The 72,089-nt window shown below is 32.7% G+C and overlaps 2 protein-coding genes across 2 annotated transcripts; both read left to right on the top strand.

Annotated features, from left to right (window-relative positions):
- Window positions 1–18,584: 18,584 nt before the first annotated feature.
- On the top strand, window positions 18,585–42,669 carry LOC108473761 (uncharacterized). Its single transcript, XM_017775503.1, has 5 exons — window positions 18,585–18,589; window positions 40,712–40,932; window positions 41,005–41,110; window positions 42,389–42,481; window positions 42,573–42,669. The coding sequence occupies exons 1-5, from the start codon at window positions 18,585–18,587 to the stop codon at window positions 42,667–42,669; spliced, it is 522 nt and encodes a 173-aa protein (XP_017630992.1).
- An 8,258-nt stretch (window positions 42,670–50,927) lies between these two features.
- Window positions 50,928–62,570, top strand: LOC108452835 (long chain base biosynthesis protein 1-like). Its single transcript, XM_017750619.2, has 14 exons — window positions 50,928–51,349; window positions 53,580–53,704; window positions 55,783–55,905; window positions 56,195–56,289; window positions 57,413–57,504; window positions 57,879–57,972; window positions 58,271–58,343; window positions 58,447–58,579; window positions 59,233–59,407; window positions 60,055–60,195; window positions 60,274–60,369; window positions 60,685–60,826; window positions 61,319–61,446; window positions 62,021–62,570. Exons 3-14 carry the CDS (start codon window positions 55,800–55,802, stop codon window positions 62,186–62,188), a joined length of 1,443 nt encoding a protein of 480 aa, XP_017606108.1. The 5' UTR covers window positions 50,928–51,349; window positions 53,580–53,704; window positions 55,783–55,799; the 3' UTR covers window positions 62,189–62,570.
- Window positions 62,571–72,089: the final 9,519 nt, after the last annotated feature.

Here is a 72,089-nt window from a genome sequence, read left to right as displayed (position 1 = left end):
AATTTTTGTCAATGTTTACCACATAATCATAATTTCACTGCAAGCTATCTTCCTGAGCAACAGTCACTAAATTATTTATAACTGGAGCTACGAAACTCCAAATCAAGTTCCGTTAATTTTCCCTGAAAATAGACTCATATATCTTCTATCCACAAAATTTTCATAATTTTTGGTTTAGCCAATCAATATCAGATTTTTCTCAAAGTTTCCCGTGTTTCACTGTTTGACTAATCTGACCACTCTTCATTACGAATAAAATTTATCATTGTACAGAATTCAAAATATGTTCTTGTTTATTTCATTAGAAACTAGACTCAATAATCTTTAATTACATAATTTATTCAGCTTCTAATTTATCTCCCACAATTTATGGTGATTTTCCAAAGTCACGTTACTGCTGCTGTCCCAAACAGATTTATTACCAAATCACTCTTTCACACATACCTTGCATGCATGTTATTTAAACATGTATATTACCAATCAATCATCACATATCTATGATTTTACTTAAGAATAATCTCCATTTCATCATTTTAAAGCACAACATGTTAGCTGGTTTTTTTTCCCTTTAACATCTAAGGCACATGCATGCTCATTTGTTTGGCTCAACTTCACCTATCTTCCATTTTTTTCATCAAAAGAACATGAAACAACAACTATTTCCTTCATTTTAATTCATGACTAAATGCTCACAACACAACTAAAAACCAAAATATGCTTCAAGAGTTAAGGTAGAATCAAGAAGAACTTATGAACATCAAGATAGAAGCCAACTACCATGAACTTACCTTCAATTTACTTCCCCAAGTGACCGAACACTCAAGAGCTTTCTCCTCTCCTTTCTCTTCTCTAACTTTCAGCTACGATGAACAAAGATGGACAAAACTTTGTTCTTTTTACCCCTTTTTCTTTTAATAAAACTTCATATTTCATCCATTTAATTCTTTAATACAAAAGACATGAAATTCTTATCATGAAACATTTACCTAACCCATTATCATGAAACATTTACCTAACCCATTATCATGGAACATTTACCTAACCTATTATCAATTTGTATCAATTTGTACCATAAATTATAGATATCAAATGTATCAATTTGTATCAATTTGTACCATAAATTATGGATATCAAGTGTACATTTTGTCTACAACAACATGATGGCTGGCCACTTCATGTAAAATGGGAGGTTTGTCATGCAAATCCTCCTATTTTGCACTCCTATTTATTTGGTCACTTCAATTTAGCCTATAGCATTTTCAAACATTTTCACATAGGTTCTATTTCATAATTTCACTCACAAATGACAAAATCAAAGCATGAAATTTTGCCAACATTCACAGAATTCCCGAAAATTGGGGCGTTACAACTCTACCCTTCTTAAGGAAATTTCGTCCCCGAAATTTACCTGATCCAACTAGTTGAGGGTATTCTTGATGCATAGTCTCTTCTGATTCCCAAGTAGCTTCTTCCCTTCCATGATTATGCCAAAGTACTTTCACTAACAGGACAGATTTCCTTCTGAGAACCTTAACATCTCGAGCCAATATTTGCACAGGCTCCTCCTCAAAGGTCAAATCAGTCTGAACTTCAATTTCTGCAACTGGCACGACATGAGCAGGGTCAGAACGATAACGCCTTAACATGGAGACGTGAAAAACATCGTGAATCCTGTCTAACTCTGGAGGCAATTCCAATTGATAAGCCACTAGGCCTACTCGCTTCAAAACCCAATAAGGCCCAATGAACTGCGAACTCAACTTACCATTTTTACCGAACCTTAATATCTTCTTCCAAGGAGAAACCTTTAAGAAGACCATATCACCTACTGAGTACTCAATCTCCTTACGCTTCAAATCAGATACGACTTTTGCCTATCGATGCTTCTTTAACCGGTCCCTAATTATTCGACCTTATCCTCGAGATCGCCTACCAACTCGGTCCAAGAATTTGTCGCTTTCCTAGTTCGGTCCAACAACTAGGTGTACGACACCTTTGTCCATACTGAAGCTTCATACGTTGCCATTCGAATACTACCGTAACCGTTATTGTACACAAATTCGCCAACGACAAGTAATCCTCCCAACTACCTCGAAAGTCAATCACGCATCCCTCAACATGTCCTCTAGAATCAATAACCCTTTCCGATTGACCATCACCGGGATGGAAAGCCGATTAAAATTCAATCGCGTCCCCAACGCCTCATGCAACCTTTGCCAAAACCGAGATGTAAATCTGGGATCCCGATCAGAAATAATTGAAACTGAGACTCCATCAAGTCGCACAATCTCTGCCACATACAACTTCTAACTTTTGAAGTGAAAAGTCAGTACGAACAGGTATGAAATGGGCCAATTTGATCAACCTATCCATAATCACCCACACCGAGTCTTTCTTTGATGGTGTCAAGGGCAGCCCACTCACAAAGTCCATGGTTACCCTCTCCCACTGACTGTAACAGTCCAGAGGGTAACTGATGCTCAGCTTTCACTTGCTAGCATGTCAGACATTTCCCTACAAACTCTATTACTTCTCGTTTAAGTTCAGGCCACCAGTACAATTCTTGTAAGTCGTGATACAACTTGTTCCCTCCAGGGTGCATGGCACAAAGTCCTCCATGAGCTTCCTTCAATATTGTCTGCCTCAAATCAGAGTCCTTCAGAACACAAATTCTTCCTCGGAAACATAGAACTCCTTCGCCATTTAACCCAAACTCAGAAGTCTCCCCTTCCTTAACTTGTTGAAAACAAGCAACCAAAGACTCATCTTCCAACTGCTTTTCCTTAATCTGGTCCACCCAGGTTGGCCTCACTTGCAACTTAGCCAACAAACTTCTATCATCATACAGACTCAGACGAGCAAACATTACTCTCAGATTAGATACAGTTCTACGACTTAGAGCATCGGCTACCACATTAGCCTTGCCTGGGTGATACTCGATCGAACAGTCATAATCCTTAAGCAACTCAATCCATCTCCTTTGCCTAAGGTTCAGCTCCTTCTGAGTCAACAAATACTTAAGACCCTTGTGGTTTGTGTATATAATACGCCTCTCTCCGTACAAGTAATGTCTCTAAATCTTAAGTGCAAATATCACTGCCGCCAACTCCAAATCATGAGTAAGATAGTTCCTTCGTGAGGTTTAAGTCGTCGTGATGCATATACAACCACCTTACCCTCCCGCATTAACACACGCCCAAGCCTACATGTGATGCGTCAATGTACACAAGAAAATCCTTCCTGCACTGTTGAATTAACACAGTGCTTCAATGTAACTTTCTTCAACTTCGAAAGCTTCCTCGCGCTTCTTAGTCTATACAAACGGTACTCCTTTCCTTATGAGTTTTGTCAAAGGTGCTGCCATCACAGAAAAACCTTCCACAAACCTTCTGTAGTATCCTGCCAGTCCTAGAAAACTCCGTATTTCCGACACTAACCTAGGCAACTTCCACTCCAAAATCGCTTCAATTTTATGAGGGTCCACCTTAATCTCCTCAGCAAAGACCGCATGTCTTAAGAAGGTTACCTCCCTCAACCAAAGTTCAGACTTGCTGAACTTCACAAAGAGTTCCTTCTCCCTTAACACTTGTAGCACTATACGGAGATGCTCATCATGTTTCGCTTCAGTTTCAGAATATACCAGGATATTGTTAATAAAGACGACTACGAACTGATCAAAAAAATGGTTGGAACACACGATTCGTCAGATCCATAAATGCTGTAGGAGCGTTCGTCAGTCCAAATGGCATAACCAGAAACTCATAATGACCATACCGAGTCCTGAATGCTGTCTTATGGATATTTGCCTCATTGACCCTTAACTGATGATATCCAGATCGAAGGTCAATCTTGGAAAATACAAAAGCTCATCTAAGTTGGTCAAACAGATCGTCAATCCTTGGCAGTGGATACTGATTCTTAATCATCAATTTGTTCAACTGGCGATAATCAATGCACATCCGCATCGTACCATCCTTATTTTTCATGAATAGCACCAGTGCTCCCCATGGAGACACGCTTGGCCTAATGAAGCCCCTATCCAACAACTCTTGAATTTGAGTCTTTAATTCCACTAACTCCTTCGATGCCATCCTATACGGTGCGATGGACACGGGCGCAGTTCCAGGCAACAAATCTTTTCCAAACTCAACTTCTCGGTTCGGAGGCAATCTTGGAAGCTCCTTTGGAAAAATATCTTGGAACTCCTTTACGGTCCTAACCTTATCCACTGTCAGTCCCTCCTCTTCTGACTGACTTACAAATGCCAAATAGGCCTCACAACCTTTCCGAATCCACTTTTCGACTCTTAAAGCCGACACCACATTGGATAAATAATCCCTTCGCTCACCTATCACTATAACCTCCTCATCCTTTGTGGTCCTTAACACCATTCGTTTAGCAGCACAATCCAGGGTCATCTTATGCTTAACAAGCCAGTCCATTCCCAAAATGAGATCAAACTCTCCGAACGATAACTCCATCAGATCTCCAGGGAAAATCCTACCTTGAGTTTCTAATGGTACATCCCTATACAGTTTGTCTACCCTAACCGAGTGACCCAAAGGACTTAGTACAGATACCCCACTCACAATCTCCTCAGAGTAGTCCAAGTTGTCCATAATCCGTTCTGTGGCCTCCAACCAATATTCCACCATATTCGGGGCTATACCAGACACACCCCTAAAGATCTCCGCTCTGTTGGCCCAGAGTCGTTCAGAAATCGATCCTCGAATTTTGTTGCCTGAACTTATCCCGGTAACCCTTTCCAGAACACGAAGCTTTGCCTGTGGCAGGGCATCATCCCTGGCACCGCGGTCATGAGACTCTACCTCTGTTGCCGGTGGTACCGGTGCAGCCACTGCCGGTATATGTCATGAAGACGAAGATCTCGCTCGAGCACTTCCTCGGCTTCGTCCACGGCCTCTTGTACTCATATCGTATTATCTTGATTATGAATTTTTATGCATCAATTAATATTCCAGTGTTTATTACAGATGTTTTATGAATCAGACAGTAGTTTAGAGTTTGTTTTCGCAGAATCGAAGTCTAGCTACAGTTTCAGTCTCTTATCAGATTTTCCTATGGTTTCAGTATCATCCTATCTAGAGTATCCTAGCAGGATTTCAGTATTGACAGATAAGTTAGAAAAATATTCAGAAGAGTTCAGAGTAATACTTACAGACTTGAGCCGGAGATTCGGAATGCCATCTTCTAAAGATCTAAATTTTGAAAATCGAGTTTTTCGCATTTTTTATAAAATTTTCGTTTTCGAAAATCTTTGTTTTTGTAAACCCATTCCACAGCCGAGTTGTTGTAACCTAGGCTCTGATACCACTAAGTGTAACACCCCAAACTCGGCCCAGACGTTATGACCGGATCCGACATGCCACATCGAAGCGTTCAAAATATTTTATATTGTTGATCCAGAAAAACTTACTTAGTGTTTTAAAAGATAATTTCATTATAGTTTAAAGTGAATGGAAGTCATGCACCGGGTAGGAAACCGGAAAAGAGGTGGTGAGTCCATCGGACCGCTAAGTACCAAGCTCCTTCGGATCCAATCCTGACATGCATACCGCCATTGCCACACCTTAACTTCATGGATATTTCTAGGAAACCGATTTGATTAAGTCATTTTAAGAAAAGTGATTAATTTTGGAAAATACTTTCATTGCGGAAGCTTTGCTTGTTGTCGTGTTATTTTGAAATCAATTGTTGTTTTTGAAAACGCGCCCTAAAGCTATCCAATTTCAACAGTTAAAATAAGTAATACCTATATTAGTAATACATATTAAAACCATCAAAAATAATTAAGCGGCCTTATTACATTTAAAAACCCAAAACTTCAAACGTAAATAAAAGGATCTAGTTCACCAGAAGAAAATCAAACTTTCAGAACGGGTGGCCATTCCGAATTCCTTCACAGCTCCAAGCCCACTATGGTTGGGGATTACCTGCGTGGATGAAAATAAAAGGAGTGAGTTTGGGGAAACTCAGTGTGTAAAGAAAACCCATTCAAAGCCCAAGTCAGCTCAAGCCTATTGGGCCTAAGCCCATTCAGGTAACAGTGGTATTGGGCCAGAGCCCTTTTCAGATTACAATAAACTGGGCCTTAGCCCCTTATTCAGATAACAGTATGGCTCATAGGCCCATTTCAAAATACATGCAACATCAATAACATATGCAAGCCTATTTGGGGAGACTACTCAACCCACCAACCACTACACTCCACCCGTACCACCATACACTCCATGTGGGAATAGCTCAACCCACCCAAATTTAACACTCCACATTCTTGCACCTTTGTGCTCGCTTATCGAAGAATTGAGGCAAAGCCTCCAAGATGTGGACAAGCCACTTTCAGACTTCCTCCGTCAATATCCCAATCCAATGCATCGATAATAACAACATGGCATGCAAGATAAATAACAACAAATCAAACATGCATTTAGGTCAATTTAACCCTAGGGGTATTTGGTAATTTATCTCCTAGGGTAAAATTATAAATTTTCCACTTTTAAAGGTATTTCAGTAATTTATCTATTTTAGGGTTTTTCATGCATATTCCTACCTTTCACGTACTAATGTAATCACTACCGAGGGTTCTTACCGAATTGGGCAGATTGGCCCATCATTCCAATTTTGGCCCATTAAGCCCAAAAATATCGAGGGCACGTAAATCATGCACTTTGCGGTCCAAATTTTGCAGTTTACCAAAAACATTAATTGATTTACCTCACGAGCATTCGCACACTCGCAAATCTACAAAATACCGATTTTCGGCATTTCGCTTTTCAACTTTTGCCGATCCGACTAAGAAAGAGGTGTTAGTTACACACCTTTTATGACATTTATATGTCGACGAGATCCACACACGAACCGCCTACAATTGGATTACTAACACGTTAATCTAACTATTCAAATACAAACTACGATTAACCCCTTACAATATTCGCCAACCACACCTACAGATCATAGTAAGCTTATAAGAAATCAATAAGCAACTTATTAACAAATTTTTGTCAATGTTTACCACATAATCATAATTTCACCGCAAGTTGTCTTCCGAGCAACAAATACTAAATTATTTATAAGCTCGAGCTACGAAACTCCAAATCAAGTTCCGTTAATTTTCCCTGAAAATAGACTCATATATTCTTTCCAAAAAATTTCAGAATTTTTGGTCCACCAATCAATACCAGATTTTTCTCAAAGTTTCCCATGTTTCACTGCTTGACTAATCTCGACCACTCTTCATTACGAATCAAATTTCTCATTGTACAGAATTCAAAATATGTTCTTGTTTATTTCATTAGAAACTAGACTCAATAATCTTTAATTACATAATTTATTCAGCTTCTAATTCATCTCCCACAATTTATGGTGATTTTCCAAAGTCACATTATCGCTGTCTGTCCCAAGCAGATTTATTACCAAATCACTCTTTCACACATACCTTGCATGCATGTTATTTAAACATGTATATCACCAATCAATCATCACATATCTATGATTTTACTTAAGAATAATCTCCATTTCATCATTTTAAAGCACAACATGTTAGCTGATTTTTTTTCCCTTTAACATCTAAGGCACATGCATGCTCATTTATTTGGCTCAACTTCACCTATCTTCCATTTTTTTCATCAAAAGAACATGAAACAACAACCATTTCCTTCATTTTAATTCATGACTAAATGCTTACAACACAACTAAAAACCAAAATATGCTTCAAGAGTTAAGGTAGAATCAAGAAGAACTCATGAACATCAAGATAGAAGCCAACTACCATGAACTTACCTTCAATTTTCTTCCCCAAGTGACCGAAAACTCAAGAGCTTTCTCCTCTCCTTTCTCTTCTCTAACTTTTAGCTATGATGAATAAAGATGGACAAAACTTTGTTCTTTTCACCCCTTTTTCTTTTAATAAAACTTCATATTTCATCCATTTAATTCTTTAATACAAAAGACATGAAATTATTATCATGAAACATTTACCTAACCCATTATCATGAAACATTTACCTAACCCATTATCATGGAACATTTACCTAACCTATTATCAATTTGTATCAATTTGTACCATAAATTATGGATATCAAGTGTACATTTTGTCTACAACAACATGATGGCTGGCCACTTCATGTAAAATGGGAGGTTTGTCATGCAAATCCTCCTATTTTGCACTCCTATTTATTTGGTCACTTCAATTTAGCCTATAGCATTTTCAAACATTTTCACATAGGTTCTATTTCATAATTTCACTCACAAATGACAAAATCAAAGCATGAAATTTTGCCAACATTCACAGAATTCCCAAAAATTGGGGCGTTACATCAACAAATTATCCTTTCAGAACAACCTTTACTGCAACATATGCAGGATCTCATATACACAGTAACCACCTGTCCAATAGGAAATCAATATGCAAACGGATTCATGTAATATTTCATCATTTACATGTAAATCACAAATCAACATTAGTTTATTACATGTACATACCAATTACAAATCATAATGCAAATAATTCAACAATCAATTCAACACATTTACATGCTTAATTTAATTATACGAACTTACCTTGACAATTGGTCGTATCTACTAATCCAAAACTTTTTCTTTCCCTCGATCTTTTTCTTTGTTCGACACTTTCGGATCTATATAAATAAATTTAATCATCAATTCTATGATTTTTTACATTTAATCAAGCCTATTTCAGGCAAAAGTACCATTTTGTCCCTAGACTTTTAATTAAATCCAATTTCGTCCCTAGGCTCGGAAATTGAAATTCATGCAATTTACTCCTTATTCCAAGCTTATTCAAAATTGCAATATAAATTTTACAGCACATGAATTTCATAAATTTCAGAATTTTTCCAAGAATTTCACTACTTTGCAATTTAGTCCCTACACATGCTTTCACTAAAAATCACTTTGTAAAAGTGGTTTATCTATCAATAATCTTTCATTTTCTATCAAAAACTTTCAAATTACAGCATATTCATCCATGGGTAATTTTCTAAACTTTAATTTCTTTTAAATTTTATCCTCCAAATAAAGAGATTAATCTTTCCCGATCTCAAAAATATAAAAATCACTAAAAACGGGACATAGAACTTACCAATTCAAGCTTGAAAAATTTCTTTTCTCTCTCCTAGAGTTTTCGTTTATTTAATGGAAAAGATGATGATATAAAATAAGTTTTATTCTATTTAATCTTTTATCATATATTAATCTATCTACTTTTCAATTTTGTCCTTGCATCTTTTCATTTTACCATGGATGAGTCACTAAAAAATATCTACATGTTTTTCATCAATGGCCTAATTGCCATATAAGGACCTTACATTTTGAATTCTCTAGCTATCTAATCCCTATAGCTATTAGTATATAACTTTAACATTTTATTCAATTCAGTCCTTTTTGCAATTAGAGACATAATTGATAGAATTTTTTTATAAAAAATGTCATGTAAGATTCCTATCATAATACCTATCATTTTATGAAATTTAAATAATTTCATTTTTTGGACTCGGATTTGTGGTCCCGAAACTACTATTTCGATTTCACTGAAATTAGACTGTTACAGAAAATGAATCTTTTTTTATTAATAAACAACTTTTGTAAAGTGATTTTTGTTGAAAATGTCAATTAGGGATTTATTTGTAAAATACATGGTGAAAATTATGAAATAATGAATTGTATGAGTTGATATAGACCTATATGAAATTCGTCTAGCTTAGGTAAGGATGAAATTGCATGAATTTTAATTTACGAGCTTAAGGACTAAGTTGTAAAGAAACCAAAATAATAGAGGCAAAAGTGTAATTCTGTAAAAATATGAATTTGGATTGAATTGAATAAAGTGGCTATTAGATAGATTAAATTTATTTATTTAGATCAAAATAGACCTCATACGGCTTTCGATCGGGGTAAAGAAAAAGCTTCGAATTAGTCAACTCCGTTTCTACGCCTTTATCATCGAGGTAAGTTCATTTAATTTTATAATGTTAATGCTATCTTTTGAGCTATATGTAAATTGTGGATTCTTATGTAAATAATTAATGCAAATCCAACGATGTTACAATGATTATCGAACCCTGTTTGAACCTTAGGAATTCATAGGATACAAATGACATGTCATTAGGGTTTCCATGTTTTAGGTACTGGTATTGAATGTCCTACCGATGGTTGAAGTCCAGCATGTGTTGTGATACTCCACAGCTTGTGTGAGTAGCACCATGTAGCTTATATTCTGACCCACAGCTTGTGTGAGCAGGCTCATTTCACAGCTCGTGTGAGCAGACTCATTTCATAGCTCGTGTGAGTAACGATGTAAAAGAAATAAAAGTTTATGATTATATGTTTAGCACACTTTATGAGAGCTATCCCGCGTATCCGACAATATTTTAAACGGTTCAACAGGCATGAATTTGAAAGGATATGGTAAGTGTTCAATATGAACTAAGACATGTATGTATGAAATACATTGAAATGGTGAGCTACATGGAAAACATGTTATGTTATGATAGATGATAAATCCAATTGAATCATGCTCAAGTATAATGGTTATCCATGTTAAATTCATATGAATAATGTTCAAGTATGCAAACATGTTTGTGTGTTAGTGCTTAAGCTTGTGCCAAGCTAAAGGTTGGATTATGACATGTTAAAATTTAATGTTATGAAATGAAATGGTAAGTTGTGTTTTATGTTATACGAACTTACTAAGTATTATATGCTCATATAGTCTCATTTCCCATGTTTTATAGATAATCGAAAGCTTGTTTGGTTTGGAAGCTCATCAAAGACCTATCACACTATCCAACAGCTATATCGATAACTTTTGATGTTTTGGTTTTGGTTATAATAGCATGTATAGGTGGACTTTTTTTAACGAGCTAGTTGTTATTTTTGGCATGAATATAAGTGGTAATATGGTTGTTGGACTTTTGGCATTTTGGTGCTTAAATGGTTGGTGCTGCAATAATAAAGTAAAAGTATATGTTGGATGACCAATTTGGTATGTTTGGTTGTGTTTTGGTACATGATAAATTATACTATGACATGGTATGGAAATAGGTAATTGTGTGTGGTTGATTTATGCCAAATGTGTTTATGTTTTGGTTGATTTGACAAGTTGTGATTGAGGTGCCTTTTGGTATATTGGTTGTATGGATAGATACTATATTGAACCAGTTCTATAATGCATGTTTTAGGTAAGTTTTGAAGCTTGATTTTATGTGCAAATGGCTTGTAGGTGTGAGCTTGATTTGGGTGAAAGAAATGGCCTAAAAAGGGCCTATCTTGTCCACATGGCCTAAGGCACGAGCGTGTGTCCCCTGTAGGTTTCAAAGGGTTACAAGTCAGACAGTTACACAACTTATGATGATGACAAATCGTGATAAGTTTTATAATTTATGAATGTCCGTTCTTGAAAACTAACTATTATCACGACAAAGGAAAGCGCACCTTATCAAACAGTAGTATAGCTTATGACAAGACCGGGATGTCGAACCCAAAGGAACTAAAAGTACTAGTATTAACTTTCTTTTTATTATCTAGCCTAAAAATAAAGGAATTTGTTTTATCTATACCAATTACTAAACTAAGAATGCACAGAAAGTGAAATAGGGAAATAACTTTTGGGAAAACTGAATGATTTGGACAATACCTAAGGAAAAATCCACCTAGACTTCACTTGTTATTGACTTTGAATTAGACGATTTATTCATTTGACTTGATCCGTAGAAATCCCTATGTTATATTATTATCTCTCTCGAGACTAACAACATCTAACCCTAGGTTGATTAATTGAAATCTCTTTCTAATTAAAACCCCTAGTGTTGCATTAACTCGATCTATGGATTCTTTTATTAGGTTTCACCCTAATCTGACAAAATTATGTCACCCTATCTCTAAGCGTGCAATCAACTCCGCTTAATTATGTTAGGTCTACTCTTAAACAATGACTTTTTCTCCTCTGAATAAGCGCATCAAAACTTGAATTAATATCCTGAAATATCAAAGCAAAAATTAAGAGCACATAATTAAGCACAAATCAAATATTTATCATATAATTCAGATAATAATAACAAGATCCGTCTTAAGTTTCATCCCCCTTAGGTATTTAGGGGGTTTAGTTCATATTTATGAAAGAAAACATCTCAAAAGAATAATGATAACAAAACATAAAGAAAACCCAAGAACTCTTGAAGGGAATTGAAGGGAGATCTTCAGTTTTGAAGTTGAATCCGGCTTCTGAGATGGATCAATCGGCTTTCTTCGACTAATTCCTTGCCTCCTACTCTGTGTGTATCTTTTTGGTACCTCTTGGGGTGTTTATATAGGCTTTAGAATGCTTCTAAACCCTCAAGAGTGGCCTTTTTCCGAATAGGACTAGACTTGGGCTCGATAAGGACACGCCCGTGTAACACGCCCATATGCGATTGCTTCAAACTGTGTTCGAGTCTGTTGAATGGACATAGGCATGTGAACTGTCCGTGTAAGGAAGTCCAGGCCGTGTTGATTTCCCATGTTGGCCCATTTTCTCCATTTTTTGGCTCGTTTCTCGCTCATTTTTCTCTCCTATGCTCACCTAAGTATAAAGTATGAAATTAAAGGATTAGGAGTATCGAATTCCACAAATCTAATGATAATTCATCCAAAAATATGCTAAGCATAGGATAAAAATATGTATAAATTACGACTATCAAATACCCCCACACTTAAGCGTTTGTTTGCCCTCAAGCAAAATCCTCAACTCACAATCAAAATAAATTCTTCTCAAATTATAATTCTTATCAATAGTATCTCAAAATAATCCATAAGTAATCATACATTTTAAAGAACATCAAAGTTTCAAACATTCCAAGTTGAGCATTTTATCATGAAAACCTAGGTGTCTCCCCTCATCTAAGTAATCACCGTTGATTCAAAATATCACAGAGTTTCACATCCTCACTTAAGACTCACTCAAATCACTCGAGGTGTTTAAGGATAAGAAATTTAGCACTCAACAGTCAATATGAAAAGTTATTACCATAGGCTTGCGTGAAAATCAAATCTCCACCACTATATATTGAGATAATACATCAATCAAAAGGTCTTTAGAGGGTTCTAACATGGATTTGGTTAGGGGGTGTGGTCATAAGCTGAAAGAGAAGGTTAGAATCGAGATTGAATTGAAAAATTACCTAACAAGAAAAATACTACAATTGACACTTTACATTCCTAATTGAGCTTTTCTTCATGGATAACATTGTTTTAATCTAAGTATTTACATAATTTCATAATAATATTTTTTTTAAGAACAAATCAAGTAACATAGGCTGGCTATCAAAAATAAAACATAGCTAAGCAATTTATTCAAATCAAATCTCGACAAAAATAGGGATCAATTTAATTTAGGGGATTTCAACAATAATGGGTTATGGGTTAATATTGAGGGTAGATCAATGAATGGTTTGTTAGGCTCAAGGGGGTTCACTAAGGGTTAATTATGAAGGTGGCTTTTATGGAGTAAGTGGGTTAAACCTAAGTGCCTTTATCATCTTGACAAATCAAATCAATGGTGTGGTCTTAACATGCATAATCAAGCAAGTTCTAGAATAACAATTCGATATTGACGCACTCAAAGCAACAATAGAAATGAGCACGAAAGAAATAATATATGCTTTAGAGGCTCAAGATCTATCAAAAATTATGGCTTTTTAATGTTTAACATGTGAATTTCAACTCAAGACAATACCTAAACTTGGGGAAACAACCTAAAATTTTTAATTTTAAAAAATCAACTTTATCATGCTTGATTCTCTAATTCCATAAATTCTAACAATCAATGCATAAATGCCTATGTTTTAATTCAAGATATATCAGTAAAAATCATAAATTAAACAAAATTCATTCTAATAATGATATGAGAAGATTATTTGAGAACAAGACAAAATCCAGGGATTTTTTTTATAATGATATAAATAACCCCCCACACTTAAGATGTACATTGTCCTCAATGTACAAAGATACACAATAGTGATATAAATATAATATCGAAAGAGAGGAAGAGAAGTGAAACTACCCTGAGATTGTGGATGAAATCCTTAGATTAGCTAGAGCGAGAACTGAAGATAAAGCTGAAGGAAAGGCATGATTCTGAGGGATAAATGAAAAGACACTACTGTGAAGGAGAATTAAGGGAATAATTCGATGATTACCATAAAGATAGGTAGAGTTTAAAAATATAAAACATGAGCCTTCAAAAATAATTAGAAATAAAAGTAAAGCAAATAAAAATAAAATGAGTTTAAAAGAGGCACGGTCGTGTCGCCCAACACTAGTCTCACACGGCTGTGTCACACGCCCGTGTGGCTCGCGTTTAGCCTGTGTTTATCACGAAATAAGGAATCGCCACACAGCCTGAGGACACACCCATATGTATAGGTTGTGTGGTCACATGGTCGTATCGCACAGTCGTGCGCAATGTGGTCGCTTTTCCCACACTCGTGTATAAATGCACACGCCCGTGTTCTTTTGACAGTCTCGACCACGAGTGGTGACACGGGCGTGTTGCACGCCCGTGTCGTTGCCCGTGGTATGAGCACGACCTAAGGCACGCCCTTGTGCCTGGCCGTGTGAATTTGGACAACCTGTCTTCAAGGACTAAGTTAGTGATTTAGATGTTAAAAACTAAAATTCAAAGAAGTTAACACTGTTAGTGCTCGGGTTACCTCCCGAGAAGCGCTTATTTAAAGTCTAAGCTTGACTTTCCACTCTTGTTGCGTAGTCATGGTGGTGCGAGGAGTTTACACTCCTCATTCCTGCTATTAAACTCAAAATAAGGTTTTAGACGGGTACGATTTACCTTAAAGGTGCCGAATTTAGGATGAATTACCTCGACTGTACCATATGGAAAATTGCTGAGTACCATAAGAGGGATTGCTCCATCAGGTTCAGAAGTGGCAATACGAGGGTCTACTATATCTAATAGTACTTTGTCTCCAACCTTAAGTTGATTTGGTGAAACATTGAACTCGTCATGGAGTGGTTTTGGTTTGTCGTGTGTTCTCGATTTCTGTGTCTTCCATTCATCTAGTTCCTCAATTTGTAGCCTTTGTTCTTTATAGATTGGTCCTTTGTTGTTATTTGAACATGGCTCATCTATGTTTTTCAAATGTATTTCCTGCAAAGAAGGTTGCATCACATGATCAGTATTAGTAGAATTTCGAGCTTGAAGAGTGATTGTTTCATCACCCACACGAAGTGTAAGTTCACCTGTACCAACATCAATTATAGTTCTAGCAGTTGCTAAAAAGGGCCTTCCTAAAATTAAAAGCACGTCACTATCCTCTTCTATGTCTAGAACAACAAAATCACTTGGGAATATATATTTGTTAATTTTAATGAGTACATATTCAATAAAAACTCTAGGAAATCTAATTGTTTTATCTACTAACTGAATGCTCATCCTAATTTGTTTGGGCTTCCTAAGACCTAGTTGTTTAATCATTTTATAGGGCATGACATTAATACTAGCCCCTAAATCAACTAAAGCATTACTAACATTTAAGCCACCAATTAAATAAGGAATCGTAAAACTCCCTGGATCTTTCAATTTTTTGGCCAGCTTATTATGCAGAATGGCTGAGCAAACTGCATTCATCTCCACATGCGACACCTCATCCAACTTCCGCTTATTTGCTAAAAGCTCATTTAAAAATTTAACTGCGTTTGGCATCTGCAAAAGAGCTTCGATAAACGGTAAGTTAATATGCAATTTCTTTAATAGTTTAAGGAATTTACCAAATTGCTCATCTGTGCGGTCTTTCCTTGTCGCATTGGGGTATGGCACCCATTTTTGGTACTCTTTACTTACCGATTTTTGACCACTGTGGACTACCTCACCTTTACCTTTACTTACCATAATTCTTTGCCTTGGTTCTGGTTCAGGTTCAACTAACCCTTCCTTATCTTGAACTGTAATCGCGTTGAGTTGTTCCCTTGGGTTAGATTCAGTGTTACTCGGTAGGCTACCTTGTGATCATTTAGAAATTAGTTTAGCGAGCTGTCCTATCTGAGTTTCGAGCCCTTTGATCGATGCTTGTTGATTCTTAAGTGCTGTTTCAGTATCCTGAAAGCAAGTTTCTGACACTGAGATAAACTTTGTTAGCATCTCCTCAAGGTTTAGCTTCTTACCCTGTTGGTAAGGTGGTTGTTGAAAACCAGGAGGATGTTGTGGCCTTTGATTTCTTTGAGTACCCCACGAGAAGTTGGGATGGTTCCTCTAACCTGCATTATAAGTATTACTGTATGGGTTATTTTGAGGTCTAGAATTATTGTTGCCCATATATTAAACTTGTTCCTCTTTGGTGTTGGGGTTGAAGGATTGATATTCTGTGTATACTTCCTCCTCTATTTGAATCGCACCTCATTACTGGATGTACCTGAGTAGAACCACATAAATCGTCAATCTTTTTATTTAAAAGTTCTACCTGGTTAGATAGCATAGTAACCGCATCGAGGTTGAAAACATCGGCTGCTTTTGTCGGCTTGTTCTCATGACCTACCACTGATAGTTATTCAGTGACATCTCTTCAATAAATTCGTAAGCCAATTCAGGTTTTTTTATTGATAGACCCACCAACGGCTACGTCGATAAGTTACCTTGTTGAGGGGTTCACACCGTTGTAAAATGTTTGAACCTAAAACCATAAAGGTAACTGATCACGTGGTTTCGTGATAGGTTTTAAATATTTATAATTACTCGTTCTTAAACTAACTATTATTACGATGTAGGAAAGTGTACCTATCGAACAGTAGTATAGTTTTAGCAGGACCGGATTGTCGAACCCAAAGGAACTAAAAGTACTAGTACTGACTGTCTTTTTATTATCTAGCCTAAAAATAAGGGGGTTTTGTTTTAACTAACTAATTATCTAAACTAAAAATTCACAGAAAGTAGAATTGGGGGATTACATTTGGAAAATGATTGAATTAAGACAATACCTAAGGAAAAATCCACCTAGACTTTACTTGTTATTCTGGCTCCGAATCAGACAATTTATTCATTCAACTTGTTCCGTAGAGATCTCTAAGTTCTGTTATTATCCCTATTCAAGACTAATAATATCTAATCCCTAGACTGAATAATTGAGACTTTTCTTTAATTAACACCTTAGGGTTGCATTAACTCGATCTATAGATCCCCTTATTAAGTTTCACTCTAATCCGGCAAAATCTTGTCACCTTATCTCTAGGCGCGCATTCAACTCCGCTTAATTATGATAAATGTACTCTTAAACAAGGTCTATTCCTCCTCTGAATAAGAGCTTATCTTGAATCAGTATCCTGGGATATCAAAACAAGAATTAAGAACACATAATTAAGAATAAATTAAATATTTATCATACAATTCAGAAAATAATAACAAGATTCGTCTTAGGTTTCATTCCTCATAGGTATTTAGGGGATTTAGTTCATAACTAAAAAGGAAACCATCTCAGAAGAATAACAAATACAAAACATAAAGAAAACCCAAAACTCTTGAAAGAGAAATTGAGGGGAGATCTTCAGTCTTGATGATGAATCTGGCTTCTGAAATGGGACAATCGGCTTTCTTCGAGTAATTCCTTCCTCTCTCTCCGTGTTTCCTCTTTTCTTCCTCCTCTAGGGTGTATTTATAGGCTTTGGAATGCCTAAGAACCCTCGAAATTAGCTTTTTTTGAATTGGACTCAACTTGGGCTCGGCAGGGACATGCTCGTGTGACACACCTGCATGAGTCGTGCTTCGATTCTGCCAAATTGACACGGCCGTGTGGTCTGCCCATGTGAGGAAGTTCAGGCCGTGTTGATTTAGTACTTTGGCCCATTTTCTCCGTGTTTGGCTTGTTTCTCGTTCCTTTCGCTCTCCTATGCTCTTCTAAGTATAAAACATGAAATTAAAGGATTAAGAGCATCAAATTCACCAATTCTAAGGAAAAATCATCCATAAAATGTGTTAAGCATGGGGTAAAAATATGTATAAATTACGGTTTATCATACCTAAAGTTAGCTAGTACCTTAAGTTGTTAAAACTTTAAAATTTGGTTAATGGTTATTTAATAACTCGTCAAATAGAGACTTTTTTGAAAGGCAAACCTAGGAAGAGCATAGTGATCAATGAAGGGTTGAGGTATCCAAAGACTATGTTTCCTAGTTCTTATGGTGGGAGCACAGGATATTCTAAACCAATTCACCAGGTTCCTAAATCTTTTAGTTCCAATGGTAGACTACAAACAACAAGGGGGTCTGTTGTTAGCTCTAAACTGCCAACTAAGTCATTTTCTCAGGCAGAAATGGGTGATAAGAGGAAAAAAAGGTCTCTGTTTTTGGTGTTCTACTAAATACATTCCAAGTTACAGGTGTAATAAGGCACATCTCTATCAACTGGTAATTAATCCTTTGACAGACACTATGGAATTGTTGAATGGAGTGAATAGTAAGGAATTTCAAGATTGTCCTGAGCAGCTAGATGTGGACGATTATGAGGCACATTCTTCTTCTTCAGCCCTTTCACTACATGGACTGCAAGGCACTTAAGGCCATCAGACTATGAGGTTAGCAGCTCAAATTGATTAAGTAGAAGTAATCCTTTTGGTGGATACAAGAAGTACACATAACTTTATCGATTTTTAACTGGCTAAATGATTGAAACTGTTACTAGAACTAACAGATAGACTAAAGGTGCTTACTGCTAGTAAGGGAAATTTGTTCACTCAGGGTTTATGTAGATAAGTCACTTAGGATGCCCAATGTTATGAGTTCACTACAAATTTTCTGGCCCTACTTGTCAAAGGTTGTGATTTGGTGCTTGGTGTTCAATGGTTATTATCGATAGGCTTAATTATATGGAATTTTGGCCTTTTAACCATGCAATTTCCACACCAGGGACAATAATATATTCTCAAGGGTATTCTACTTGGTGTTCTTCAGTTGGTATTTGGTGATCAGTTATCCAAGAGCCTCATCATGATGATCACTTGTCTTATGCTATTCTTGGCTTGCGCTCAAATGTCACTGTCCTTACGATAGACCACATTGAGTCTAAACATATAAAACTTTCTGTTGGAATTTGATGAAGCTTTTTAGTCTTCTAATGGCCTTCCCCCACATAGGTCACATGACCATCAAATACCCTTGCTAGATGAGACCAAGGTAGTGAGAGTGAGACTTTACAGATATCATGTTATACAAAAGATTGAAATTGAGAAATTGGTTCTAGAAATGTTGCATACAGGTGTGATTAGTGACAACAATATCCTTTTTGCATCTCCCATTTTCATGGCCAAGAGAAAAGATGGGAGCTAGAGCATGTGTGTTGACTATAGGCAGCTCAACTAGCTCACCATCAAGGACAAGTTTCCTATACTAGTGATTGAAAAACTTTTGGATGAGTTAGGAGGGGCAATATTTTTCTCCAAATTGGACCAAAGGTCAGGATATCATCAAGTTCAAATGTGGGAGCAAGACATTCATAAAATTTCTTTTAGAACCCATGAAGGACACTATGAATTCTTGGTCATGCCCAGTCATACCCTTTGGCTTAACCAATGCCCCTTCTAGTTTCCAAGCTTTGATGAATCAGGTCTTTAAGCAGTTCTTCAAGAAGTTTGTGCTAGTCTTCTTTGATAACATACTAGCGTATTCTAAGGACTGAAAAGACCATTTGAGTCATTTAAGAGAAGTTCTTCAACTGTTGAGAGCCAATCAGTTGTATGCCAAACAGTCAAAGTGCAACTTTGGTACTACACAGGTGGAGTACTTAAGTCATGTTATTGCTGCTAGTATTGTTAGTATGGACAAGTCCAAGGTTGAAAAGTTACTCACATGGCCTGTGCCTTAGTCACTGAGGGACTTGTGAGGATTTCTCGGGTTATTTGGCTATTATAGGCGTTTTATTAAAGGGTATGGGGTTATAGCTACTCCCCTTACTACACTTCTTAGAAAGGGGGTTCCTTGGCAGTGAACATGTGTTGCTCATTCAACTTTCTAACAACTCAAGAATGTAACCTATCAGGCGCTAGTGTTGGTTCTTCCTGATTTCACAAAGGAATTTTGTGTAGAAACCGATGCTTGTAGATAAAGGGTGGGAGCTATTTTACAACAAGAAGGTAGACCTATAGCCTTCTTTAGTAAGGCCTTTGGTGTCAAACATCATTTTTGTCCATATATGACAAGGAAATTGCAACAACCCTAACTCGTATCTATCGTCAGAATAGGGTTTCGAAGTATTACTGAGTAACCATAATCTAAATCATTCATTTTCAAACATTTCAAAAATCTTAATGTAATTCATCATAAACATGCATAACGTCCCTCATTGAAGCCTTAGAGGCCTAAAAATCACTTTAAAAGTTTTCGGGACTAAATCAGTAACATTTAAAAAATTTAGGAAAAAGTTAAAAAAATTCAACTGCAAAGGTCACATGGCCGTGTCCTAGCTCGTGTTTATGCCCGTGTAACTCACTGACTTGGGTCACACGACTAAGCCACACGTCCGTGTGCTAAGCTGTGTAACCCTTGAAATGGCCTTACACGCCCGTGTACTAGCTGTGTGATAGCCAAGTCACACGCTCATGTGTCTAGCCGTGTGGACCTAAAATGTGCTTTAAACGGAGAAAATGGGCCAAAGTACATAATCAACACAGGCTGACCTCCTTACACGGGCAGACCGCACGGCCGTGTCAATTTGCCAGGCTCGAACACGGCCTGAAGTAATCGAACATGGGCTTGTCACACGGACGTGTCCCTGCCGAGCCCAAGTTGAGTCAAATTTGAAAAAAGCTAATTTCGAGGGTTCTTAGGCATTCCAAAGCCTATAAATACACCCTAGAGGAGGAAGAAAAGATGAGACACGGAGAGGGAGGAAGGAATTACTCGAAGAAAGCCGATTGTCCCATCTCAGAAGCCGAATTCATCATCAAGACTGAAGATCTCCCCTCAATTTCCCTTTCAGGAGTTTTGGGTTTTCTTTATGTTTTGTATTCGTTATTCTTCTGAGATGTTTTCCTTTTTAGTTATGAACTAAATCCCCTAAATACCTAAGGGGAATGAAACCTAAGACGAATCTTGTTATTATTTTCTGAATTGTATGATAAATATTTAACTTGTTCTTAATTATGTGTTCTTAATTCTTGTTTTGATATCCCAGGATATTGATTCAAGATAAGCTCTTATTCAGAGAAGGAATAGACCTTATCTAAGAATACATTTGTCATAATTAAGCGGAGTTGAATGCGCGTCTAGAGATAGGGTGACAAGATTTTGCCAGATTAAGGTGAAACCTAATAAGGGGATCCATAGATCGAGTTAATGCAACCCTAGGGTGTTAATTAAAGAAAAGTCTCAATTATTCAATCTAGGGATTAGATATTATTAGTCTTGAATAGGGATAATAACAGAACTTAGGGATCTCTACGAAACAAGTTAAATGAATAAATCGTCCGCTTCGAAGCCAGAATAACAAGTAAAGTCTAGGTGGATTTTTCCTTAGGTATTGTCTTAATTCAATCATTTTCCAAAAGTAATCCCCCAATTCTACTTTCTGTGAATTGTTAGTTTAGATAATTAGTTAGTTAAAACAAAACCCCCTTATTTTTAGGCTAGATAATAAAAAGACAGTCATTACTAGTACTTTTAATTTCTTTGGGTTCTACAATCCGCTCTTGCTAAAACTATACTACTGTTCGATAGGTACACTTGCCTACATCGTGATAATAGTTAGTTTCAAGAACGATTCATTATAAGTATTTAAAACCTGTCACACGAAAATTGCGATCAAGGTATCAAATTATTAATAAAATACTTAAAGCATGTCTTTTAGGAAAAAGAATCTGGTTTAAAAGACTTACAAAGAGGTTATGAAATTGATCAGAATCCCTTGTTATTTCAAAGGGACTAATTCCTCCATAAGATCCTGATAGATGTCAGATCTAAATCGAGCTTGCAGCCCTCGGGTACAACCTTCCCAAGACAATTGGTGTAAACCTTTTTGCCTCTGTGCAAAAAAATGATGGCAATCCAAAGCCTTGCCCTCCAAATGCAACATAACCGACTGAACCTTAACATCATCCTCAACCCCCTCTGCTTTAAAGAACTGCTCTAGTTTAGACCACTAACCTTTGAAATCCTTACCATCAAAATAAAGACAATCCAATTTAAACTGCTTGATCTTTGGCTCCACATTATTGAAATGAGAAAACAGACTTATGGGCTCCATTTCTGACTTCGGAGAAAGTACTAAGGACTCTAGGGGAGGAAATCCAGAAGGTGACTCTCCTAAAAGTCAGTTCCCTTTGCTTTAACCTGAGTTCCCAACTCCAACGTGTTAAGGTTAACTTAGGAATTGCTCGAGCAGTGAATACAGCTTGGACCTCATGTCACCCTTGAATCCTTCTTGGAACTCCTTGAATCGTGAATCAATTTTAGCATCAATATCCACCCTTAGCGGAGACAATTCCTGTTGAAGCTGACTCATCTATTTTTGTAGTCTAGTAGTGACTCTATCAGTGGCCATGGATCTTGTTGGAGCTCTGATACCCTTGTAACATATCAAATTCTCAAAAGAAATTTAGAGAAGAAAGAATAGAGAAATTTCAAGAGAGAATGAGAGAGAATAGAGCAATTGATTCATTTTTCTTTTTATAACTGCTTCAAGTGTCCCTTACTCATGATAAAAGAAGGAAAAAAACCAGTAATAATGTAACACCCCTTACCCGTATCCATTGTCGGAATAGGGTACGAGACATTACCGGAGTTTACTGAACATTTTCAGATAATTTCTAAGTCATTTATTATTAATATTTTGAAAATAATCATAACGCTCTCTCTGGGCCCTCAAGTCCAAAACATACATTAGAAATCAACCGAAATAAAATCGGATCATAGAAAAAATTTCGCAAAATCTTAAATTATATTTTCATCTAAGTATTTACCATTTCAATGCTCCTTATAATTAAACATGTTACCATTCAGTCAATAGCTTAATACTTGTCTAAACGTCAAAAACAACATTGTTAGTATTCTTGCACATATTTCATATAAATTCAACATTGATATACCTATTTTCTCAACATATCACACTTGAGTTTAATAATAGTCTCAACTTACATAATTTCCTTGTATTAACATATCAAAGATAATTATATATGTACATGTCACAAAATATATTATTCTCTTATTGTTTCTTCATAAGCATATATTATTCATTTCATTATATCAATAGTTCATGTACCATCATTTCCTTATATTCTATGTATATTTATTTGGTAATAGTTCGTATTAAACTCAACATAAATTAAATTCCATGTACCTATACTTATTTCATTTATCTATCTTCTTAATTATTTCATACAACTATTTTGTACATATATTTCTATATGACCAATTCCTGTAAACATTTCACACAACCATTTTGTATAACCAATTCATATAACCATTTGTCATCTGGTACATATTACCTGAATATTAGTTGATCAACAGATATATTGGCATCTCTCTTCCACAATCTTGTTTATCTTCGACATGATGCCATAGTATCTTTCAACTATGGTCTTACTTATTTTCTGTCATGTTGCCATGGTATCTTTCAACCATGGTCTTATGCATTTCATGTCACGTTGCCATGGTATCTTTCAACCATGGTCTTACACATTTCATATCATGTTGCCATGGTATCTTTCAACCATGGTCTTACACATTTCATTTCAGAGAGCACACTCCCGCGAACCTCATCCTTACAGATGGGATTACCGGTCAGGCTAAATCCTCGTAATATAAACTCATAGAGTATTGCCTGGATTACCGGTCCAAAGCTAAATCCCTTGCAACGACAATTACTTTAATGAGCTTGGATCTGAATTACCAGTCCAGGCTAAATTCAGACCTTAATTTGGATTACCTGTCTAGACTAAATCCATTTTACACATATTCTTCGGGAGGGTTATATCAGGATAGGATCACCCGTCCGGGCTAGATCCTTTTTACAGTCTCGAGCTATTTAACAGAGAGCTCATAAAGAGCCATATAGGGAAGCTAATCCGGGCTATAACGGGAAACTCAATAGAGCCGAAATCAGGTAGTTCACAAAGAACCATATCGTGAAGCTCACGAAGAGCCTATCGAGAAGCTCCGGATAGCCATATATCGGGAAGTTCAAGCGAGCACTATCGGGAGGCTCACAAAGAGCCTATCGGGAAGCTCACGAAGAGCTGTATTTCGGGACGCTCTAAAGAGCTACGGTGTGTCCACAATACATGCTGATCACAACCTATCGGGACGCTCCGAAGATCTATAACGGGAAGCTCATAAGAACCATATAACAGGGAGCTCGAAAGAGCTAATATCGGAACGCTCTTTCGAGCTATGGTGTGTTTGCAACATATACAGAACTACAACCAATTCGGGAAACTTACATCCATAGATTTTCTTTTGTTCAACGGGATGTATCATTTTATCGGGCATTATCAAATATATCCATATCAATTTCATATGCATGACAAAAATAAAATTCACAAGTATGATATTTAATTCAAGCTTATAATTATGCATAATTCTATTACACGAACTTACCTGACTAAATTACAAAAATACCAAGATTCAGGGGCATTTTGATAATTTTTTTTTCATTTTCCTCGATTTTTCACCCAATCTTAAATTGAAAATTTCATTCAATTTGTTAATTTAGATAATAAAACAATTCATTCTCTTCAATCTGGTCATTTTTGATATTTTTACAAAATTACCCGCTGAAGTTTTACTTTTATTCAATTTAGTCCTTAAGCCTAGAACATACAAATTAGCCATGCTAGCTGAATATTCATATATATTTTCCTCTTACTCCTCTCCATTCCACATCCTTAAAGTATATAACACACTTGTAAGTAACATCATCTATAATTTTTATTATTTATTTTTATGAATATTCAAGCTGTCCATCTATATCATAGTCACTAAATTATTTATATCTAGAGCTATAGAACTCAAAATTAAGATTCGCTAATTTTTCTTGAAACTAGACTCATATATCTTCTTACCATAAAATTTTCATAATTTTTGGTTTAGCCAATAAGTACAGTTTATTCTTTAAATTTACCCCTGTTCTGTTGTTTGAAAGTTCTGACCCTTCTTCACTAAAATTAATTATCTCTTCGTACAGAATTCGAATGATATTCCTGTTTATTTATATTGAAACTAGACTCATTCAGGATTCTAAAAATATAAATTTAATCCCATAATTATTTTTATCCAATTTTTGATGATTTTCCAAAATCAGAACAGGGGAACCCAAATTCATTCTGACCTTGTTTCACAAAAATCATTATATCTCATTATTTACAAATCCATTGTTTACACCGTTTCTTCTATGAGAAACTAGATTCAATAAGATTTAATTTCATAATTTTTTCATCTTACAATTCGATTTCTACAATTTATGGTGATTTTTCAAAGTTAGTCTACTGCTGCTGTCCAATATTGTTTTAGTGCAAGTTATTTATTACCATTCTTCCCCAGAACTTTAATAAATAACAATTTCATCCCTACTCAATTAGCCTCTCAATTGAGCTGATTTTTCTCAATTAATACTTTTTTCTATCACCTTAAACTACTTTACAACTTTTGGAAATCATAATTTCGGCACTAGACTTTAATTCCAAACATTTTCACAATTAGGTCCTAAAATCAATTTCCATCAATTTTACTTAATAAAATTATCTTATATCAAAATTAAAGCTTCAATTCTATGTTTATTCATCATATGCTTCCAGAACTCATCCATAATAACTTTAAAAATTAGTCCTTCAACATAAAACTTATGAATTACTTTACAATTCAATCTTTATTTCATTTCTAACTTGAATTTCTATCAATTAAACCTTTATTTCATCATTTTACTCAACATGAACATTATCTAGAAATCTAATAACTTTCAAAATATCAACTCATTTTATCAAAATCTTATTCCAAAGCTTCTAAAACATCAAATTTAAGTAAAAAAGGCTAAATTGACTTACCTATTAAACTTCCAAGCTTCACACCTTGAATTTTCCCTTTTCTTCTTTCTTTTCTCTTTTTCTTTCTTTCCTTCCCCTGCTCTCTGTTTCATTTGCTTTGTTTCTTCCTTTCTATTCTCTTTCTTTTTTTCTTTTTTTATATATGTATACACACATGTATTTATACTTAAATAGTAAGTATTATTTATTTATTCATGTGTATATTATTAGTACATTTGTATCCATTTATAACCATACATTTGTCATTATTTAATATATTTATCATATAAAATCTTATAATATAATTATTTAATTAATAAATATCTTTTATAAAATAATAAATATCTATTTAATATCTAATACATGTTTTACAAATGTATGTATTTTTATCCATACACTTATATATTTTATTCATTATACATTTGTCTTTGTACTAATTTATTTATCATATAAATATCTTATAATATAATTATAATAAATTAATTTAATATCATTTATTAATAAATATATATATTTTATAATTTGAAATCTAAGTAAAAATCTTAGATTTTTACTTTATATGTCGCCTCACTTATGCTAAATGGCTTAATTCTCATTTTGGTCCTTTTATTTTCTTTTAATCTATAATTAAACTTTCACACTTTATTCAATTTAATCCTTTTATCAATTATCTTTAATTATGCTAAATTCACTTAATTAAACTCTAATTAATCACTCAATTAACTTTTAAATATTTTTGATAATTATTTACGGATCTATTTTTCAGTAATAGAGACTCGAAAATACACTTTTTCGATTATCAGTAAAATTTAGGTTATTACAAATAACCTAGCAATGGTTAACTTAAACGGAGCATTTTATGCTAATAGTCTAAGCTAAACACATTGTTTCATTAAACAATCTCAAACCCCCCTTGAACGCATCGTTTCATTATTACAAATAAAACAGAATAAAAAAGCAACTAACATAACAGCCATGCAAAAACGTAATTAATGGTAAGGAAACAACCAACAATGAAGCAAAAAGAAATATTTATGAAGCACTTAGTAGATCAGACTTCACACTATTTTTAGGCTATCAATCTAGCAAATGCTTCAAAAAATGCCAATGGTATGTATGTATATATCAATGAAAAACTCCATAAAATTCCTGAACTTTTTCTTAGTCTCCTATGTGAACAAAGTGTAATGACCCAAAATTCACAGGTACCGGAAAAGTGAGTTATAGGGCCTTTGTCTTAGTGAAATAAGTTCGAAAATATTTATTAAAAATATTTATGAGCCTGGTGGTGTGTCTAATTAGGTTTTAATTAAGTGAATTTAACTTAATTTAGAGTAATTAGTAAAAAGGACTAAATTGAATAAGGGTAAAATTTTAATTCTAAAGTAATAGAAAATTAAAATGATTAAAATAATAATTAAATCATTTACAAAAGTTGAGGCGGCATATATGTATTAGAATATAAGATTTTATTTAGGTTATATATAAATATTATATATAATTATTAGAATTATTAGAATCTAAGATTTTATTTAGGTTATATATAAATATTATATATAATTATTATAATTATTAATTAATATTATGGTTTTATGTTAGATTATTATTAGTATTATTATTAAATAGATTAAATAGAATATAATTGTATGGTAATAAAAGTATACATGTGTAAAAATTATATTGGTACATTTATAATTTAAATATTCAAATTACTTATAATTTAAGTATAAAGATATTTTATAATAATAATTGTATTAATTATATTATGAGATTTTATATAATAAATAAATTAAAGTTATGACAAATGTATGAGGATGATAGGGTACAAATGTAATAATATGTATGTGTACAAATGTAATATATGTAATTGATATTAAAATAGATATTTATTAATTATTATTATGTTAAAGATATTTATTAAATTAAATAAATAAATTATGAGATTTTTGTTTGATAAACAAATTAAATAATGAAAATTTTAATAAAATTATTGGTACAAATATAAAAATATAAGTATGACCAAATTTAATACTAATATTTATTTTTAAATAGATAATTAAAAGCTAATTAAATAAAAAGTAAAGGAAATATAAATAAAAAGAAACGAAAGAAAAGAGAAAGAGAACAGAAGCCATTTCGAAACAGAACCAGAGAAAGAAGAAAAAGAAAGAAAAAAGAGAAAATAGGGTTTTTGAAGCTTGAAGTTAATTTGGTAAGTCAATTAAGTCCTTTTTAGTTAATTTTGATGTTTTAGAAGCTTTAAAGCAATGTTTTATTGAAATTAAGTTGATATTTCAAGAGTTCATAGGTTTTCAAGTAGGGTTTATGTTGGAAAAATTATGGAATTAGGGATTAAATTGAATGAATTCTAAGTTAGAATTGAATAAGAGATTAAATTGTAAAAGAAGTTATAAGTTTTATGTTAAAAGGGATTAAATTGAGAAAAATTCGAAATTAGGGAATTATGCTGAAAATTTAATAGTTAAATTTAAGCTTGGGTGAAGTTTGAATAAAAATAAAGTATGAATTAAATTAGAAAAGTAAGTACAATTATTTAGGATTAAATTGGGAATAAGGTAGGAGTTGTTTAGAAATTCAATTATTTATTATAATTAGTGCTGTAATTAATAGTATAATATTAATTATTTTAATTTCCGTAGTTAACAAAGAATCGAGGTATCACTCAAAAGGGAAAGGAGAGGATTACCGAGGAGTAAATCAAGAATTTTGGTTTGTATTACTATAATTCAAGTTATTTATTATTAAGTATTAAATTTTGAAATTATTTATTTTATAGTAAGTAAATATTGAGGTAAGTAAATTTATTGAATTGAATTTAGAAAATAGAATTGAATGAGAAATACGTGTTAGTATTACTAAAATTTGAATTTAATTATTATTAATTGTTGAATTTTAAGTTAATATGCAAGGTAAGTATTAGTATTAAATTGTATGAAATTAAATTGAATTCTGATTATAAGTGAATAATTGAAATGCATATTTAATTGAGAAGTGAAATTGAATTGAGAAAAAGAATTGAATATCCTATTAACTAGTCGGGCTGAGTTGGATATAATTGGCATGCCATAGGATTGGAAGAGTTCAAAGATACTTCGACCTCAAGTCGATGAGACACTGGGTGTCACTATTTTACTTCGGATAGATTCGATGAGTTACTGGGTACCACTTTACTTCGGCTAGGCCGATGAGACACTGGGTGTCAACTTTGCTTTGAACTATTCGATGAGGCACTGGGTGCCAAATTGGTGTGTTTGGTTGGATCCGTGTATCCGCCAAAGTCTGAGTTTGTTAATAGGGGTAATTAAAAGAATAGTTAAGTTGAATAAAATGAATTGATTGAGCCACTGAAAGAAATGTAAAAATGGAACATGAATTGAAAATGTGATTTTAAATGTAAGTATGAGAATGGAAAGCATGAATTAATAGTTCATGAATTAGACAATGGCTCAACATGAATGTTTATGATTTCAATTGACAAATAGCTAAAATAAAATTGTATGAATATATTGAGAATGGCAAATTTATGTTTGAATTGGTTTAGTAAGTATTAAGGTTAGATGATTTAATTTACATGATTATTATGTTTATAATTTGAATTATGGTAATACCACTGAGTGTAAAATACTCAACGTACGGTTGTTTCCGTGCGCAGGTTAGTAGGTATTCAGAGTCTCGGTTCAGCACCCAGGCGATCCCGACTCCAGCGCAAAACTCGGTAATGTATTCTTCTTTTTGGCAAAAGTGGCATGTACATAGGTGTTAATTTAGTCACTTTAAAATATTATATAATTTTTGTTGTAAAGAATGGTATTTGGTATTTTGGTGTTTAAACTAATGAGATAGTATGAAAATTTACATAATATGCATGGTATAATTGGTGCTAAATTTAGAATGGATGAATGAAATTCTAATTAAATTTTTAATGGTAACATAAATGCTCATAGAGTAAATTTATCAAATTATTGTTATAGGTATGATTTTAATACGATTAAACATGAAATTGCATTGGTTGAAATATTGATTTTGGATTGGTTTCGATTTGAAATTGCAGGGAAGGTTAGATATTTATAAAATGGGTTATATTGAATTTTTTTTTTTAAAAAAGAGACAATTAGTAAAAGTTTATATGAATTTATAATTATACTATAATATGTTCAATAATTATTTGAATATTAATTGTAAATTGTCCGATTGTTTGGTAATGCCTTGCAACCCTGTTCCGGTGACGGATTAGGGTTAGGGGGTGTTACACAAAGAGCTCAAGTTTTGGGAGTTCAAGTCTTCACTAAAACAACTTCAGATTTAATTTCCGTTTGATCTTTGATCTCTTGATATTTCTAGATTCTTTTTCTTGTTCATTGGGGTCTTTTAGTTTGAATTTGATGGGTTAATCAGTTTATTTTATTCTATTTTTTTGCTGTGGCTGCATTTTGAGGATCTTTGATAGATTTACTGTGTTCGTATGATTTGATCCAGGTAATGAAGACAGGGTTTTGATCTAATTAATAATATAAGGGATTTAGATTTTTTTGATTGAAAGGAATTATTGCTAAATTCTGTTCTTTGTCATATTCATTTATTTTTACTGTAGATTACTTTGCTTCAAAGTATGGGCATTGGTATGGAAGTGAACTTTTTTGAACCAATGATCTCTTTTTGGTTTGTAAAATTATGGAGTTATTGTTTACACTAGTGGAATTTGAGTTGTTACTATTTTCCTGCAATTTTACTACAGGTTGTAGATCACATTTCTTACCAATATCATTAAAGATCCCATGAGATTACATAATTCTACCAAAGCAATAGTAATTTTCCATTCAAATATTTATATAAAACAAAATGAGAAAGATCATGGCAAAGAAAAGACCCTGTTTAAAATATCATTGGCGTTACAAAGTAAATAGTGAAATTAGGGAAGATGGCGAGGAAAAAAGTAGAGAAAAGACATGTATAAGAACCCAATTGAAAAGGTTCTCGAGTTATTGCACAATAATTCACTCACTCAAAATATATAATAATAAAAGCCCCTAATTCCAAAATTCTTGGAAGACCAAAACAGGAAAAAGAGTGATAAATAGATCAAAGCAAAGGCAAAGTATACCAACCCTTCCGGTGTCATTCAAGTTAATCAATCAAAATAATAATAATAATAATTTCATTCAAACCTATATAAGGAAAACCATAATTATAATCAAAAAGAAAAAAAGAAACCTTAGGAATTACCAGACTAAAAGAGAAAAGTTAGCGTTAAAAAACTGGTCGACATGCAAAAGAGAGAGAGAGAGAGAGACAGAGAGAGAGACTTTCGCGCCTAACAACTTATCAATGCGAAAACTAGAGAGATTGAGAGAGATATAGTTGTTGGCGCCTTAATTTGATTTGCAATGAACCATAACAATTTCATTCAAACATCTATAAACCCAAATCGTAGCAAACAATCAGAAGGAAAAAAGAAACACTCGAAATCATCTAAGAACCAAGAAAGATTGAGAGAGGTGTTAGTGCCTAAAAACTAGTGCATAATTTGGAAGTGAATTACTTTAATTAACTACTTAATATGCAAAATGACTAAATTGTAAAGTTAGAAAAATTACAAAATCAACAAATTATAACAAATAGCAGTTGGTTGACTTCCTATTGTTAATTAACTTTTGGATTAGGGATTTAAAGCACTTAAACTCCTAAATTGGTTCAAATTTACTTCTCAGTCTCCACTTTACCAATTCAGACAAATTAATCTAATTTATCTCTCAACCTCACTGAACTAACCTAGGACTATCAAATCGGTGCCCAACAAGATCTCCTACCGGTCTCACTTATCTTAATTTTCCCTTAGAGGTGTTAATCCTAAGTTTTGAAGTCTATTCGATTTAGTCCATTTTTTACAAGTTAGTCTTTGTACCAAAAACTAACTAAGAAACACTTCCATTAACCAACCAACATAGATTTAGCTACTCATTTTCATTTTTAAACAAACAACAACCAAGTAAACACCCAAAGTATACATTAATTTAAATACAAGAAATAAGTTTAAGAAAGCTTAGAGTTTTCTTGAAAGAAGCTTGAAGGAGATAACAATGGCAGTGAAGATGATGCACAAGCACACTAAAAATCAAATTTTTATCTAACAAACTAAAAATGGAATTAAGTTATATTAAAAGTTTGGGATGAAAATGAAAATACAATGTAAAGTTCAAGTTCTTAAATGTAAATAACACCTAGCTATAGTAAAACTAACTAACTAACTAACTAACAAAATAACTAAAAATAAAAAAGTAATTAAGTTTAATCATAGTTGAACTCTCTAAACTCTCCCTATATAAAGAGCGCATTGGGTCTTTCTTTTTGACACACTTGAATTCAAGAGAAAGTTGTAGAGAGAAAATTCTCTGAAGAGTTTATTAGAAAAAATTTCTAGAGATATTTTTCTAATTTACAACATGACCCAAAGGTTTGAGAAATTATGAAATTACCCAACTGATAATTTTTGTGAAAAATTTTCTGATTTGAAGCGAGTCCACACTCGGCAAACGTGAGCTTAAGGATAGTAGAGAAGAATACTCGGTCGAAGCGTTCATCCTAGATGAATCGAAAATGTACAATTTTCATTAAGTGTATTAATTTAGATGTCACAACCAAGATCTTGTTTTGGAAAAAAATTTAAAACTCTATTTTCCCTAAATTTATTTTTCCCTGCGTTTTTCAAACCTATTTTTTCCAACAATTGGTATCAGAGTTAGGTTTTGATCTATCTACAAATATAAGCAGATAATTAAAATAAATTTCTCTTATTCTTGAATGATTTGATTACATAGAATGTGACATTCTTTAGATTTTATGCATGTTTTGAGTTATATATGGAATGGATGCGATATTATATATTTATTATATAATTGTTTTTTATTGCTAAGGTTAAGGTTCTTAGGAAATATACTGTGGACTATTATTTCCACTTAGGGTTATTTTTTAAATTCATAGAATTCTTGTGAGTCGGAAACGGAAATAAAATGGAGTGATGACGGTTGAAATCCCAATGAATGTCTTATCATGAAAAACTATGTAATTTTATTTTTTCATTTAGTTTCTAAAAATAGAACCATAGAAACCTTAGCTGTCAATTTTATTTTAATTACCTATCTCCTTATATATTTGTTTTATAATTGTTTATAATATTTATATTATGTAAAATTATAATTGTGATATATATATGAGATGATCCACAGTTGATCGATTAAAAAAATAAGAAGTGTGGTAATGAGAAAATACATGTATCATATTGTTCGATTCACTTCTTTAGGTTATTCGATTACTGGGATAAGTGTGGTAATGAGAAGGTGCATGTCGAGAATTGGCTCTAGCTAGGAAAGACTTGGTTTTTAAGCGGTCAAACTTGCCTCACCTCCTTTTCCCGGGACCCTACCTCATGCACGATTCACATTCACTTCTTCTGTTTTTCCCTTAAAAGAAAAAATGTGGAAATCAAAATTGTTTGTTTTTATGATTGATTGATTCTTGTGAATGAATATTGTAAAATTGCCAAAGCATGCCATGTATGTATTGGAAGCATGTCATCTAGATTAGGTAAAAATGTCACTAGGACTATTGTATGATCATTCTTGAAATTTGAGATAAAAAAAATCTTGCATGTTTTTTAAAATATTGAGTGGGAGAAGGTCTTTGAAGAAGACCTACGGCATCTATTGATGGTCCTTAAGTGATAACATGATAAAGTTTCAAGCTGATTTCTACCTTGGCTGCATCCCAATATAAACTTTGTCATATAGGTTCACTAAATGATATTTCCTTTTAAGGACAACTAGTCATGCATGACTTTCAAAAAGATTGTCTCAAGATGACTCACAAATGAGAGCAAGTTCATGATGGGTGTTGAGTCAATGGTTACACACTCAAGACCATCTCTTATGAAATAGTTTCCTAAGAAATGATATTTAAGCTAGAGATGATGGTCAAACGTTAAACGGTCATTAGTTCTTATGAAGTCTTGAGAATTAAGATTCACGAACTGATTGGATTATGTTCTTGCTAGTTAATCATGGGACCCCAATGCGACATAGTTGATGGGTGTGAGAATAATCATAGCAACGAAAAATGTTTTTTCAAGGTTTTAATACAAGATACATGCATCATACTGCATTCTTGATATGTTGCGGAAATGAAAAATATTTGTTTAATACAAAGATAATAATTAGTGAATCTTTATTTTTTCAGTTCAAATATGTTTCCTACTCCTCTTATTAGCATTCTAACTGAGAATAAATTAAACGGGGATAATTTCTGAGAATAGAAACCAAACTTTTTAATAGTTCTTAGTTGTGAGAAACATAAATTTGTTCTTGATGAAATGTACCCTCCTGAAGCTCAGCTCAATACGAGAAATCACTGGAGAGATTTTGACTCGATTGCTCGATGTTATATGTTAGTGAGCATGAGTAGTGTGTTGCGAGATCAACATGAGAATTTCCGTACTACTAAAGAGATCATGACAAATTTATAGGATTTTCTCTGAGGACAAGTCGCATTGGCTTGATAATCCATTATTAAAATTTTGATAAATTCTTAACAGAAAATCGACACTCCAATCAAAGAACATATGCTTAAGCTTATAGGATTGTATACGAAAGCAGATGAAAATGAGGCTGAACTAGACGTGAACACTCAGAGTGAAATAGTGTTCAAATCCTTAAACAATGAGTTTGTTGGTTTTAGGACCATTTACAACTTGGGGAATAAGGCGCTTACCTTGACTCAGCTTATGAAAGAATTACAATCCTACGAATTGATACTGAATGGTGATAAATCGATTCAGGAGAAACCTAAAGCAAACTTAACTGTGGACCCCTTATCCTCTAAGGGAAAGTAGAAAGCAAAGGGAAAGAAGAAACTGACAAGTTTTTGGTTCCACCTCGTATGGATAGGAAGAAGTCTAATAAGTCAAAAGATCCTAAAAAGGTCAAATGTTTCTTTTGTAACAAGAAATGACATTTTAGATCAAACTGCAATGAGTATTTGGATTACCTAGACAAAAAATGTAAAGGTATGAAACTCTTTACAGTTGAACCTTGCTTAGTGGAAGAATCAATTGACAATCGGGATATTGATTTTGGAGTCACTAACCATGTGTGTGTTTCTTTAAAGGGGTTCAGTAAAACAAGAAGTCTGCGTGATAGGAGCCTCTCGTTGCGAGCAAAAAATGGGAGCTATGTTTCAACTGAAGTAATGGGATAAGTTATTTTACACTTTGATAATTTTAAGAATATTATTTTAATGAATGTATTTATGTACCTCATTTTAAAAGGAATTTAATTTCTGTAACATGATTATTTTATGATGGTTATACCATGACATTCAATAAAGGGATTGCTATTCACATAAATCGTTCTTTAATCTGAAATAGATGGATGTAAAACAATCTTTACTTTAACAAACCAAATAACTACTTAATGCTTCAAACTGAAATAGTGAATTAAAATCTTAAAACCTCTTACTCTAATGGGGAATACCTATGGCAATTAAGACTTGGTCATATTAACCAAGAAATAATCACTAGACTTGTGAAAGATGGTCCCTTAAGTATGCTTAAGAAAGTTAGTCTTCCACAATATGAATTTTACTTGAAAGGTAAAATGACTAAGAGGTCTTTTAATGCAAAAGGTACAAGGCAAACCAACCTTTAGAACTTGCACACACTGATGTATGTGATCCCATGAGCATTAGTGTCTGAGAAAGTTACGATTTTTACATGACTTTCATTGATGACTATTCTCGATATGGATATGTGTATCTAATGCACCAAAAAAGCAAAACCTTTGATACATTTCAAGAGTTTCGTGCGAAAGTGGAAAAACAATTAGGTTTATCCATAAATAATCTTCGGTCTGACCGAGGTGGAGAATACTTGTTCGACAAGTTCTTAGGATACCTCAAAAAGAATGAGATTTTATCCTAATTAACTGCACTGGGCACTCCATAGCAAAACGGCATAGCTAAGAGAAGGAATAGAATCTTGCTTGACATGGTTTGTTCAATGTTAAGCTATTCACAACTCCTTATTTCCTTCTAAGGATATGCGATATAAATGGCTCTGTAACACCCCTAACCCGTCTCTATTACCGAATTAGGGTTATAGAGCATTTCTGTACAAATAAGAAGAAGTAACTTTAATACAGAACAATTATGCAAGCTTAATATCAATCAGTAAGAATTCTTTTTAATTATGGTAAAAAAAAACATACTTACGGGATTTAAACCAAGCTTACTAGACCCTAAATACATTTTGGAAACATTCAAGGGCCAAAACGAAACAAATTAGAAAATTTTGGAAAATGTTGAAAAATTGGGAAAGAGGGGTCACGTGGTCGTGTGGCCAGGCTGTATAACATAACCCAGACCGTGTGAACGTTCAATGTTTGGACACACGAATGTGTCTCAACCCGTGTGCCAAACCGTGTGTGCATTCGATGATGGGTCACATGGCTATGTCTTAGATCGTGTGCCAAACTATATGGACCTACACTTGAAATTTAAAATGACACACGATCGTGTGACAGGGTATGTGCTTTCTTGATAACCCCTAAAACAAGCCATTTCAAAGACCATTTCTTACACACCAAGCCATACCATCTATAGCAACTTTCACATATATAAATCACATTCAAAGACCTCCAAAACATGTCAAAAAAGTCATTCAATAAAAACCTAACCAATGTGCCTTCATTAGACACCACGACCCATCATTTAAACACATCAAATTCAACACCATAAATCCATGACCAAAACATACATCACACACTCACCATTTAGTTACTTATTCTTAAATCATACTTCTTAGTCATACTTCTTTACAAGGCATACATAAGTGACCAAACTCACCTATTAACACAAGCATATAACAACTAATGTTAAGATTTATACTGTAACACCCTCAACCCTTATCCGTCGTCAGAACAAGGTTTCGGAGCATTACCGGACTTTACAAACTATATCCGAAAAATTCACAACCTTTATTATACATATCAAGAAACATTCATATAACACTCATATTGTCCCTTAGATGGGCCCTCAAGGCCCAATATACATTTTAGAAGTAGATCGGGACTAAACCGAATACTCAGGGAATTTTTCCCAAAATCTTAAAAATTTTCTTAGAAGCAGGGGACACATGCCCGTGTGGCTGGTCGTGTGGCTCACACGGCCAAATGACATGCCCGTGTCCCAGGCCGTGTGGGCATTCAATATGAGACATGTGGCCGTGTCCCAGCTCATGCTCCTACCTATGTAATTCTCTGACTTGTACCACACGGCCAACCACACACCCGTGTGCTAGGCTGTGTGCAAAGTGCAGAGGTCACACGGCCAAGCCACAGGCCCGTGTGCTAGGCCATGTGTAAAAACTTGGGCATTCTGTTTTAAAATTTCAAGGTGCAGGGGACACACGGACAAACCACATGCCCATGTGCCAGGCCGTGTGTCACACACGGTCAAGACACATGCTCGTGTTACCCGTATGGACAAAATAAAGCCATTTCCTAGCTTTATTTCTTACCCAAATTTATCATTAACCTACAACAACACTTACACATATATAACAACCAATTCAATACATATTATCCAAGCTAATTGTAATAATTATGTGTGATATATTATCACATACATTCATGTATTTCCAAACTTACCTTAATAGCTCCATTCATTGATTATTAAAAACTACTACTAAATACATGTATACAAACATATACATATGTATCATTCACAACCATGTTTCAAGTTTAACTCTTTTCTAAACCAATCCAATACATGCCATATAAACCATAGGATATTTAAAAAAATCTACCTGAGTAATCTGGATAGTGTAGTCCGATGTGTTGATCCGATCCTCCGAACTCACATTAATCTACAGGAAACATTAAACAACACGAATAAGCTTATTGAAGCTTAGTAAGTTCATAGGCTTTAAAGATAAATCTTACCAAACATATTATAATAAATCATTAAACAAGCATTTCACTAACACTTCCTGCCATTCACAATTTCAAATGATGAATTTACTTGATTGAGCTCAATATTAATAACTACTTAAATTCTATCATTTTAATTTCATATGACACTTACCAATCTTGGTCAAATTACAGAACGTCTTATGGATTTGAGTCCATCGTTTACTTGATACTGTAGTCCAACTATGGTCTTACACATATATTTCCATGGCCCTGGTATGGTCTTACACTCATAATGCCATAACCCAGCTATGGCCTTATCATCAAGATGCCATAGCCTAGCTATGGTCTTACACTTATACATATACTGCCATGGTCCAACCATGGTCTTATGTTCACGGTGCCATAACCCAGTTATGGTCGTTTCACTGAAATGCCATAGCCCAGCTATGGTCTTACATTTAAATATTTCCGTGGTCCAACCATGGTCTTATCCGTCAATTCATCTTATGTCATGGAACGATTGTACTCAATCCTGTGTTCCACTTAATTTCAACATTCAGTTCAAATTTCATATTATTACAATAATCATAAATCAATAACAAAGATATGAAAGAATACATTATATCATTCCTAAATCAACAATTTATCATGAAAGTTCAACCATATGAACTTACCTGGGCCAATTTGTAGAATTTGTTGTAATTCAGGGACTATTAAGCGAATTTCCCTTTTTTTTACGATTTTCTTCAAGATCTTGATCTAAAATATAAAATTATTCATTCATTAGCATCTAATTCAATTATAATTCACTTCATAATCTATACCCTTTAATTTTTAAAATTACACAATTACCCCAATTTTTATAATTTTACAATTTAGTCCCTTATCAATTTTCTCACCAATTGAGCTAATTTTTCTTAATTAACACATTATCTTTTTAAGTTATTTCACAGCCTTTGAAAAATAGAATTTAATTCCAAACCCTAAGATTTAATCTTTTTCACAATTAGGTCCTAAAATCATTTTCTATCAAAATTACTTAATAAAATCATCATATAACAAAATTAAAGCTTCAAATCCATACTAATTCATCATAAAAATCCAGAAATCATCAATGGTAACTTTCAAAATTACCCATACAATAAAAAACTAATGGGATAGATAGTTGGACCTAATTGTAAAAGTCTTAAAAACACAAAAATTATAAGAAAACGGCAAGAATTAAAATCACTTGTAGCAAAAATATGAAAAACCAGCTCAAGAGGACTCTTCAATGACATTTTTGGCTGAAATTTTATGAAGAATTGTCTAGATTTCTTTTAATTGTTATTTTATTTACTTAATTTTGCAAAATTTCCAATTTTACCCTTATTTCACCAAATTTTCGAATTTTTTCTTGCTAATGCCACCTCAGCCATCCCTTTTGGGTTAATTTTCCCTATAAGTCCTCCTTTATTTGTCACTTAAACTATTTAATTACTTTAGCAAATTTTGCACTTTTTTTTCAATTTAGTTCTTTTTAATTAATTAACCATCAAAACGTTAAAATTTTCTAACAAAACTTTAATACTAACTTATTGACACTCCGTAAATATTTATAAAAATATTTACGGCTTGATTTATAAGATCGAGATCTCGGTACCTCATTTTTAACCCAATTTACCTAATAAATTCTTTTAAATCACAAAATTCACTAATTTAAGAATATTTCTAAAATCACACTTGATTCATAAATATTAATTTATTAAATTTTCAAACTTACTCGTCGGATTTAGTGATCTCGAATCACTGTTTTCGACACCACTGAAAATTGGGTTGTTACATATACATTTGCAAATAGGTTAAGCATAGCATTAAACATCTGACATGGTCAAATTAACAATACATTTCTATTCCATTCAAAACATACCAATTCAACCATCCAAAAACATATCAATCAACCATTTCTTTCCTAGCTTCAAAAGTCCATGCACAACCATTAACAAAAGGTATTAAGGCATACAAAAGTTTGACACGACTCGAAACATACCAAATTGACATATAACATTATGCATGCAATTTATAACCATTTCTATATATTCAAAAGTTGTCAAAATAGATTGATGGATAGTGTGATCGTGCTCCAACGTTGATTCTAGTCGTTCGGACTTTTCGATGATCTAAAAAACATAGAAAAACAATTACGTAAGCAACTAGTAAGCTCGTATAAAGGAATTTAAACTTACCGAACATATTAAGTTAAACAACCAAACATACTTTCCTTACAACATATGCCAAATTTCCTTCTCTATACACACAACCTCACCAGATTAGTAAGTGTATCATTCACATGTAATTCAAATCAAAGCATGGCATGTAACATATCAAGTATTTCAACTTTATAATGCATTGCTCATAAAACATAAACAAGTAAACAAATTTGATATATCATTCCTTCAATATTTGTTCATTTAACAACTCACATTTCCATTTTAAGTATTCATTTCAAATGTCTCTTTTTACATATATCTATCTATATAAACATTTCATATAACACTGCATCTAATTATTTCCATATATCTGATTCACATAATAATTTCGTTTATCTGTCTTCGTATAACTAAAACTATTCTGTACATCTATTTCTATATAATCAATTCTTATAATCATTTCACATAACTATTTTATACAACTAATTCATATAATCATTCGTCATCCCACCAATCTCAAGTGTCGCCCCTTACGACACCTCCGCATCTCTCAACCCAACTTGCCGCCGCAATCCTCCTCTTCCTTCTCCTCTTCTCCCTTCTCTCGGTTCCGCCATCGAGAACGGTGTCATTTGGGACAGTGTTTACTTCGTCCGGATTGCTCAGTGCGGGTATGAATACGAGCAGTGCTACGCGTTTCTGCCCTTATTGCCGGCTTGTATTTTTGCCTTTTCGCCAACAGGTCCGCTATTTGAAGAATTAGAGGTGTATTTATTTGGGCTTTTTTTTTTTTAATTGTGCTGTAACATTGCAGTTTTCGCGCCATTGGATACGATTATCAGTTATAGAGCAGTGTTGGCGTTGTCTGGTTATGTTGTTTGCAATGTGGCGTTTATTTTCACGGCGATGTACTTTTACAGGTGAATTTTCATTTCCGGCTACTTGATCCCAGAAATGTTTTTGATATTATTTTTATTTTATTGGTTTGTGTTGTGAGGTACTAAATGGTTTTGCTTACTAATTCAAGGATTAGGTGCACCCGCCATTGAGCCAAATGCTCAGTTGTGCTACAAAGTATTAGGTTTAGTATCATAATAATCCCTTATGATTCGCCTTTTTTTTATTTTGGGTGTGTCCATTTATACTGTCCCTTATAGTTTTTAAATTGATAATGAAGAATAGGGAAGGTTAATTCTTTGAAAGTTTTCAGTGTTCTAAATAAGCAAATTGGAGTGTACATGTGACATGTAGGTGATAACAGAACTCAGTTTTTGACTCTTGTGTAATATCGATAACTTGTTTAGTATAAATGCAGGTGTTGTATTGTTTTCCTGAAAGGTGATCGGAAATCGGCATTGGAAAAATTGACTAATTAAGACATCATATTTTAGGAAAGGAAAATTTTTCGTAGATGATGGCTGCTGTTATAAAGTGCCAAAATTTTCTTTCAACAAAATCTCTGCCTTCTTTCTCAATGTCAATCTATTATTCTTCAATGGGAGCTGTCCTTGACCATATCAAGCTTTAAGATCAGCCGCTTGCATGTTTTAATACGTGCAGACTTTTGAAGTTTCAACTAACATATTAAGAGAAGCCATCTCATGTAGTATTGCTTTGATCACTTAGTACTTCCCTTGTTATTCATGAATTTGAAGGGGTGGAGCTGGCATTTTTCTCATAAAAAAGTTATATATGTGAATTTAATATCTGATTTCAGTTTTATGAATTCATATATTCTTAAGAGGAGTTCCACATCTCTCCTTTCATTTGGAATGAAAATTTGAAAATTTTATAATGATTGCCTGTTTATTATGTTATCTGAATGGATTTTCTACATTTAAAGTTGAGGTTTCTCCATATGCGATACTATATAAAATCAATCTTAATTGGACAATGTTTAGAGTCATATTTTGAGACAATCTTATCTTCCTGGTAGTGGCCTGAAATATGGGTATCTTCTGTCGTTATGATTTAATTTTTTGATGTTTAAATGCTAACTTTTTTATTATTTGTTTTATCTTGAAGTTGGTACAATTCCCATTGTCGCATTAAGCCCTATATTATGGAATAAGATATAATTGTCTTGCTGTTACTTTTTTTTAAAGTTCCTGTGATGTTGCTTTGCATTCTAGATTTATGGAGAATCATGATATCTTATTTAACTTGGGACTATTCTCCCCATGCTTTTGCTCTAACAGGCTTTCAGTTATTATTTTGAAGGACCCCAATGTTGCATTGCAGGCTTCCATTTTGTTTTGCTTTAATCCAGCGTACATATTCTACTCATCAATGTAATGTTCTCATTTTTTTTCTTCTTATATTGATTTTCAGAAGGTGAAGTTGATTGTGGATTATCCTTTTTGTGTTTTCTTGTGATTGCAGATATTCTGAGAGCTTGTATGCCTTGTTTTCAGTTGGTGGATGCTACTATTTAGTATCTCGTGTAAATAGTATTGTGGTGCTTTGGCTTGCTTTGTAACACCCCAAACTCGGCCTGAACGTTATGGTCGAATCCGGCAATGTCACATGAAAGTGTTTTTGAAAACGCATTAGCCTTAAAATCGTCTCAATTATAAATCTTACTTAGTTTGGGAAAACATGTTTTAATTAATTTGATTTAAAACATTTCATTTGCGCGGAAGCTTTTGAAAACCCAATAAATTTTTAGGAACTATATCGTGTACGAAAACATTAGCTTTTAGGAAAACCGAGTTTATTCTAAAATCCCATAAATAGTTAAAAAAAAAGACCAAATAAAGTCCATAAAGTTTCAAATTACATCAATCAACCTAGAACATAATTTAAAAGAAATAAATACCGGAACTGAATTTAAAACAGTCTAAATATGCGTGACCAGCGTCGAGTCCTCTGTTGCACCAAATCGTCAATTCTGGGGATTACTTACACAAATTAAACAGAAGAGGGTGAGTTTTTGCAAACTCAGTGTGGAATCCCTTCAAAAAATATACACAATAGCAGAAATCATGCAGACATCCAAATATCAGATAACTCAAGCCTGAGCCTTTTACAGAACCGGTGTGAACCCTAGTCCACTCAGATACAGAATTAGATATGAACGGGCCTTAGCCCTTCTCAAATATATCATGCATAATACAGCAGAATAATAAAGTCCTACCCATCAGTCTCTATACACTAACTCCGTCCAACCTTACACACTATATGGGGATAAAATCGACCGCCCCATCCCTACACACCATGTTGTACCGAAATACAGCACATAATCAGATATTTGCTGCTGTGTTGCCAGAAATCAAGCTTAAGAGCCTTTCAGAATACTTCTTCCATATACAAATAACCCAACCCTGGTGCAATGCAACATACAATACATGACGTGCAAATATGCAGTAAACAGATCATACATGTTAAGAGTAACATACTAGTGCACATATATCACATAGTCAGATCACGTAATCAGGGGTCGAGTAACTCTTACCGACCCTACCATAGGTCCCAGTCGACTTGAGCAACCCGAGTAACCTTTCAGAGTATCTCAAAAAATTAGGCTCATACAACCATGTGGCCTGCCCGTGTGGGCCCACACAGCCCAAATTGGCATTAGTTGTGTGGATCACACGGTTTGACCCAGAATTTCACACGCCCGTGTGAGCCCACACGACCCAATTGGTTGAGCTCGTATCTCGTACACGGCCTCATTGACCATCACACTGCCGTGTCATGCGTCTATGTCACGCACGCATGGCCTAGTTCGTCGATCACACGCCCGTGGCTGCCACACAACCTACCACACGGGCGTGTGGTCGCCCGTGTGGCGTCGACAGTTTTATTTTTTTAGATTTCGCTGATTCTCGTTTTCTGTGTTTCTGAGTACACACCTGTGTCTATATTGATGCCTAAACACTCCCGAGCACTCCAGAATCTAAAATCGACAATCCAAAGCCCAATTTCAGTCACTTAAATCGTCTTTCAATAAAAAACATAGCAATGCTGACCATTGATACTCTATCACAAGCTCACCTTCGATTGAGACGAAGACTTCGCACCCTTAAAACGATAATGGCTGATCTCCAGCCCCTCGACCACCACCTAAAAACCAACCGAAACCACTCTTAATCAATATTCAGAAAAAGAAACAATATAAGGCTAAACGAAAGCCAAAACTTATCGAACGTGTGAACTACGATGTGCAACCAATATGAGTTGAAAATGAAATTGAAAATAGGAAAGAAAGAGAAAGGCAAATTTTGGCAAAAGAGAGGGGAAATCAAGGGGAAAAATTCGGCCAAGTTGGGAGAAAACTAAACGTCAAAAGATGAGTTAACCCCCAATCTATACGCCTAGTACATCTAGAAGCAAAAAGATATTACACTCTTCAATTCCACTGAGATGCGAACACAGGACCTCCATCACCCCCTTCACACATCTTAACCATCAAACCAGCAGACCTATTTTGATGTGTTTTTGCAACCAATAAATATAAGCCTATTGACTAGGGATAGGGCTTTAGTCATAAAAAAAATACAAAATTTGCCCAAATTAAGGCTTAAACTTGAGACCTCTCAAACACTTCTCAGAACACTTACCCACTGAGGCAAACATATATTTGTGTCTCATATTTAATCAAAACATAAATTAAAACTCGGGGCATTACATACTCTTTCCAGTTTTGCAAAATTTAATGGAGTGCTCAATGCTAGTTATTTTGGTTTTCAAGCAATGCATAAGGCTTATGATGCTTTTTATTTGAAAAAAGGTGCTTTTATAAGTTTCTCGTTTTCTTATGTTATAATGCTCTATTTGCAGGTTGTGCTTATTTTCCCGCAACGCTTCATCCTTAAGTCAAAGCTGAAAGGGCTAGATTTCAGTCATTTGACTGGTTATTAATTGTTATCTTCCATTGATGTTTAATGGGCTGCAGAAGCATTGTACATAAATCCCATTACTAGGTGAAGACATTAATGGAAATGGGGTGATAGTTAATGGAATCAAATTGAAAACTTATTCTAATACCATGTTGTCAATGAGATAGTTAGGTAACCAAGTTTAATATTCAACTTGCAACTATCTATTTTTTGGTCTTTATGTATTTGCCATTTACACATGTTCCTACAAGGCATTTGCAGGTATCTTTTGTGCATGTCTATCTTGTTTCCTTAATGTCTTCAATAGGACTGGGATCATTTTGCTTATGTCAAAGTAGATATAATAGTTAGTTAGTTAGTTAGTTAATCATTCATTAATATTGAGCAAATTAATATGATAACATTTTTTAGCTTTCTATTATGATATGTGATTTTACATCAAACATTGATTTGTGAGAAGGAATATTGTATCATGCACATTTGCTAGAGTTTTTTTATTCTACCAGGATAGTTAGAGCTTTTTAAGGCTTATTAAAAATAATACACTTGGCATATTTCAATTGTAGAGTTTAAAAGTTTCACTTTAGGAGTATAGAGAACGAACTTTTTAGGCAAATGTATGATTTCATAAACAATTTTTCTGTTTCAATGCTAGTTGGCATTGTGGATTCTTTTAAGTGGAACACTACGTAATTTGTTCAATCATCTATTATGTGAAGTCAAGACCTGAAATAGTTTGATCATTGGGTTTTCAAGCTTCAGTTGAGGAGAAAAGTTCCATGGCATTAATTTTTTTCTTCACAGAAACCACAAAGATCAAACGACACCAAATTTTCAGAGAAATATTCTTCTAGAAAGCAAGGTATTACTTTCAAAAACCAATGGCTGGTGAATTATGAATGATGCAACATATTTCTCCTCATAGTTGTTGGATTGGTGGTTTTAGTACTATATTGTGTCCATGTTTGTTTTTGCTTTTAGGGTTTATGTTTTAACAGTTTGACCACCTATTAAAGCAATTACTATCTTTGTGATAGAAAATCATAATCTTAAATCGAGGAAGAAAATAAGCCAAGGAGAGGATATTGCCGATGGCAGAACGGTACATAGATCATTAGAGAATACCTTAGGCTTGGGTTATAATTCTTGGAATTTACGACTGCTATATTTCTATTAAGTATTTTGTACCTAGGACTTGGACCAACCTGTCCATGAGAACTGTTAGGCATCAGCGCATTTTCTAACCAAAATCTTTTCTCGACCACATTTGATTAACGACTATATCTCGAATGTTCAACAATAACAAACTATTCTTTACTTCTTTAACATAGAGATCTAAATTAGACACTTGTAATTGCAAGCTGCTCGGTATGGTTTGTAAACTACTCAAATTTGACTTGGAAATTGTCGAGTAAAGCTCAAGCTCGAGTTATCAAGCTAATTGAATTCAAGTATCCTAATGCTTGACTTGAATGACTGAAGAGCCTAATCAAATATTTCTATTTTAATTGACACTGACAAATCTCTATTTTATCTCGAGCTTGAGCATATATAATTGAGTTTGAAGCTGATCAAGGGAGTCAAACTTCTTTTTTTTACTATATGAACAAGCTTAATCAAGCCTACTTATGTGAGTTTGAGCAGTTTGATTTTTATCTTGAAACAAGCTTGAGCTTTAGAAGTAAAACTGAATCAATTTTAAACCAAAATCCCATCCTTGAATTTTAGGTTGTGCTTGGCTCAATAAAACCCCTAACTTAACATGTATGTAGATACATTGCAATGTTTAATTCTTTTTTACTTGTTCAAATTATCTTTTCAGTCTGCTACAAATTATATTTTATTAAATAAATAGTTTCAAGTTTGAATACACACGTCATCAAGGATTGTCGCAAGGGTAGCCATATACACTTTGACCTTTATGTTTGAGCTTGAAACTTTCTTCTTAAGTGTTTGATGACTTATGTTGGATCAAGTCCTTTTTGTGTTTTAAGTTTTGACAATTGATATGTTTTTTTCCTTTTATGTTAAGTTAAATATGGTACATTAGTGTCAGATGTTAACTTTGTGTCGTTCTACTATTGATATGCTTTCTTCATCCTTGTAGTGTTTTACTTTTTACTTATTATTCATTTTATTTAGATGATGTTGTATCAGTCTAACATTTAGAAAGGTCTCCTCATTGTTTGTAGGAAATGGATGAGCTCTGTGATGAATGGGTCTCAAAATACCTTATTCCTCCTATCACACAAGAGATGCTGAGTGAACCTCTAGTGTTGGAAAGATGAGTATAACTGTCAGTTTTACATTAATTTTATTGGATTCTTGAAAAAATACATGGTTCGAGTTAATATATGCTTCGAAGATTTGGGAGATACACATTTCAACCAAATATATTTATTTTATTTTTTCTTCCAAACAAAATGTGTGACATTTCCTTTTTTCAACCCTTTATACTTTCTTCTCTAATTTCCTTTTCATTTGGAATCGTAATTATTAGTTATTCCTTAGGTTATTTTTACTGATGTATGCTTTTACAATAAATTTTATAGAATTTTGGTAAATACTCATGACTTGTTATAGTAGTTTAAATACTTAAGAGGCATATTCTTTTCCAAAGTGGCATAGCTTATTAGTTCATCTCTATGCAATGCTACAGGGCCCCATACTATAATCAATGGGAAAGAAGTTGTGAACTTTGCTTTTGCAAATTATCTCGGATTTGTAGGGCATGATAGTAAGAATTTCATCGCTATTACTAATTTATTCTACCATTTGGTCGACAGGAAGAGAGAATAAATAAATAAATAAACCATATATCTAGATAGCATGATTATAATCCTTTCTAAGTTTTCCTTGAAACATACACTTTTCTTCCATTTACCTTATCAAAGAGGTGTTTATGTAGGCTGTTAAGTAATATTAAAAGATAGTTTCGCAAAGGAGAAACATATGTTTTAAAAAAATTGGGAAAATTATAATGACTAATTCTCAAGGTTTTGTTTCTTTTGGCCATGAAATAAAATGTGTTTACCAGGAATCATGTACGTCTGCGTTAGAGAAATATGGTGTTGGATCTTGTGGTCCCCGTGGATTCTATGGCACAATTGGTAATCATCAATACCTATATAGTTTTGAATGGTGTGTTTTTGGATACTCTTTCTAAATCTTCTATAATAAGAAGATTCAGATTGTGACAATTCTCTTATTCAGATGTCCACCTTGATTGTGAGGCCAGAATAGCAAAGTTTTTGGGAACACATGATTCTATCCTCTATTCTTATAGGGCTTTTCGCCTTGTTCAGTGCAATCCCATGTTTTTGTAAAAAGGGCGACATAATTGTTGTGTAAGTGAAAAATGTCATTACCTTAAATGGATACATTTATGGCTATTATCCTAGGTTTGGCATTGTAAGCTGTGGTATAGATAACTTGTGAAAATTTTGGTTGTTTTTACTGTGTCTTTCGTTCTTTTTTTTTTTTAATCGCATGATGCACTTGGAATTCCCAATAATGAAAACTAGATTCCCCCCTACTTTTTGTATTCTGTGGGGCTTTTTCTTTTACTGAATTAACAGTTAGATCATCTTACTAGTAGATGTTATTCATAGGCCAGATTGTAATATATTCTGCAGTAAGCCTCCTGAACTTTTATGAATTTATGATTTTATTTACACTACCAGAGGCTCCGATGCATATGACCTTTGTGTTTGTGTGTATTTTGATGTTGCAAGTGCAATCCGTTTTCTTTTTATTATCTTCATTTTTTGCGTCTCACTTTTGCCCTTTAATTTTGACTTAGGCTCATTTTTCTATAGGGGCATTTTAGTACAGTTTAGTTTCATTTGTTATAAGAGAGGGATGTAAGCTCATTAAATAGAAATGCTGGGACATTTCTCAGCTGTGTTCATGCTTACCATTCTCTTACATTGTGGGCTAAATATATTGTGAGTGCTCTTGTAAGATAAAGCATTTCGCATCTTTATATTTTGGGGCTCATTGTTTATTTAGCAATTAAAATCCAACTTGCCTAAGCCCTGATCTGATTTCTAAACTGGACTATTTTTGAGGGTTCAGAAAACTTAATTGAGTCATTACTTTTGTATTTTAGCATTGCAAGAACCTTACTGAAAGAGTGTTGTAGTGGGAAGGTAGTTTGGTCACATTTGAAATGTTCATGTTGTGCTAATTTTTGTGTCTACATACATTCTGATTATATTAGAACTTAAATCTGATCATAGTTAGTGACTTATGTTTTTAATGATGCTTGAAGATGATTTTTGCTTGTGGTATACTGCTTTGTTTGCTTTCTTTTCTTTTTGCTCACATTGGAACAATTGGTCTCTTTGTGGTCTACGTTGTTGGAGGTTGATTATTTATCTTAATATGATCAATTAGAGACTTTTGTTTTCCATCCGTGTGCCCTAGGTAGTACGCTTGGTCATTGGTGACAATCCTAAAACAATGAAGGCAAGTGCTTTAGAGAGTGGGATACTACCGTCAAATGTGAACACTTCGGAGCCTAATCTATTTGAAGGGAAAGTTTTGAGTTTGTTATCTGATTCGCAAAGAGAAAAAAAGTTGTTGAGCAAATATTTGTATGCTTTGCTTCTCCATTCATTTTTTGAACTTTTTTGCAGCTTAAAAACAATAACAGAATATTTAAATTAATTATGTTATTATGCATGGACAATATGCTGATTATTGCCAATTGATAAACTTTTGCTTGTGCAAACAATAAGAAAGAGGGGAATGTTGTTGTAACTGGAGATGGCACTAATGATGCTCCTACTGAATCTTTAAAACACTATTTAGCTACTACTTTTTTTTTTCTTCTCTTGTTTCTTAATCTTACCATAGAACTTCAGCTTAATGATGTGGAATAATTGCTTTTTTTTTTCAACTTACTATCCTAATGGGATAGTCTGATGGGGTTTTGGATTCTTAGGTTTTGAGCCTTGATTTAGTTAGTCAGATGGGTCCTTTTATTAATATAAAAACTCTTTCTTCATGCATCTTGCTCATGTTCGGTTCTCCCTTTATTCTTTCCTCTTTTCTCCTTTTTCTTTTTCGGGTTTAGTATCAATAAAGGCTTATTTTTGAAATTAATTACGTAAATGAGCCGTTTTTAAAAATAATAATAGGTATGGACTGAAAACCCAAAAACGCATTGACGTGGACGTGTTTTCAGAGAATAATCTAGAAAAATATTTTTACGTCAGCGTTTTTTTTCCTTGTGTTAGGCAAAAGTGCGTTGATGTGGATGCACTTTTGGCCGTGTAATATCTACTGAGTTATTTGCAAATTAGGATTTAAGTTTAGGGTTTTTGGATTTGATTAGGGTTAGGAAATTTTAAATTAGGCTATTAGGTTTTTAATTGTTTAGGATTTTAGGGTTTGATTTTTTAATTGCTAAGTATTGTTCTGGAAAAAATAATTTTGACCAGATTAATTTTGAAAAAATAAATTTGATGTGGTGTGTTCGAAAAAATTATTTTATCGAGATAAAATTTATTTATTTTAAATGCTTTAAGTAGAATATATAGTCATTGCTAACATAATTAAATTTCTTAGAAATTATAAAAAGTAATATTAATTCAAATAAAAATAAAAAATTTAGAGAACTTTGAGAGCTTTTTAATAAATTTAGAGAGAAATTTAAAAGAATAATAAAAATTAGTGTTGGTGTGAAAAATAGGTTGGGCTGTTTTATACTTTTTATTTTCCAAGTGCATTTTCATCAGCAATTTTTTATTAAAGCGTGTCCACATCAATGTGTTTTTACTTAAAAAGCACTGAAATAGAAACGTTTTATAAAATTAACCCTTGAAATCGCATCTACCTCAGTTTGTTTTTAAATTTTCGATCAATACCTATTAATATTTTTAAAATGGCCCATTTCTATAAATAATTTCGGAAATTGGCCTTTATTGGTACTAAACCCAATAATTCTACTATTTTTCTTCGTTCTCTTTGTTTTCTTTTTCTCTCTTCCTCCCTTATTGTTCTTTCTAACAAACCGCTGTCGTGCCGCTGCCTCTGCCTCTGCCTCTGCCTCCACACCTTCCAGCGTCTTACGTCATATATCTATTCAATCCATAGCTCCCCATTTCTTCGCCGATTCTCTCTCACTCTCACTCTCGGTCTCTTTTCAAAATTTTCCTGTCATTCTTTTTTAGCTTTGGGTAACCACAGGCCAAAAAACACACACGCTATAATAGGAAGAGAGTTTTCGTGAGAGAGAAACCCTAAGTTTTTCTGCCGTTTCTGGTTTTTGTGATTTTTGAAATCCGCTGCTTCATCGGAGACTCATTTCAGGTGTCAATCTCTGTTTTATTTTCAGATCCATGCTTCTTTACTTGTATTTCAGTGGGTTTTTCTTAGGGTTTTTGGTTTTCAGCTTTAGAAATCACTGTTTCGTTCCGTCTTTCAAATCTATAGATCTCGGTATTGTTCTTCTTTTTTGTTTGTTTATCGTCTACTATATGTTATTCTTTATTTTTGGATTGTTTGTTTCCCTCTGTTATAGCTTTTGTTTTATTGTCTATTTCTTTTAAATCTTTGCTTAGCAGAATACCGATTGCCTAAACAAAAAGCATCCGTATGTAAATTGTTTACTGCATCCGTGTTGGCTTGATTTTAGTTCTAGCCTTCTAGGAACCCGGTGGGAGTTGTGACGCATGTAGAGTTCATTTGGTAGTTTTCTTAAAAAATCTGTACTCTAGTTTTAAAAAAAATCTAATTGGGATGCTTGTTAATATTGATAGTAATTGACGAATTGAAGAATTTCAACTGATTTGCTAATTGCAAAGGTTTTTCTCGATTTGGGTTTCATGATCATATACGGTGGAGATTGTCATGATTCGTGTATGCATATATGTTTTCTTTTTAATACTTCAAGGTGCTTGCATTCATCAGTAAGGATTGGGTATATTTTCTTTAAAATAGTTTTGAATGGAGGTCATCGATGAACTTAGTTGGGATTGTTTGTGTTCTGTTGGGTATGATTTGCAAATGGATTTTGATTGGAAGTTTTAGATAGACCCATGGTATCTCTGTATATCAGCTGAATGGGAAGTTTTGTGTGATTATTGATATATCCATGTGGTGAAAATACTTGGATTTTGGTTAAAATAGAATTATATTCATCTGTGTTACCTAGCCTTACATGAAGGGGAATTGAGTTGTAATCTATTAAGTGAATAGGTTCTAGTCGCAACCCTTAGATTAACATAATTTTGATTTGCTTATTGGTTGATGGTTTTTATGACTGAAAAAAGATGTGTTGGATATATTCTCTAAAAACCAATTTCTTGTTCATTTATTGTCTTAGTTGATTTCTCAATGCATTCTGGTTCTGAATAATTATTTTTTTCTTTTGAATTTTTGTTTTGGGTTAGCTTACAGAATTTAAAAATTGTCTTTGACAAATTGTTTGATAATTATTACCTTATACAAATGCTGTTTGATTGTCTTTTTTCAATGTTCTCATAGTGTATAAATGTTGAGGGTTAAATATTTTAGAATTAAAAGCAAATTGACATGATATATATACCAGTTATAATATTATTTAATCAATTTTATACAATTAATATAAAATGAAATAGTTTATGTAATAGTTTAATTTAATTATAAATTTTTTAACTTTTTTATATTATTTGATTGTTATAGTTTATAAATGTTGAGGTTAAATATTTTAGAACTAAAAGCAAATTGACGTGATATATATACCAATTATAAAAGCCATGTCATTGGGTGAACAAAATATATAATCTCAAATAGTTGAATGGCTAAATTGTAATTTTTCATAGTTTAAAGATCAGAATGGAATTTCACATATAATTCAGTGACCCACGGACCACAGTGTAGTTTAATAGCACTATAATCAAATATTCAAAACTCTATTTGGTTAACAATGGAAGTTTAATAAAACCCAGGGTTTAGCTGCTTCCATGCTCTTTTTCTTCTTCATATCTGGAAAATATTGCCATCTAATTCAGAAGTACTTCTGGGTAAGTCTTTTTTTCTCAATTTTCTACCTTAACTATTGATTAAATCATTAATCTTACATTCTTTTCATATTTATATACATAAATATATTTTAATGAATTTGGGTATTCTAGATGATAGTTTATTCTTAATGGAACTTTGGATATGTGGCAAATATTTTCATTTTGGGGAGTAAATTTTGGTACAGAAATTGCATATTAGTCCAACATCATCTGTGTATTCAATTGAATGTGTTTTCCGTCTTGTAAGTATGTTGCTTATGGATTCCTTGACGAAGATATCTTTCAATCGTTGCATTAGATGTATTCTTTGATCGACATGCTGTTGCTGTCATGCTTCATAGTCTCAAAATTATCTCGGTTTTATGGAACCTTGCGTAGGACTCATTTATGATGCATATTTTATCTCATTCTACGGTTTTTGTTTGTCTAATTGATAATAGAAAGATCCAAGGATGGTTGTTTTTTTTTTCTTTGATTCTTCTATGTGTTGGTTCACGAAAGAAGGAATGTTTTACGATTTTTCACTCCTTCAACAGATAGGATTTCGAGAGGACTGGAATAAGCACTTTAGTCGCTGTGGGAGTCCGAGATATTAGTGCAACTTGGTTCTGCAACAGGTGTCTATAAAAGCCTTGTAAAGTACTTGGTTGGAGTTCTGCAGGTTTGTCTACATTGTCTTGTTGTATGTAGCTGTTGCGATCTGATAAGTTGAAGAGTGATTATTTGTTTGGTTCATAAAATGGCTATTCTGCAGAAGCAGCAAGATAATAGTAACACTGCTATTTGTATAATTTTTCCCGACCTTTTCTTTTACATCATGTTAGGATAATTTTAAAGGCTTCATTGGTGATTTCCATGTCCAACTCTGCTACCCCCCGCCCCCAAAGCTACTAGATCTGGCTGTGGGTATATATGCCCAGTAATCAGATGCAAACTCTTAGATTTCACTGCTGCTGTTAATTCTGATTAGCACATTGGATTCCTCATATGGTCATTTTTTCAACCTACTTGATGCAATATAGTTAAAGTAGGCATTATCTTAATTGAAAGCTTCAATTATTTTTATATTCCTTGATCTTATTCCTTTCAAACAGAAACGATAATCATAGTATTACTAGTTTACTACTTTATTCCCGTTCTTTGAGCCAAATGGAAATATGGCTCTCTCCTTTAATCTATTTCCTTATAAAATATTTCTCATTTGTACCTAATTCCATTCTTTGAACAAGTCGTGCTGTTAGTTGTCCTATTTAATCTCTGAGCTTTCAACCTTGCAGTTTACCCTGTTTCCTGCTCATGATATTAAATTTCTTTAATTGTTTGATGAATCATAAACTGTTTCCTTCTGTCCTTTATTTCAATTGTGTTAAAAGCTCTTCGATGCAAGCCTTCATCTGAATATCTTCTAGCTCACTCATCTGTTCTTTAGTCATGTCATTAGTGCTTAATGTGCAGAATTGCTTAAGTAGATGAACATATTAATTACACTGTTCTCCTGTTTGTAGCTTTGCTTGGTTTATTAATATTTTGTCCTTAAGTGTAGATACTGAGTTGCACACTCTATGCGAACTTGCCAAGTTGCTTATGAAAATTTTGTTTGATGAAGGAAATTTTGTATTTTTAAGCATAATAATCACTGATTCAAACATAACTTTTTGTTTTGATCACTAAATTTTAAAAAATTACAATTTAGTTATTAATGCTTCAAAATTGTTTTATTTAGGCACTTGGCTGTTAATTGACTTAACTCCTAATGAAGGTGACATGATAATTTTTAACTAGTACGATAATAAATTTAGTCCCTAAATTTTATACTTTCTATCAAATTGACTCTAATTCTATATAAAATATTAAAAACTTCAAAATTCCTTTTAAATAAATTAGAAAATTCTGACAAATATATAACAATTATAAATATATAAATTTAAATATATATATAAAACATAAAAAACATTTACACACGTAAATACATAAAATAGATAAAATAATAAAATAATAAATACATAACAATAAGAATTTTCAGTCCAACTGGTTGGTCCGGTTTCACTTATAAAGAGAACTATCCTACCTTTCTTTCTTTCAATATCGTTCTATTGTCATGTGCGTCATAAAATTCTAAATCTCCTCCTCGTGGCCGTAGTCGTCGGTTTCTTCTTCTTCGTCGTCAAATTAAAAGCCAGCCAAACTCTCAAACCAATATAAATACCTATAAAATATTATAAACTGAATCAAGAGGATTGTCGGAGCTCGCATCAGGTACTTAACTTTTCACTTCTGTCGGATTCTTTATTTTTTAATGATTTTGAGTTGAATTTCTACATGCCCAATTCTCTAATATTGAGTTGCTCAATCAAATCTTAGTGATCTCCTAAGGTTCTTTTATTTTTTTTTTTCGACTTTTAAGCTGATTAGCAGATCAATCCTTTGAAACTTTAAAATTACTCAATTTTTTCTTCTCTATCTCAACATTTAATATAGAAGTTTGCTGTATTGTTGATTACTCCTTCAATATTTTGCATCATTTTTTGTTTCTGTGTAATATTGTTGTTGATTTATATTAGTAAACTATTTTTGTTTTTTGTTCATTCTGATTAGTTTAGGTAATTCTTTCAAATTATGTTGGAAGTAATTGTTGTATTTTAGTCATTTATTCATTTCAAATAAATGAATTAATGGTGGATTTCTCATTGCTTTAGAAAAAAAACAAAGTTCATCATCTAATACTTTCTATTTGTGCAGTGGACTTATTGACAACAATGGAATTAGCTGCATTAAACTTAGTTAATGCCACTTTAAATTGGATCACTTTTGCTTTGGATGCCCCTTCTGCACGAGCTGTGGTGTTTGGAGTTCACATAGGCGGTACACTCTTAACTCCTGTTTACATCATGCTAGATTTTTCTATGTCGAATTCCAGTGTGAGTATTAGAACAGATGAGTGTCTGACACAAGAATGTTAGTTGTTCCTAGAGTTCTATGTATTTGGAGGATCCTTGAGACTCATTTCCCAATACCCATGTCGAGATACATGTTGGACATGGATACTTCAAAAAATAAAAAAAGTCAGGAGCAACATAGATCTTTTCTCTCATTCATACTTGACATGTATACATTGTCTCTTATTTCTTTTCTTTTTTTTTTTCTATTACAGGGCATTTATTTGTGGAAGTTCTTCTTTTGGTGGTAATTTTTTTTCTGATTTCCCAGAAAAGTTACAAGCCTCCTAAGCGGCCATTGACAAAGAAGGTTTTGTTGCAATTCTACTTCTAATTAATGTTTCCATGGATAGATATTGCTTCAAGTTTATGTAGGCTTGGGTAATAATTCTTGGAATTCATGACTGCTATATTTCTATTAAGTATTTTGTACCTAGGATTTGGGCCAATATGTCCGTGAAAACTGTTAGGCACCGGCGCCTTTTCTAACCAAAATCCTTTCTTGACCACATTTGATTAATGGCTATAACTCGAAGGTTCAACAATAACAAACTATTCTTTACTCCTTTAAACATAGGGATCTAAATGAGACACTTGTACTTGCAAGCTGCTTGGTATGATTTGTAAACTACTCAAATTTGACTTGGACATTGTTGAGTAAAGCTCAAGCTCGAGTTATCAAGCTAATTGAATTTGAGTATCCTAATGCTTGACTTGAATGACTGAAGAGCCTAATCAAATATTTCTATTTTAGTTGGCACTGACAAATCTCTATTTTATCTTGAGCTTGAGCATATATAATTGAGTTTGAAGCTCATCATGGGAATCACACTTTTTTTTTTACTAGATGAACAAGCTTAATCAAGCCTACTTAAGTGAGTTTGAGCAATTTGATTTTTATCTTGAAACAAGCTTGAGCTTTAGAAGTAAAACTGAATCAATTTTAAACCAAAATCCCATCCTTGAATTTCGAGTTGTGCTTGGCTCAATAAAACCCCTAACCTAAAATGTATGTAGATACATTGCAATGTTTAATTCTTTTTACTTCAAATTGTCTTTTCAGTCTTCCACAAATCATATTTTATTAAATAAATAGTTTCAAGTTTGAATACACACGTCATCAAGGATTGTCACAAGGGTAGCCATATACACTTTGAGCTTTATGTTTGAGCTTGAAACTTTCTTCTTAAGTGTTTGATGACTTATGTTGGATCAAGTCCTTTTTGTGTTTTAAGTTTTGACAATTGATATGTTTTTTTTCCTTTTATATTAAGTTAAATATGGTGCAATTGTGTCAGATGTTAACTTTGTGCCGTTCTACTATTGATATGCTTTCTTCATCCTTGTATTGTTCTACTTTTTACTTATTATTCATTTTATTTAGATGATGTTGCATCAGCCTAACATTCTGAAAGATCTCTTCATTTTTGTAGGAAATAGATGAGCTCTGTGATGAATGGGTCCCAGAATCCCTTATTCCTCCTATCACGCAAGAGATGCTGAGTGAACCTCCAGTGTTGGAAAGGCGAGTATAACTGTCAGTTTTACGTTAATTTTATTGGATTCTTTAAAAAAATATATGGTTCGAGTTAATATGCTTAGTCTTGCTTTGAAGATTTGGGAGATACACATTTCAACCAAATATATTTATTTTATTTTTTCTTCCAAAAAAATGTGTGACATTTCCTTTTTTCTGCCCTTTATGTTTTCTTCTCCATTTTTCTTTTCATGTGGAATCATAATTATTAGTTATTCCTTAGGTTATATTTACTGATGTATACTTTTACAATAGATTTTATAAAATTTTGATAAATTCTCATGATTTGTTATAGTAGTTTAAATACTTAAGGCAGATTTTTTTTCCGAAGTGGCATAGCTTATTAGTTCATCTCTATGCAGTGCTGCAGGGCCCCATACTATAATCAATGGGAAAGAAGTTGTGAATTTTGCTTCTGCAAATTATCTCGGATTTGTAGGGCATGATAAGTTACTTGTAAGAATTGCATTGTTATTATTAATTTATTCTACCATTTGGTCGACAGGAAGAGAGAATAAATAAATAAATAAACCATATACCAAGATAGCATGATTATAATCCTTTCTAAGTTTTCCTTGAAACATACACTTTTCTTCCATTTACCTTATCAAAGAGGTGTTTATGTAGGCTGTTAAGTAATATTAAAAGATAGTTTCGCAAAGGAGAAACATATGTTTTAAAAAAATTGGGAAAGTTATAATGACTAATTCTCAAGGTTTTGTTTCTTTGGCCGTGAAATAAAATGTGTTACCAGGAATCATGTACTTCTGCGTTGGAGAAATATGGTGTTGGATCTTGTGGTCCCCGTGGATTCTATGGCACAATTGGTAATCATCAATACTTATACAGTTTTGAATGGTGTGCTTTTGGAGACTCTTTCTAAATCTTCTATAATAACAAGATTCAGATTGTGATGATTCTCTTATTCAGATGTCCACCTTGATTGTGAGGCCAGAATTGCAAATTTTTTGGGAACACATGATTCTATCCTCTATTCTTATGGGCTTTCCACCTTGTTCAGTGCAATCCCATGTTTTTGTAAAAAGGGCGACATAATTGTTGTGTAAGTGAAAAATGTCATTACCTTAAATGGATACATATATGGCTATTATCCTAGGTTTGACATTGTAAACTGTGGTATGAATAACTTGTGAAATTTTTGGTTGTTACTCTTGTCTTTTGTTCATATTTTTTTAATCGCATGATGCACTTGGAATTCCCAAGAATGGAAATTAGATTCCCTCCTGCTTTTTGTATTCTGTGGGGCTTTTTCTTTTACCGAATTGACAGTTAGATCATCTTACTAGTAGATGTTATTCACAGGCCAGATTGTAATATATTCTGCAATGGGCTTCCTGATACGTGAGACCCCACCTTTACAATATTTTAAAAACTAAACTAATTAATGTGATACATGGTTTAGAATTGTTAAGCAAAATCATAAAATTATTTACTTTAGGTAGAATGCATTTTTGTATGCTTGGAGGAAAGCATATGAAGATTGGGTTTATTGTCCTTTGTGTGCATTTTGTCAGCTGCTGAATTTTGAAAGGTGTTTAGGGGCCCAAATTGTTTTTTGAGTTGTCTTATTTTATTGCACCTTTCTTAGCATAAAAGTGTACTTTTTCTTTTAATATTACAATTTTACAGAATTTAAGGCATAGATTTGTATCCTATTTATTAGTTACATTTTTTGTTTTGTTTTTGGTTATCCAGGGATGAGGGAGTCCATTGGGGAATACAAAATGGCCTCTACCTTTCTAGAAGCACCATTGTTTATTTCAAGCACAATGATATGGATTCTCTGGAAAAAACTCTTGAGAAAATTACAGCACAGAATAAGCGGGCTAAGAAATTACGGCGCTACATTGTGGTTGAATCTGTGTATCAGGTATGTTATGTCAAGTTCTCACAAGTTTCAACGATTGTATCCTTAGCGTGCCCATGTTTACATAAATAGCCATGTTTGTAGGATTTGGCTAATAAATACAGTTGTATGACAAGAACTTGTTTGGTGCACGTTTGTAAAATCAACATGCTTGTGGCATTGCATGTCAATGCAATGGACTTTGTACATTCATTCCAGACGTCTACTTCCTTGCATAATTATGATCTATTACAACATTCTCATTTAAACCATGCCCATCTTTTGTTAATACATCAAAGTCAGAACAAAATATGATGGGTGAGTGCTATAACAAAGCAATAGTGATGCTGCAGAGAGAATATATATTTTTTCTTAACGAAATTGCTTAGAATTACATACTTGCCAAAAAGCAACTATCATTCTTTGGCTTCTTAGGGAATAATTCTTAACGGAAATTTGTTAATTGTTTACTATTTGTTTTACCCTGCTGCATGTTTGTAAAATAGTGGTACATATGAGGAGACTTGGAAAAAATGTAGGAGGGCCCTTTTGAGCAAAAAACTGTGAGGTCCAATGGTTCAAAGTTGATGATACCTTGTATTGGCTGGTTCTTACTGATTTTCCTAATTGTAGTCTCACCATATCTAACATTTTGTTGGTTAAATATGTAGAATTCGGGTCAAATAGCTCCTTTGGACAAGATCATCAAGTTGAAAGAGAAGTATCGCTTCCGTGTCTTATTGGATGAGACCAACTCATTCGGTGTACTTGGTCGTACTGGAAGGGGTCTCACTGAATACTGCGGGGTTCCGGTGTGTTTATATTTTTTTTAAGTTACTATTTTATGGTTGCTTGGTTTTGTTGGTCACTAACTGTTGAACGTACTGCAGATAGAGAAGATAGACATTGTTACTGCTGCCATGGGACATGCATTGGCAACAGGAGGAGGATTCTGCACTGGAAGTGCTCGTGTCATTGATCATCAAGTATGTAGTCTATGACCTTTTAGTATTGTTGAATATTGGAAGCTCTACCTAGTTTTACTCGTCATAAACATTATTTTTAGTAGATAGACTCAAAATAGTCAAGACTATACTAGTGAATTTACCTTTTTTGTTCTAGTATCGTAACGTGTATATCGGTGTGTTTACGTATACCATCTGTTATATCAGTATTTTTCAAATGTTGCTCATATATATATTTATTTATTTATTTGTATATGTTTGTATGGTACCAACCACCCTGGATAGACTCCTAATACACTTGTAAAATGTTAATGGTAATTCTATGATTGGTGGCAGCGGTTGAGCAGTTCTGGCTACGTCTTCTCTGCATCTTTACCCCCATATTTGGCTAGTGCTGCAATTACTGCTATTGACATCTTAGAGCAAAATCCTGATCTGACATCAAAGCTGAAGGAAAACATTGCCATTTTATGGAAAGGTTGGTTTTGAGCTTAACATTTTCTTTCTTGTATGGTTTTAAGGATTTCCTTTGTTTCTGTGATGATGCTCTTGTCCTCTGGTTTCAACTTGTCTGTTACATTGGTCAGTAGTCCATAGTAGATAAAAGTACATACAATGTTTATGGTTGACAAAACCTTTTTTGGTTCTAAATAGAAGCTGAAATGTCATTAACCTCTGTAACATGCAAACATCTTGTCACAAAGCACATCGGTGTCTCTTTTAGTGCAAGCCCTTGTTTCATAGTAGATAAAAATGCAGACAATTTTTTTATGATTGTTGTATAATTGACCAAACCATTTCCGGTTCTTAACTTGTGATAGGAATTGATATTTTTTCTGATTAATCTCTGCAATATGCTAACATCGGATCACAAAGCACGTTGTTGTATTTTGTAGTGCGATCCTTTGTTCGGTGGTTATTGTGTAATTGATCTAATCACTTCGGTTTTGAACTTGTTGTGAAAACACAGGACTCTCTGATATCCGGGGGCTTTCAATAGCAAGCAATCCAGAATCACCGATTGTTTTCCTTGTGCTTGAAAAATCAACTGGTTCAATGAAAAGTGACCTCCAGCTACTTGAAGACATTGCTGATCGTGTAAGTACACCATTCTCATGTTTCCTTCTTATTAGTAGCGGCGAGGTTATATTATTCTGAATCTTTATTTTTCTTGAAATATTTTATATTTGTACATGAGTATGCATATATGATTTTCTAAATCTATATACAACTTAAAAATCATTGTTGCTTTAACTCTTTCATTTTCTTGAAATACCTGTGTCCGACATATTTCTAGATATGTAGATGACTTGACTTTCCAAAGACCTAAGCACATAGGAAAAATTCAATATTCCTGTATCGGGAACATACTTGTAACTAACACATCTGAATTCAAGTAATACAAGTCTATGCTACTCTACTTGATTGTGGGTGCGGATATGGGTATGTTTCCAACGTCAATATATTCAAATTTTTTCATACGTTTGGAAGATCTATGGAGGGTCATATTTTCATATTCCTATTCAAATGTCTCAGTTATAGATATTTCACGGAAAATAAAGTTCAGACAACATATAATTCAGACATATTGAAATGTGACTGACATTCTCGAGTCCAGGTAACATAGAAAAGTGGATATAGATACCTGATTGAAAACATTTACATTTCACAGGCCTTGAAACAAGAATCCATTTTTGTAATGGCTTCAAAAAGATCAACTCTCGATAAATGCCCCCTTCCTGTCGGGATTAGACTGTTCGTTTCATCCGCCCATTCAGAGTTCGACCTGCTTAAGGCATGTGAATCACTCAAGCGAGTCGCAGCAGCGATGCTTAGGTGAGTGATACCCATCATATATATGTGTGTATGTATGGATTAGTATCTACTGTCAGTATAGTTTTTTAACTTCACAAGCGGAGTTAAAAATCCGGCATGTTATATTATATTTGAAAAATAAAATAAAAATAAGAAAAGAGATAATGACAGTTTTTTATTCCATTTGTAGAGCTAAAAAACCTATACTAGCATTGGATATGATAAATTATTCTTTTCAAGATTTTGTTTTTAACTGCATTGGAAGATTTTTGGAATTGTTCACTTTTTCTTAGATTTTCTCTAGCAAGAAAACAAAATGTAACTACGATTTAAACGTTTTACTTTATTTTTATAATTTGTTGTAAATACATTAAATGGATGTCTATAATCCCTTTAAACATATTAAAGTAATGAGATAAATTTTTTACTTCATTTATAATCAGGAAATCATTAAATGAAGTAATTAAAAAACTTAATTTATTGAATGTAATACATTTACTAATTGAATGTAAAGGAGTTTATATATAGTACATTGTAAGTGAAAATTAAACAATAAAAATTCTCTCGTATTTTTCATTCACTTTTTACTTATTATTGTTTTATTAATTTTTCTGTAACATGTTATTAGAACGAGCTTCTATGAGTTCATAGTGAAGTTTACGTCATTTTGACTTCACATAATTTGTTCGTATAACTTCTGTTAAACTATATACATGATTATAATGTTAAAACTTACCAATCTTGAATTTGCGGCTTTAGACATCTCAAATAAGAATTATTTGTCATAGGTGTTAGATGTTAAAATCAACCTAGATGCTAAAGGTGTAGGAAATACTATATTAATAGATAAAGAAGCATTTAATCACGATAAGGTAAAAGCAATGATTTTCATCTGTCATCATCTACATTAAGGATTAAAAATGAAATATCTCATTGTAAACGATCCTTTTGAGTTGTGGAAAAATTTGAAAGAACGATTTAACTATTAAAAAACGGTGATACTCTTTAAAGCTCGTTATGATTGAATATATTTATGGTTGCAATATTTTAAAACTGTAAGTGAATATAATTTAGAACTTTTTAAAATTAGTTCTCAACTAAAATTATGTGGAGAAAACATAATTGATGAAGATTTGTTAGAGAAAACATTTTTAACCTTTCATGTTACTAATGTGTTTCTACATCAGCAATATCGTGGAAAAGGTTTTAAAATGTATTTTGAATTGATTTTATGCCTTTTGGTGGCGGAACGAAATAATAAGCTGTTGATGAAAAACTATTGGTTTCGTCCCACTAGTTTTGCACTATTCTTTGAAGTGAATGTATAGTACACAATAATTATAAAAATAGAAAATATAGAGGTCGTGGTTGTAGTCATGTACGTAGTGGGGGACGTGGTTGAGGACGTATTAGTAATCGTTATCATAGTAGTTATAACAATGATACTTTTAATCGCCAAAAAAAGAATAACAATTAAAGACAAGAAAGAAGTGGTCAAAATAATCTTTCAAAGATTGTTGAGAATATATGCTATTGATATGGTATGAATGGACATTGGTCACATACTTGTCGTACATCTAACATTTAGTGAAATTTTATCAAGCATCCATTAAAAATAAGGGAAAACATATGGAGATAAATTTTATATCTCAAAATAATAAAATGGAGGTAAAATATGAAGATATTCACTATAATACTAAAACCGATCATGCTTACGAATGTGATAAATTTAATGATTTTAATAATATAACTCACCTAACGAATGTGATAAATTTAATGATCTTAATAATATAACTCACCTAGATGTGGCGATTTCTTTGAGAATCATTAGAAAAATTGATGTTATTTTGACATTTTTATATTGTTTTAAGTATGTTTTATTTTCTTACATAAAAATAATTTATATATTTAATAAATATTTGCAATGTTTCTCATATTATATTTTGTTTGTTTTTATGAAGAATATGAATATTCAACAAAATTTCGATGGACCCAAAATCAATGGAGATATGTGTCTTGCACAGCTACAACACATACAATACTTAAAGATAAAAAATATTTTTCTCATTTAACAATGAGTTAAATGAGCAATGCTGGTTTTTTACCCCAATATTATAAAAAAAAATTATACACGAAAATGGGTTGTTAGTCAGATTAATTAAGAAAATGGTATACTTTTTAGGGTTGTGCCTATCTGACAGGCACAACCTATTATTTTATTATTAATTTTTTTTGTTTTAAAAAATTATTATTATATTATTTTTAATATTTATATTAATATATGGATAAAATTACAGATTTTACGGATAAAAAATACCGAAGCAATTGAGCTGTCGAGCGAGCACAACTAATCTTTTGACAGGCGAGCACAACACCTGCACATTTCCTTTTCTTTCTTTGCATTTTACAAAAATTGATCTTATATCACTTTTGGTCCCTCTACTAGGCCTAAAATTAAAAATTCAATCTTTATACTTGAATTTTTACAATAATATTGGTCCTATTTTTATAATTTTTTCAAATAATTAATATTTTAATTACTCGATAAAATTTTTGACGTGTTTTTTAAACAAAATATTAGTTTAACAAAACAATGATATGTTAAGTTAGAATAAGTTTTAAATAATAAAATTTCTAATAAAATTGTATTCCAACTTAACTAATATTTTGTTTAAAAAACACGTCAAAAATTTTATCGAGTAATTAACAAAAATTTTAATACAATTTTGTTAGAAATTTTATTATTTAAAACTTATTCCAACTTAACATATCATTGTTTTGTTAAACTAATCAAAATTTTATCGAGTAATTAACAAAAATTTTAATACAATTTTGTTAGAAATTTTATTATTTAAAACTTATTCTAACTTAACATATCATTGTTTTGTTAAACTAATATTTTGTTTAAAAAACACGTCAAAAATTTTATAAGAGTAATTAACAATATTAATTATTTGAAAAAAATTATAAAAATAGGACCAAATATTATTGTAGAAATTCAAGTGTAAAGATTGAATTTTAATTTTAGGCCTAGTAGAGGACCAAAAGTGATATAAGACCAATTTTTGTAAAATGCAAAGAAAGAAAAGGGAATGTGCAGGTGTTGTGCTCTGCTGTCAAAGCGACTAGTCGTGCCTACCTGAGAGGCTCAACCCATTTCGGGTATTTTTTATCCGTGTAAAACCCGTATTTTTATCCATATATTAATATAAATATTAAAAATAACATAATAATAATTTTTTAAAACAAAAAAAATTAATAATAAAATAATGGGTTATGCCTGTCAGGTAGGCACGACCCCAAAAAGTATACCATTTTCCTAATTAATCTGGCTGACAACCCATTTTCGTGTATAATTTTTTTTTATAATATTGGGGTAAAAAACCCAAGCAATGCCCATGTTAATACAATATCAGATAGTTCAAAACTTATTTAAAGTTCTAGAAGAACTATTATATTATTACCTAAAGGTACAAAATTTGTCATTAGTGATGCTTTATATTCCACTAAGTTTTAAAGAAATTTATTAAGTTTTAAAGATATTCTTCTTAATGAATATCATATTGAGACTATGAATGAGAAAATATTGAATATCTATATATTACAAATGTTGAATGTGGAAAGAAATATGTTCAGGAAAGGCTACCTGCTTTTTCATCAGGGTAATTATACATATATTAATACAATTGAGTCATATGTTACTACAAACTAGAAGTTTGTAGAACCACATACTTTTACCATTTGGCATGATCGATTAGGCTATCATGGATCTATTATGATGCGAAAAATAATCGAGAATTCAATTGGACATCCATTAAAGAATCAAAAGATTATGGACATATATTTACTTACATGAACATGAGTTGTATATGAAGTTTGAATATATGATATGGAAAGTACATGAATAAGGAAATTTTGATTAATGATAAGTTCATACTTGTTTATTAATATTCAAGTGAAAAAAATGACTAACATTTTTATGAGGATATGTGTATAGACTATTGGCCAACTTGATTTGAATATATTATGTATATTTACCTTAAATGCTATTAAATGGTAAGTTAATTTCCGTTATACGAAATTACTAAGTATTAAATGCTTACTCTATTATATTACCTTTGTTTTATAGTAGTTCGGAAGCTCGTTGGATTGGAAGCTTGGCGGAGATATCATCACACTATCCATTAGCTTATTTCGGTATATATAGTAATTACATTTTGATTATAATGGCATGTATAGGCTAAAAGTGGTCATAGATGGTATGTGTGTGTTTGGTTGAAATTAGCCGTTTGATATGGCTTGTAATTGGTATGTTTTGATGTGTATATATATATGGCCTTAATATGCATTGAAATGGATGATTAATGAAAATCATATAGGCATATTTATTATGATGGTAAAATTTATAGAACATGTCTATATGTACATATGGTATTTTGGTAAGTATAGATAGTTGAACATATGTGTTAATATGTCTTACATAAAAATTATTTTGGCTATATTTGAATGATTTATATTGGATTGAGAATGTATTTAAATGTTAATGTAGGTGAAAGACAAGTTTGGGTGAGAAATAAGGCTTGAAAATGACCTTATTTTGTCCACACGGGTAGAGACATGGGCATATGTCTCAGCCGTGTGTAACACACGGCCATGTGCACAGTGTATGGTTCGGCCGTGTGTCCCCTGCATCTTTAAAATTTCAGAATAGAATGCTCTGGTATTTTTACACGGGCAGAAACACGGGCATGTATCTCAACCGTGTGCCTGGCACACGGGCGTGTGACTTGGCCGTTTGGCCCTTGCACCTTATTAATGTAAATTAAAATGTTCATACGGCCTAGCACACAGACGTGTGGCTTGGCTGTGTAACCCAAGTCAATAACCACCCTAATTTGGACACAGGCTGGAACATGGTCATTTGTCCTATTTCGATTACCCACACGGCCTGAGACACGGCCGTGTCTCTTGACTGTGTGAGCCACACGGCCGACCACACAGGCATGTGTACCCTGCAATATGAAAAATTTGTGAGATTTTGTGAAAAATTCTCTAAGTACCCGGTTTAGTCCCGACTTGTTTTTAATGTATGTTTTGAGCATCGAGGGCTCATATAAGAGACTTTATAAATAATATTTAACATGAATGTTTAAATAATTTGAAATGTTTGTGTTTGATCTGTTTATTCAGGTAATGTTTTGTAATCTTGTTTCGACGACGATACGGGTTAGGGGTGTTATAAACCGGTTCCAAAGATAAAAATTCTCGTAAAAGGAAAGGAGCAATTATTCAAGATTATAATACTGTGGAGGAAAGTGCCAAAGAAGAGGCCAAAGATATAACTAACAAAAACCCCCCAGAAAGGTTAAGTACCTGAAAATAGTGATAACGAAGAAACCTCAATAAGTTATGTTACTTTAGAAAAAGATGAAACTGGAAAAATATAGTTGTCGACAATAATTTTTCTTATAATGTTGCTATTGAAATAGAAAAATAAAATGAGGATCCTGAGCCTAAATCTATTGAGGAATGTAAAAATAGAAAAGATTGGCCAAAATGGAAAGATGCAATTCAAGCAGAATTAAATTCAATTTCTAAACGTGAGGTTTTTGGACTTAAGTCCAAACATTTAAATATGTAAAGCCGGTAGGATGTAAATGGATATTTGTGTGAAAACAAAATGAGAAAAATGAAGTCGTAACATATATAGCGCGACTTGTAGCACAATAATTTTCACAAAGGCCCGTCATTAATTATGAAGAGACATATTTTCCTATGGTCAATGCAACCACGTTTAGATACCTTATTAGTTTGGCAGTATGTGAAACACTTGACATGCATCTAATGAATGTTGTTACTGCCTATTTGTATGGTACACTTGATAGTGAAATATATATGAAAATCCTAGAAGGATTTAAAATCCCTGAAGAATAAAGAGTTTCTTGGGAAAATATTCAATCAGATTGAAGAAAAGTTTATTTGGATTAAAACAATCTGGACGTATGTGGTACAATCATCTTAGTGAATATTTGTTAAAATAAGGTTATAAAAACGATTCAATCTTCTCATGTTTTTTTATAAAAATCTAAATCAAACTTTGTGATAATTGCTATTTATGTTGATGATTTAAATATTATTAGAACTCTTGAAAAGCTTCAAAATGCAGTAAATTATTTAAAGAAAGAATTTGAGATGAAAGATCTTGGAAAAACAAAGTTTTGACTTGGCCTACAGGTCGAGCATTTAAAAGATGGAATTCATGTCCATCAGTCAACTTATACGAAAAAGATCTTAAAGAAATTTTATATGGATAAAACATATTCATGGAATACCCTGATGGTTGTACGATTGTTAGATGTGAATAAAGATCAATACCGTCCTTGCGAGAATGATGAAGAGTTTCTTGGTCCAGAAGTACCATATTTAAGTGCCATAGGATCATTGATGTATCTTGAAAACAACACATTGCCTGATATAGCTTTTTCTATAAACTTGTTAACAAGATTTAATTCTTCTCCAACACGTAAATATTGAAATGGAATTAAACATGTATTTAGATATCTTAGAGAGACCATTGATATGGAGTTATTTTATTCAAATGATTCAAAATCCTTATTAGTTGGCTATGCTGATGCTGGATATTTATCGGATCTACATAAAGGTCGATCTTAAACAGGATATTTATTTACATATGGAGGTACTGCCATATCATGGCGTTCGAAAAAGTAGACATTAGCTGTTGCCTCTTCAAATCATGCTGAAATAATTGCAATGCATGAGGCAAGCCGAGAGTGTGTTTGGCTAAGGCTATGTAATTTGCCTTCATAGGAAAATATGAAAATTATCTTATACGAAGATAATGCAGCATGTATAGCTTAATTAAAGGGTGATCAAAGGTGACAGAACGAAATATATTTCACCAAAATTATTTTTCACTCATGATTTTGAGAAGAAATATGACATAAAAGTTCAACAAATTCATTCTAGTGATAATTTAACAGATCTTTTTACCAAGGCATTTCTAATTTCAACATTTGAAAGATTATGGAACAAGATTGGAATGCGTCGAGTTAAAGATATAATGTGATGTTGCCATTAGGGGGAGTCTAAAACAAGTTGTACTCTTTTCTTTTAACCAAGGTTTTGTCCAACTGGGTTTTCCTGGTAAAGGGTTTTAACAAGGTAACTTGTAATAGGAGATTGTATACTCTTTTTTCTTCATTAGGTTTTTACCCCACAGTGTTTTTCCTAATAAAGGTTTTAATAAGGCACATTTTTATTTAAAAGACATACAAGGGGAAGTGTTGTAAATACATTAAATGGATGTCTATAACCCCTTTAAACATATTAAAGTAAGGGTAAACTACAAAAATAGTCACTTTTGTTTGTCTCAGGTTACATTTTAGTCACTTATGTTTGAAATATTATGTTTTAGTCACTTATTTTATAATTTTGTTACGAAATGATCACTCTTCCGTTAAGTTCCATTATGTCTCTAACGGTAATCCTACGTTGCAACCCAACTAGATTTTAAGTGCCAACTTGGATTTCCTAATAGGATGAGAATAGATTTTTTATTAAATAAATTTAATTAATTAAAAATTTTAAACCCTAAATCTTAGTTAAAAAACCATTCATCTCCCCTTTTTTTTAGTTTTCTTTTTCAATTAACTAAAAAAAACTATTATCATCAAAATTTTTTATTCACCTACAAAAAAAAAAGAGGATTCAATGGAGGGTTTAGATATGTCTTCTTCACCAACAAATTTATGTTCTAAAACTTGAAATAGAGTGGTTGTCGACAAATAAGAAGATGGTAATCATTATTGTTCCTAATCATTGTATTTTCCAATTTTTTCACGTTCTTGAATAATTAGTTTCTCAATCCGATTTTTTCTGATCTAAATCAACTTGTTTGTTCACAATCCCTTTGTGGGTATCCCTTTTTTCTAATCTGAAATTCTTTTAGTTATTAATATTCATATCAAGAATTTTAATTTAGGGTTTTCATTAAACAATAAAAAATCCAATCTTTTGTTTTTTAGTATTGAATATTAAAGATGGAAGAATGCAAAGAAGACATACCTGAACCCTCCATTGAATCCATCTTTATGAAGCAGTCAATTTGATTTCAACTATTTTGATATTAATAATAGTTTTTCCAGTCAAATGATAAAAAAAACCATTGAAAAAAAGAAGAGACTGAAGAAAAATTAAAAAGAAGAGAAGAATAGTTTTTTTAGTTAAGGTTTAAGTTTAAAAATTTTAATTAATTAAATTCTTTAATTAAAAATCTATTTTCACCCCATTTAGAAATCCAAGTTAGCATCTAAAATCTAGTTGGATTGCCACGTAGGATTACCGTTAGAGAGATAACAGAACTTAACGGTAGAGTGATCACTTCGTAACAAAATAGTAACATAAGTGACTAAAACGTAACATTTCAAACATAAGTGACTAAAATGTAACCTGAGGCAAACAAAAGTGACTATTTTTGTAGATTACCCTTAAAGTAATGAGATAAAACTCTTTAGTTCATTTATAATAAGGAGATCATTAAATGGAGTAATTAAGAAAACTTAATTCATTGAATATAATAAATTTACTAATTGAATGTAAAAGAGTTTATAAATAGCACCTTGTAGGTGAAAATTAAACAATAAAATTTTTTCATCCACTTTTTACTTATTATTATTGTTTTATTAATTTTTCTATAACATAATTTAAATTAATGTTTGTCATCTTTTCAAGCTATTTATTTATTTTACGTAGTTAAATTCATATCATGAAAGTGTATTTTCATGTGCAGGAATTAACAAGTTGGTATGGTGATTATTTTGTATCAAATCGTGTATTAATTATTTTCTCGCGTCTTATTTCAAATTTCCTTGAACAACGTAATACAATATTATCGAGGATTTTGGGTTTCCAATAAGATATTAATGTCATGTTCATTTTTATTACATTTTGTTAATTATATGTTTTATCATTTTTTTCTTAATTAAATTAAATGCTCTTTCTGGGGTTTTAGATTAAAAAGAACCCCATTTTTTTTTTTTTTTTTGCAGGGTCATTGGGTTTTTTAAATGGGGTTTAATGGTTTGACTCTACAAGAAATGCACTTTCAGGTTGGAGAGGAATCAAGGGTCTGGTAAAGATCAGACGGTGGAGATTTTCAATCGATTTCCTGGTCGTGAAGCTTTCTTGAAGAAGCAAGTAAATAACCGTAGAGGATTTTTGTGATAATTTCTATATTTAGTTGTATTTTTATAACCATGGAGAAAAATTCAGAACCAATATGGAATTGATAGATTGAAATACGAATATAATCCATTTTTTACTTAATTCAATTATAATTTAATATTGGGTACATGTAATTCTTCTTTTAGTCACTATAAAATAGTTTTCTTTGGTTAACCAAAATAACGTCATACCTTTTAAAATTACTATAAGATTATCTTTTAATCCGATTTTAAAATTTTAACATCTGTAATTTGATTACCCTTTTTCTAATTTTGTTTTTCTCTTGTGATTCTTTCACTTGAAAAGTTAAAAATAAATATATCAATTAAATTTGATCAAAATTATATAAAAAAAATGAGAATACAAAAAACCTAAGATAATAACTTTCATCTTCTCTCAATATTTTAAAACCCTCAATGTCTCAAATAAAAATAAAATTATAATAAAAGACCAAATTACATAATATGTAAATGTTGAGGGCTAATTTTTCTTTTGAAATCAATATTAAATTGACACAATATATAAATGTTAAGGATTAAATTTGCTTTTATGCCAATTTTAAAAGTTGTCAAGTTATCTTTCCGTCAATAATTTATGGGCGATCAAAAAAGAAAAATTTAAATAGTTGGGTGACTATTTTGTAACTTTTTATAGTTAGATGACTAAAAAAGAAATTTACTAAT

The sequence above is a fragment of the Gossypium arboreum genome, chromosome 10 (assembly GCF_025698485.1).
Source record: "Gossypium arboreum isolate Shixiya-1 chromosome 10, ASM2569848v2, whole genome shotgun sequence".
Classification (NCBI taxonomy): domain Eukaryota; kingdom Viridiplantae; phylum Streptophyta; class Magnoliopsida; order Malvales; family Malvaceae; genus Gossypium; species Gossypium arboreum.
This window is presented reverse-complemented; position numbering and strand designations above follow the sequence as displayed.

Coding starts and splice junctions, on each gene's coding strand:
- LOC108473761 (XM_017775503.1), top strand. Junction 41,111..42,388: donor ACGGCGATGTACTTTTACAG/GTGAATTTTCAT, acceptor TTGCTCTAACAG/GCTTTCAGTTATTATTTTGA. Junction 42,482..42,572: donor TACATATTCTACTCATCAAT/GTAATGTTCTCA, acceptor TTGTGATTGCAG/ATATTCTGAGAGCTTGTATG.
- LOC108452835 (XM_017750619.2), top strand. CDS start 55,800: ATGGAATTAGCTGCATTAAACTTAGTTAATGCCACTTTAAATTGGATC. Junction 58,580..59,232: donor AAGGGCGACATAATTGTTGT/GTAAGTGAAAAA, acceptor TTGGTTATCCAG/GGATGAGGGAGTCCATTGGG. Junction 60,370..60,684: donor CTCGTGTCATTGATCATCAA/GTATGTAGTCTA, acceptor GATTGGTGGCAG/CGGTTGAGCAGTTCTGGCTA.